Consider the following 72,089-nt stretch of genomic DNA (forward strand, 5'->3'; position numbering starts at 1 on the left):
CCAAGAATCGTCACATCTAAAACCTTTTTTGAGTTCACAGACTATTTGCATGCAACAACAGCAACACAACTCATACTACGAGGATGAAATCTCGTTGAAGCCACCGCCAATTTATTTATTACTCAACAGTCTACATAAAAAATTATTATTATTATTATTATTATTATTATTATTATTATTTTATGTACAATTTCTAAAAATTGACAAGCAAACGAACTTTCTTTTATATATATGTAATTCTTTTTCGAGCTCCAATTATTTGGAAGCGTGTTTTTAATATCCGTTGAAGAATAAATTACAAAGGAAACATTAATAAACTACACGTTAATTATAAACCTCAGCATATATTATTATTCATTTCCAGGTTTCCACTCCATGTTTGTATTTAAATCATATAATTACAGATTTACAGATAGTTAAGATTATTAAACCCAAGTACAGTTTTAATACATTATATTTAATGCTGACAACTTTTTTCTATGGAAATTAAAATTACAAACCACCCAAAACTAACGACCCACAACAATATCAAATTAACCTAAATATCATTTTATAAGATGAAACATGACTCCAGATTGTCAATATTCTTATTAATTTTGCTTCATTATAAACATTATAAAACAGATGACGGTCCTAAAAATCAGGCCGGACGGGTTAATTATAACTTAATTTGACTACAAGCTAAAAGTACTAGAAAACCAGGTAAATAACTGAGCTAGCTTCTTGCTAGTCTATGTTATTTGGGAGTTATGAATAAAATTTGCCATTAAAAGAAAAAACCATAGTCGTCAGATTTAGTTTCGAGTAGGTTTTAAATCAATGGAAGTGGCCAATGGCCATTCATAGAAAAAAAATTTAATGTTATTAATTAGTGATGTTGTTGGATATGCATTATCTAATACAACCATGTGGGTTGGGTATATGAGACCTCATTATCTTTTGACTTGTATATCATGACAAGTCAACGAAATTTAGGTAATTATATAACACCTGATTATATTTATAATATAGATTGTATATGATCGTAAATGAGTTAGGTAGTTTACCAGAAAACAAGGTTTTTACTATGGACTTCTAAGATCTTAATTATAGTAATATAGTTTACTTATAAAAAAAAAATTATAATTCTTAAATCTCCATTATTTCTTGTTTTACAATGGTTGATGGGATCCAACGTATAAATCTTCGTAACCATTATAACCATATGTTCGATTTATAATTATCCAACCCATGTAGTTACATATATGACTAGCTATTTAATTAATATAATTCATCAATATTCATGCATCGGGTATTCACAAACACATATCCATAAAATGTATGGGAATTTATATTTTACTGCTTGCGTTTACATACGTGATTAATTTAAAATTATTCTCAAATTACTCAACTAATGATTATCTGCGTATTTAAAATTTAAACTATTTCTAAATTACTCATGTAATGATTAACTGAATAATTGAAAGACTAAACCCGCATGATTTTTGGGTCATTGTCTCATTTTACAAACTATAATTTCGAATACAAGTATACAACATTAAATGAATTGTTAAAATTACCTTTTTTCAAAACTAGATAAATACTTCAATTTGCGGGTTACTGTTAACATTCTGTAATTTTTTTAATAATCGATTCTATTAAAGTGATATATTCTAGTAGTACTATAAACATTCGAATAAACTGATATATATAAATTAATGTATTTAGGTATAAAAAGGTTTTAAGATATTTAATCGTATATATATGGCATTATACAATTAATTTTTGTAATAATAGAAATTTAAGTAATTTAAAAGACATAAGGTATAATTGGGGGGAAAGGGTGCCAGACTTGCACTCCAATGCTCCACAAGGTATCCGTTATGGCATATAATATTAATCAATAAGCAAGCAAGCAAGCCCTTCTTATCTGGTTTACTTCAAAGCCAACCGATTCTCATCTTTATTTATTTACGTATTACACACAAGCTAACTTCAATATATATATAGATATAAAACTTTTTATCCATAGATACGTACATGCATATATAATGGATTAACAATATACGATTAATAAATAAACTATGTTAATACAAAGAGTTAACAAGAAGTGTTTTAGGGTCTTCTAGACTTGAGGAAAAGCAATTACCTAAACTTGTGTGTATATGACAGAGAGAAAAAAAAAAACGTGAAGAAAAAATTAAAAGAAAATAATTCAAATGAGAACAAATTGAAAGAACAAGTGAACCGATATTTGTGTCAATGGATTAGTTCGATATGATAATACATTGAAATAAGAATTCACTACATTGTGTATAACAATTGATGAATACATTTATAAAGTGGTGTAGTGGTAAAGTCTCACAACCCGCTTTCAATCATTAACACAATTATTACTTTGTTAATATAAATAAAAATACTCATGCGAAGCAAAAACTTGATTGGCCAAGTCTTCCCACTCCACACCGCATGTGTACACATCGTTTGGCACTAAAACGTTGCCCAAAACATCCGGGGGCGGTATTCCCCGGCGTTGTGAGGCGTTTTCCGCTCCCACAATGATCCACTATGGGCGGTCTTATTAGTGTTTCACTTCTTTGTGATGGTTTGTCACATCACAAATATTCATTTCATGTAACTTCGAGAAGTTAAAAACATGTTTTTTTTTATTATTATCTTGAACATCCTCGAACCAAACCGGCTCCCATTAAATAAAATGGTTCTCAAAGTTTGAGTGATTTTTATTATCGATAATGTTAAACTGCAATTCAATTTTTCATCCATAGCTAATTAGCTAGTATATTTACCTTAATGAGTTGTTTTTATAGAGGTTTTTCAAATAAAATTAATAAATGTAAAAGGTGATGATAAAAGAAAAACGTTAAAGATTTGTAGGGTTTAAAATAAATAAGAGTTTTTAAATAATAAATGAAATTCTGATGAGTCTATTTGTTGAGTTTGAACTTATAAAAAGTTAAAAAGAAAGAAAGAAAGAAAGAAAGACAGCAAGTGTGAGTTGCCTTTTTATAGTAACTTCCAAGGGTGGAAAGGCAGAAGTTAGATAGATTAGATCGGTGGAAGTACTCTTCTCCTTCTTTCTCTCTCTCTATAAAACTCAACTTATATTCCATTACTTCTCTTACTCATCTTCAATCTCTATCATATCTCTTGTTTCTCTCTCTAAAATGGAAGCTAATGATCATAATTATTACACTTCATTCATGACAGATTCAAGAAACATGATGATCATGAAGGGCAAAAGAACCAAGCGTCCAAGACCCTCTTCCCCTATATCCCTAACCATGGCCTCCACCTCTTCCACCACCACCACTACCACCGAAGATGGTGATCATACACAAAACCCTAATAATAACACTTTCCATACGACCAACAGTTCCATCGAATTCACAAAAATCCTTCAAGAAAACGATGAAGAAGACATGGCGAACTGCTTGATTCTTCTGGCTCAGAGCCAGTCTTCGTCACCTCCACTGTCCCAGGCTGGGGGAGTGGACGTGGCAAGGATTTCGGAGTTACATGCTTATGAATGTAAAACATGTAACCGTGAGTTTTCGTCGTTTCAAGCCCTTGGTGGCCATAGAGCCAGTCACAAGAAGCTTTCTAAACCTAATATGTTAAAACAAGATTTGCACATCAATCATGGTTCTATAGAGCTATCACTTCAAATTGGTTCTAACCAGATGGATTACTGTAACAACCCTAGTGGTTCGATCAAGGTGGCTAAGGTTCATGAATGCTCAATATGTGGTGCTGAATTTGGTTCTGGCCAGGCGCTAGGTGGTCATATGAGGCGACATAGGTCCATGCCCGTGGCTACAACCATTTGTGGTGGTTCGGGCGGGTGCCAAGAATCCAAGAAAACGAAGACCCCATTGTCGTTGGACTTGAATCTTCCGGCTCCGGTTGAAGATGATAACCGGGAAACGAAGTTCAGGTTTCGATCCGAAGATCAAATGATCGTGTTTGCAAATTCTTCTCTTGTTCATTGCCATATCTAAAATTCGAAACTTGTTACATATGATTCATTTTTTTACTTTTATTTCATAGGTTGTTCTTATGTAAAGGTGATTCTTTATAATTCTTTTGGTTTGCTAACAGAATTGATGATCGGCATGGTTAAATTCTTTGAATATCAATGTGTTTCAGTTAATTACAACTAATATTTATTTTTTTTCAAGTTTCTTTTCAAATTGTTAAAAGGTGGTTCTTTAAAGATCTTTCAGTTAATTTGTTAATAGAATTAAATGATAATCGACATTGTTGAATTCTTTGAATATCAATGTTCACTATTTTTTTATGGGTCATCTACACACCACTCTCATTTGACTACACCCCATCAAATGATCGTCGACAAAACATTTATACCAATGTTTTGATAAAGAAAAAAAAAGTCAAATTTTGAAAATTTTTGGTCAAAAATGCCATTTGAACAATATCCTAACAACAATTGAAATCACAGGGGGCAAACTTTGAAAAGTATTGGTTAGAATTGTCATTTAACCAATCTGAATTGTTGTTCTTGCTATAGACGACCAAAGTTTATTATTATTATTATTATTATTATTATTATTATTATTATTATTTTGTCAAAACGGTCATCCGACCGCTACCTAAACGGCCTTCTGAAACGGTATAAGATTAGAAGTCGCACGTGCGTGTATAACTGAACCTTTTTTGCAACGAATGCCTATGATGTATATTAATAAAACCTTCCAGCCGGGAGCTAGGGGCAAATAGTACACCAAGATCATCAAATAACTAGTTATAAATTTGGCCACTTTAAAGCTTGTAACTTGGCTCTATCTTTCACTCATAAAAATCCAATGGCCTGTATTTCTATTTGAAAAAAACTAGTTCTTTCCTTGTTTTTCATATTACCCAACATGACAACACAATTACGTACCTAGTGAACCATCTTCGTAGTTAAGTTATTTTTGTGGACGGATTTTTTTGAAGACATGAAAACACGAAACTGGCCTGTGGAACCTTACATCAAGAGCTCACATGTTGTCATATTTTGAAACATTGTTAATATCTTATAAAATGAGATGATCATGTGCTATGGCCGGATGTAAGATCTCAGCGTGAAAAAAATGGACTTGGAAACCAAATACCATTACATAGCAAAAGTGAAAGGGCGTTAACCCTTTGTGGTGCTACTGGTTTTACGGGTGGGTGCAAGAGTACATCTGTATAAATATTCTTTTATAGCTATTAAATAATTATTAAGCCAATAACACGTCTCTGTTTAACCCCACAACCCATATTTTACATTTAACAGCACCATAACATATCTAACTTAGTGTGAAATGTGAAAAACCATGTAGCTAAGGCGACACTTACGTGTCGCGTTTTGACCTTTTCACATTTACAACTCATATTTTCCATAAAACTTGGCCTGATTACAAAAGAAATTAATTATAATACACTCTTATTTAATTTTTGACTAATCGGTTTCATAGAAATTAAATACCATACCGTTGAATTGTATGAAGGAAGGAGGCTGAATGCCATGATTCATGGTAGCAATTACTTCACATAAAAGTTAGTAACCTTTATGTTCTTTTTCCTTGTGGGTTAGTGATTCCTGTGAACTAAATGCTAAAGTCCTACAAATATGGCTAAAGAAAATATATCTTTTTATTTAATTTGCAAAATAATTATTTGAAAAGTTCGAGTTTATCATCTCATACACTTGAAACAATAATGTGTATAGGAGGTCATATATCATGTTCGTGCTGACCGATCACGTGAAACCTAAAGATCAATTGGTGATAATCGTTGCAACATATAATGTGATCATGTCACATTTTCATCGAGCAGCAGCGTGCACGTGTTCAAATACTTTCTCGTGATAATGCATGCTTATAGCAAGAGAGTATTTGTTGTAACAACGATTTCACAACAACTGTATCTTGATCGGTTACTTGATACAAGAAGACGGAATGACCGATCATAAGTTTAGTGGCCTTCTTATCCTAGCTATAGGTAGTTTCATTAGCTATAGGTAGCTAGTTTCATTGATGACAAAGAGATTGTTTTAATGTCATTAACCAGCTTATACAATGGACCCAATTTAACAATATATCGTGAATTACAACTTAGACATTTATAATGGTGATATCTATTAAAATAGTTAACAAATACCTAATTAACACGTAAACAGAAGCGTGTTTGGTTTCCCCAATTAAATGACTTCATCAGTGGGGGGAAGACGTGGCCGGTTTGACCAAATATATTTGTGTGGGTGATCAAAAATAATCTTATGATATTATTTAAAAGCTATTTAAGATAGTATTTGATATGTTTTGTTATTGTTGTTCTGTTGATTGTCATATATCTAGCTAAAGTTTAAATCGGAGCTACGTTTATGTTGTAGTTTAAATATACTCTTAGGAGCCGTTGGATTTGCAAAATTCATAGGAATTTGTTTTGGAATTGAGATTAATTCCATAAAAATTGTGTTTAAGTAACACTGATTTTTTAAAGGCATAGATGAAATAGCAATTAAATTTAATTCCGTAAATCCCTGATCACATATTCACGTATAGGAAGAAGCGATTCTTAAATTTCAATTGGAAAGTTGAAAATGACCAAAAACTAAACTCCTTATTGTTCTCATCTTTCATTCGGGGTTTTCTCTTATATCCTTTAAAATTTTGTTGACGCGATTTAAAAAAGTCTCTAAAATCAAGTTTCTAATTACATGATAAATAAAAGCCTAATAAATACCAAAGTAGAAAAAAATAATAAACAGGTTACTAAAATGACCGATATAAAACAAAAGGGAAAGCTTTTTTCTATATAAAAAATACACCACTCACGGGAACTGAGATTATGACAAGTTTGTTGTTTTCTTTTCGCTCATCATATATTTTTCCAGATTTCCATCACATTAATTCTTCCAAATGGACTGGCAAGATTTGGTTTGATTTTTGAAGAAGACGAAGATATGATTTGAAGAACAACAATTAGCAAATTAACTTCAGGTCGTCCAGAATTTGGAATCAAGATAAACGAAAAGAACAGACTAGGAAGAAGATTCCATGAAGAAGACAAAGATACAATAATTCTATGAACAACAATTCAACAAACTTCAAATCATCTAGAATCTGGTACCTTGATGAAAGCCTCGATTGGAATCTAGATGCAAACCACTGGAACGTTTATTCAAAAAACTTCCGATTAAAATGGAACTTATTTGCTGGAATCAAAGTTGATTGATGAATGGATGGAGATTGTCTGTAAGACAGGTAATTATTGATCAGTTCTTCATGTTGGTAATGAAAAATATAAATATTATGATAAATCTATAATTAAAACATACATTTTACAGCAGAGAGAAAGTAGCCACGGCGGAAGAGAATGATCCAGACGACAAAATAGTCAGCATGGTCGAGTTCTCCTTTAGGATGTATATTAGTGATTGTAGGGCCAATATAATATATTATTTTTAGGATTGTATATGTCGTTTTAGTTTGTTTTTAGTCGGTGTAGTACTTACTCGGTACGTTTATTTTGTAGGTTTATTTTGTAAACTTTGGAAAAATTGGGACCCTATATAAGGGTCACTTTGCCCATTTCTCCATTATAACTCCAACGACTCAAGACACTTTAAGGAAATACAGTTTTCTCTCTCTATCTTCTTCTTCTTTCTTTCAAGCAAATAAACCAAACACACTAAGATCCGAGATCCGAGTGTCGTTGGTGACTTCCGCTAACCAACAACACGGATTGATCCGAGTAAAGTCTTGAGATCCATCTAGCGGACCTACAAGTGGTATCAGAGCTTTCGGCTTGACTTTTTGTGGTTTTCGGGTCAAACTTTTCGAATTTTGATGTTAATTTTTGTTGAATTTGAGGTTGATTTCGTGTTACTCATATCTTTTGGAGTCCCTTTCACCATAGAAATAAACGAGAATCACCAAATCTAAGTTTTTAGTATTTTAAATTTTTGTGTCTGAGCTCGGATTCGGCTTAAAAACTCAGATCTAGGCCGATTTATTGATTTTTAGACTAAATTCATTTTGACTTTTTGGAAGTTTGGGTGTTATATTCTAAAAAAAATAATAATTCGTATCGGGTACTGTAGCAATCGCCTCCGAGGTACTGTAGCAATCGCGCGGGGGGGGGGGGGGGGGGGGTACTGTAGCAATCGTTTCGCACATGTACTGTAGCAAATCGTTTCGCTTCGCACGGGGGAGGTACTGTAGCAATCGTTTTGCTTCGCACGGGTACTGTAGTAATCTCTTTGCATCGGGTACTGTAGCAACTCATGCGAAACACTATAGCGACTCGGCACTGTAGCAACTCGGTACTGTAGAAAAAAAAACCTTAAAATTTTTTCTCTTTCAAAAAAAAAATTAAAAAAAATGTTCTACGAACCCGAGCTTGGAGGAAATCTGGATATGGGAGAAAGCCGAAAGGAAATATTAAAAAGATAATTCGACATGTTTGCACATATTAAAGGAGAATCGGTTGTCTTTCTTATCAACATATTTGAGTCACTCGTCTCCAAAATGAGTAGTGCCGGTATCATCAATGGTTTGTTTGAGATCAACATGAAGTTGTTGAATTCACTACCTTACACATGGAACATCAATGTGGTTACCATTAAAAGAACCACAGACCTGTATACCATGACACTCTCAGAGTTGGCTTCTACCATCAAGTCTTTTGAAATAATGAAAGATAAGCTCCAAATGAACAATCAGTCCAAAGAAAATAAAGTTGGGACAAGTGCTGCAGGTGAAAGCAGTCATGCATGTCCTATCATTCCCGACACATCACATGCTGATGAGGTATACAGCAATTTATGTTCTCAAGCTTGCATTAATAAGGTCACATATTATAGATATCATCAAAACGAAGTTTTGAAAGAAAATGCAAAACTTCGACAATTAAATGCTGAATATGTAAAGGCTGACAAGATTTACGTTAAAAAGATTGATACTCATCGTAATGATGTGGCAAATCTTAAACTTAAATTTTTTCAAAAGGAGCATGATATTATATATTATAAAAACATAGTTAATGAATTGAAAGATGAAATTGAAAAATTGAAACTTGATGCTTATGAGAAAAAGAAACACGAAAAGATAGTCGAAAGATTTGAAACATCATCTGAGAAGTTGGATGATATCATTGGAGCCCAGAGAAGTACTAAGCTGAAAGCGGGGCTGGGATATGATTATACTGTTGTACCTCCACCTTTAAATGATAATTTTACCAGCTTCCCCCACTTCAGCTATAATACTGCTCCCGAGGAAGAAATGTCATATGGGGTTGGTAGAATACCAAAACTTGTGAAATTTGTCCCTCCACTTTCTCAAACTGCTGCTCCAGTCCCATCATCTGATAAATCTAACATCAAAGTATCTTTTGAAGCTAATTGTGTAGAAAAAAGTGGGTCGGTGGAAACGGACACGAGTTGTAATTATGAAACCGTTTGTGATGAAACTTTTGTTGAAAAATGTGTCAATGAAAGTAGGCCTGTGGAGGTGAACATATCAAGTTGTTCATCATCTAGTTGTGAGACTGAGGATAATTCAAGTGAAAGTAAAGTTTTTGAAAATGAAAAAGCAAGTACTTCGTGTAAATATGTTCCACCAAATAAACGATCATTTTCTCAAACAACCAATCAATTTAGAAATCCTCAGCCATACAACTTCTGTGACAACAACTACTATGGTCATTATCAACAAAATTTTGTTGATCCATATTACACAAATGTGCTTTATAATAATATTCCTTTCCAAGGATCACCTTTCCCATCACACCAACCACATTATAGTTCAGACGAGTTCTATGGCACTCCCAGGAGAAAGTGCTATTTTGTGTGTGGTCACTCTTCTCACCTTGCAAGACATTGCAAGCACTGGTTCAAGCAACATCTTGATATTCAAAAGCAGCTTAGTCAGTCCCCAAAAGGAGCTTTTAGTAGCCCTGATTCAAGGATTGATCAAGCTGATAATGAACCCAGCGAAATGAATGTGAGATCCAAAGTAAATAAAGTAAAACACAAAAAGAAACCTTTTTGGAAAACTAAGAAGGATAAAATCAAAAAGGATCTTAAGACTGTAAAGTCTGAGGTTTCACCAAAAATAGTTTCAAAATCAAGAAAAAAAAGTCCAAATTTGACAAAACCAATGAACAAGTTTTGCTTGGATTCCTAAGGACTGTTCTTCACCAAGTGAGGCTCCACCAAGAAATAAATGGTTTTCAGAAAATAAAATTAAGTTCGGTCGGTTTACGGTTGACCTTCCCGGGACAAAAGTGTGTCGGGAACCCATGTCTATTTAAACGCTTAGTGCATGCAGGATCAATCAAGGAGGACTATCAATAGTATTAGGTACTTAGATAGTGATTGCACCCGGCATATGATAGGAGACGAACCCTTTCTATTTGATGCTAAACCATTCGATGGCGGATTCGAGTCTTTTATAAGCGACATGGGAGGACAAACTTCAAGGAAGGGAAGCGTTGTTCAAATGGTTCAAAAACAACTTTTCGAGCGTTTCTCAAACTAACCTCGTCCAACTGCATCTCTCAAGTGATGGGTCCAGCATCAGCTGTTGGGTCTCGATTTGAATCTCTTCAACTTTGTTATACAATGTGATGATGCATGCTTAAGATAGTCCATCTGACAACAACTTTGTTGATCTTTTCACTAAAACCATCAATCATGCCCGATTTGAATTTCTGGTCGAATCGTTCGGCATGATCGATTTTGATTAAAACAACCCATCTATCTTTTCATATATAAAAATATAAATATTTTCAGTCCCAGGGCCTGGGCCGTGGTGAGTATGAGGATACATAAACTATCTTCGAAAAGCTCTGGGCCGTGGTGAGTATGAGGATACATTGGCAGGATGGGTCAAAACCCACTTACATCGTCAATCAGAAGTGGGCTACAACTATTTTGAATTAAATAAGGGTCGCAAGTACAAGAACCCACGAGAGATTGATCCAGCTACCGGAGAGCCACGAACCATGTGGGGATACAGGGCACCAAAGGACTATCACATCATATACCATGGTGAGCCCTGTATTCCTAACATCCTCCGAGACTTCATTGGCTGGGAATTTGATAAAATTACCGGGGAGGTCGTCATACATTGCAAAAATATGCAAGAAATTCGTATATTTGACGAGTACGAGTTGATGGGGCTGCATATTGAAGACGTCAAGAAGCTATACAACTCGCCCCTGCGAACCGTCGAGGACATTGGTCGTCAGAACAGTGACCGGATAGTTGAAGCATTCAACAAGTTTGTCAAAAGACTTGTCGAACTTCCACTATCTAAGGATGACTTGTTGGAATACGACACCGACGGGTTCCAATACTAAAGACTAGAGGGAGATTGTTGGGTCCCTTTTTGTTTATTTAGTCTTTTTTATTTGTTCGTTTATGTATTTGGGCCGTTTGGCAACTTTTGTATGTATTTAGGCATTAGATGTTATTTTGTATGTATTAGGCCCAAGGGAAATGTAAACAAGTCCATTGGGCATTTGGAAATAAACTACTTCTCATGCATGCTCCTCTATAAATAGGGAGCATGCCATGAGAGAAACAACCCTTTGCAAAAACTTCTAACACACACACATTATCTCTCTTTCCTCTCTCTCTCTCTCTATACCCGGAAATAATATCTCAAGATCCGAGACCTCTTAGGTGGTTTAGTGTGATTTCCGCTAGCACTAAGCTCGGTTGATCCAAGAAACGTTGTTAGATCCACCCGCGTTGGGACCTACAAGTGGTATCAGAGCTTTCGGCTCAACTTTTTGTGGTTTTCGGGTCAAACTTTTCGGATTTTGATCTTAGTTTTTGTTGTATTTGAGGTTGATTTCGTGTTACTCATCTCTTTTGGAGTCCCTTTCACCATAGAAATAAACGAGAATTACCAAATCTAAGTTTTTAGTATTTTAAATTAAGTTCGGTCAGTTTACGGTTGACCTTCTCGGGACAAAAGTGTGCTGGGAACCCATGTCTATTTAAATGCTTAGTGCATGTAGGGTCAATAAAAGAGGACTATCAATAGTATTAGGTACCTAGATAGTGATTGCACCCGACATATGATGGGAGACGAACCCTTTCTATTTGATGCTAAACCATTCGATGGCGTGTTCGAGTCTTTCATAAGCGACATGGGAGGACAAACTTCAAGAAGGGAAGCCTTGTTTAAATGGTTCAACAACAACTTTTCGAGCGTTTCTCAACTAACCTCGTCTAACTACTTCTCTCAAGTGATGGATCCAGCATCAGCTGTTGGATCTCGGTTTGAATCTCTTCAACTTTGTCATACATTGTGATAATGCTTGCTTAAGATAGTCCATCTGACAACAACTTTGCTGACCTTTTCACTAAAACCATCGATCATGCCCGATTTGAATTTCTGGTCGAATCGCTCGGCATGATCAATTTTGATTAAAACAACCTATCTATCTTTTTGTTTTAAAATTGTAAATATTTTTCAAATATGTCATAATTTTAGAGGGAGAAAATAAGTTAAGTTTAACTCACCAAAAAGATTTTCAATTCATCTTAAGAAAAGCAAAAACAAATCATTTGATATACCAAAAAGATTTTATATTACTTTTAAGAAAATCTAAAAGGAATTGTCCCGTTTAGAGGGAGTCGGATAATTAAAAGTTTCAAATTTTGAGAAATTGATCCGACCATTGGAAAGTGATAGTACATTGGTATGTAATGATTTTAGCGCGTCAAAAGAGTAGTTCAAAAGGCTACAAGGTCATTCATCAATGTGTAGATAGGCTTGACAAACAAGTAAGTGTTGGGTGATATAAACTTAAACTATTGCCGATGCTAGTGGCTATAGGTTTATGAAGCGGTTACATGATTCCGTTAAAGTCATATCAATGAAGGATGAAATGTAATTACACATGTCATACCCAAGCCTCTCTTTACCTGATCACAGTTGTCTTATGAAATAAGTGTCAATTTTTAATTTTTATTTGAGTCAATAAAAGCCTCATAAAAAGGCAAGAAAAAGAAAAATTGAAAAACAAAATGAAAAATCAGAAAAAGAGTCATTTAGGATTTTTAACTTCTGCTTTATTTCTTCATTTATTGATAAGCCTTAGACTTTCTCTGTTTGTAGTCATACAAGATCTGATTGTTAAGGCTCTGAAACTTCTGCTTTATTTTAACTTTTCTAGATCGAGTTAAGTGTGCAAAGCACAAAATGTTGAGTGTACAAAGTACAAAGTGTCAAGTATGTTAATAAGAGTACTGTGATCAACTAAGAAAGGTTTAAGTTAAGTTGAGGTGATATGTCAACACAAATTAGGCCCGAGATATGATGGAATCAGTAACATGTCTGATTAAGTGGGGACCACATAAGTATCGTGCCAAATTGAATCTTAAATGTATCACGTTAACATCAAAACACTTGTCAAGTTTAACAAGTGGACAATATCTATAATTGATGATGAACTTGTGTCACAATAATATCAAAATGGAAACGCGATCTAGGGCTTTGCAAATCAATGTGATTCCATGTTGTGATCTTTCTCACAACAATATTTAAAATCATTAGAAAATTTTGTAAATATTATTGATATATAATATTAATTTCATCTTTACTCCTATATTTTATTGTTTATTTTGATTTTGTTTTATTTTAGTTTCAACTTAAAATGTTATGTATATATTTTCGTTAATTTAAAATATATGAAAATGCCAAAAAGATTTTAAGTTTTTATTATGTTCGTACATATATTTGTTAAACTTTGTTTCAATCAAAATCATGTGTTTTGTTGTTAAGGTCGTTCATGCAAAGTTTATTGAAAATCTGGGATTTAAACAAATCATTTACAAGTTGAGGGACTGAAATTGAGAGTGCCTATGAACGATTTCTTTTTGACCCTCGAGAGGGTCTGTGAACGAATCTTATTCGTTTTAGCTTTTGTGCAGTTGTACATGGACAGGTGGATCAATATCAAGTCTGCTTGGAGTTGCAGATGCTGAAGCGCTTAAAAGAAAATGAAAACGTGAAAGTTGGTGATTGAATCTAAAAATGAACTGACTTTATCTGAAGACAAGGAAAGAAACCAATCGGCACAAGAAAGTTAACAAGAGAAAATTAGATGTCGAGCCTCCCGTATATGATGTTTCTAAATTTGATGTTGCCGATCATTCCCAGAAAATAAGATTGAAATTCAAGTCTACAAGACCGAAAAATAAAGATTTGTCCAAAATCCAATCTGGTTCAAGATCCTGGATCAAGACAAGTACTAAGTTTCAAGAAATAAAGACGAAGTAAAGAACTTGACGAAGGTTCCTCGACATACTCAATCTTAGAGGGAGATTGTAGGGCCAATATTATATATTGTTTTTAGGATTGTATATGTCGTTTTAGTTTGCTTTTAGTTGGTGTAGTACGTACTCGGTACATTTATTTTGTACGTTTATTTTGTAAACTTTGGAGAAATTGAGACCCTATATAAGGGTCACTTTACCCATTTCTCCATTAGAACTCCAACAACTCAAGACACTTTAAGGAAATAAAGTTCTCTCTCTATCTTCTTCTTTCTTTCTTTCAAGCAAATAAACCAAACAAATTAAGATCCGAGATCCGAGTGTCGTTGGTGATTTCCGCTAATCAACAACACGGATTGTTCCGAGTAAAGTCTTGAGATCCATCTAGAGGACCTACAGTGATGGGGATTAAGGTTCTTGAGAAACCGAAAATATGGAGAGAGAAAAAAAGTTACGAAATTCTTATGTGAGGTTTAAGATTTTTTGTTATGATGTTAACAAGTTTCTCCATATATTTATATATATACCGAAGGAGAAACCCTTGATTAGCAAGTAAAGGTAATATGATCCATCAACAATTACCTAATTAATATAATAATAAAGTATAATTTAATTATTTTGATCTATTATATAAATGATAATGATGAGTTGATGGCCATATATAAATATGCATATCCATTAGAGTTTGGACTTAGAAGGGAGTGAATTAAGAATGGTACTTTTGTCATTTTTATATCAAACATTTCAATTCGATCAACAATATAATGTTAATGGGTAAGGTGACGCCCAAGTGAATAAAAATGGTACGCAAATCAAAGAAAACGCAAAGCGTCTCCAACACTAATGTTTATGGGTAAGGCTACATCCTAGCGGATGAGAACGTGTGAAGAGAGAGACTTCCATCCAGAATTTTGGATTGGCACAAATAAGAATGCGAGGGCATAGAGGAGAGAGAAAGGAGGACGAAGAGGAAAGAGGAGGTGGGATGATATTGGATCTGGGCATTCGATCTGTCAAGCATTTCGAACAATTATTTTATAAAAAGTAAAAAAAAATGATAAAAAAAAAACTTTGCTCATAATTACTTTTTAAGTTGTGACACCCTATAAACATTTCAAAGTTCCAAATAACACACCTTTTTCTTATATATCAAACCACAAATAAACACAAGGATTTACATAAAGATACATTTAAAAGAAATGGAAACAACTTTTCTCAAACTAGTAGATGATCGATCTATGAGCAACAGCCATCGGTTGGTGCACTCTGGTTCTCCGGTTTCTGCTTCAATATGTTTCTTTTCACTATGGTTGATCCTTCTTCTAGAAGACTAGGAGCCTCCATTATCTGTGTTATAACACGATGCATGTCACATTTTATAAAATATGTTTTGGTGATTTTATTTAGCCATTTCTTCCACAGTTTGTTATTTTTTATATTTTGTCATAGTTATTGTTGTTAGGTAGTGGTGTAAGTGAACTGAGATACTTGTGAGTTACTCGAGAAACACTTGTTAAAGGTTTGATTTGAGCCAAGTGTAAATGAATACAAAGAGAGCTTGATCCTAATTTCGAGCTCTCTTAATGATCTCAAGCCCAACCTTCATATATTGAACCCGATTGAACCCAAATATAGAAACTAATCCAAAGTTTATTAGATTGTATGCAACTTGACGCATTTTTGTCACTATATAACCAAAGATTAATTCTCTTGTTACCTTTAAAGCAAGCTCTTCAAAACATTGATGTACATTTTCCCGAGTTCTCGCGCTACATTCAAGAAATAAGCATTTGAGCTCTTTTGCAAGAGCAATGCCTTCTTCCCGACTCACAAATCTTTCAGTGTCCTACAATCAAGGGGTCGAATGTTAGAAAACAGACAATACGAGTATACGACACTGGTTGGTATAAGGGTTAAAAATTGAGCTAGATTTACAAGTTGCAAGGATAATATTATTAAAATAGAGGATGGAACCTACTTTGTCAACTTTGTTTCCAACTAGCATCTTAACACAATCTTGATTAGTGGAATATAAATCAACTTCTTTAGCCCATATTTCTGACAAGTTTGTGAAGGTTTCTCTTCTTGTAACATCATACACTATCAAAAAAAAAAAGTTTACATATCATTAAACCAAGATGGAAATAATCTTGAAGAGATGATGATGACCAAATCGGATCAACATGACCGCATGCAAAAACCATCAATTGGGGTTATCTCATACCTAGAATAATCCCTTGTGCGCCACGATAGTAAGAACTTGTTAATGTCCTGAATCGTTCTTGTCCAGCTATAATATAATATTATAAAATCATGCATCAGTAACGCGTATATTTGAAAGCGGTTAACTCAGTTATATGATATTTGGCAATGAGTACCGGTGTCCCAAATTGTAAGTTTTAATCTTTTTCCACCAACTGTAAGCTGCTTGATTTTGAAGTCAACACCTGCCCAATACAAACAGATACAATATTACTACAAGCTAAAGCTACTTATAAGCAAGATATGGAGTAAGTTTGACTTTGATTTTGGAGGTCAAACAATGACTGAACTTCAACAATATATATAAACTTTGACCGTCCTAAAAAAATTGCCACCCAAAATTGTAACTTCTAACAAGAAGTACAACAAGTATAACAAAATTGGTGCAAAATTTACTGCAATCCTTATTTAAATTTATATATTTAAACTGTTATGTTTGACCACAAAAGTCAATGTTGAAACTTTTTCTACATGGATGAGCACACATACCTTAAATTAGGGTGACAATTTTTCACAAGTTACAAAAATAATAAGGTTTTGGGTTGAGATATCTACCCGTATAAAAAACTGGTCATACGTATTTGGTAGGGGTGTTCTTCGGGTTTGTTTTTCGGGTTTCGGGTTCTTCGGGTTTCAAAGTTTTAAATCTTGACCCGAAACCCAACCCAAATCTCTCACGGGTTTTTCGGGTTCGGGTAATTCGGGTTCGGGTTTTTTCGGGTTGGGTTAATCGGGTTTCGAGTATCCTAGAAAACAAACAAACAAAAGAGAAAAACACAAAAACAAAAAAAAATTAAAAACTACAATGCTAAAATTAAAACAACATATACTTTTTTGCTTATAACACAAATAATCAAATAACAAACCAACATAACTTGATAAAACAATTCAATAGAAGAGTAAAACTAACTCGCGTCTTAATCGTATTCAATCGGGCGTAATTTGGTTGTTCGATTTCGGTTGCTATTAGTAATAAACGAAAAACATAAATTAATAATAAATAAGTTAGAATGACAACAGTCAATTAGAGTTAGATTATGATAACTTTAGTGGCTAAGACTTAGCTTATTATACCTAAAAATATATTTAATTTTAAAACTAAAAGTTTATTCGGGTTTTTCGGGTTGACCCAAAACTTATAAATCAAACCAGAGAACCAACCCAAAATACTTCGGTTCGGGTTAGTCTTTTATCGGGTTCGGGTTAGTTCGGGTTTGGGTGCGGGTTTTTTCGGGTCGGGTTTCGGGTAAAAGTGGCAGCCTTAGTATTTGGGATGACCTTTTTAATTAGGAAAATTAGTTTTTATTGGTCCCAACTATTTCATTTCAGTCGGCGCTGGTCCCAACTTTAAATTTGGCTGGCAACGGTCCCAACTTTAACATTCGCTTCTTCCACCAGTCTGCGAGTGACGGAGTACTAACTCCGTTAAGTATTTGCTGATGTGTCCATCTGAGTTGTCAAAAAAATATTACATGGCAGCCAACGTGGATATGGTATTATACTTAATATATTACATTCATAATTCATCCCTAATTATCCAAAGGTACACCCAAATAAAAATCCCCAATTTATCTCAAGAACCCTAATTGAATCATCGAATCAATTACAATGTTTGATCATCATCACTGTCATTGTTCAACTTCCTCCGCCGCATCGGCGTTCAACTCCGGTGCTGCTGTCCTCCGGTCCGGATGACGTCATTCGTCAGGGCTTTCTCTTTCGACGAAACGAACGAGGTTACGATTAACAGTGAGAAGGTTGTGAATAAGCCTCCGATATGTATAGCGGATGAGTTGCATTATGTTTCGGTTGATAGATCGGATTGGAGGCTGGCGTTATGGCTGTATTATCCGAGTCCGAAGGTAGTTTGTTAACGGAGATTGAATTTGGCTGTGTATTGGTTTTGATTTAGGTTTATTATGCGTGTTTGTTGATCGGAATGTGTGGATCTGTTGATCGGAATGTGTGTATTGATTTAGGATTATGAACTCATTGCGAGCAGAGTGTGATTAGGGCTGGAGAATTAGGGATGAATTATGAATGTAATAATGTTAAGTATAATATCATATCCACGTTGGTTGCCATGTAATATTTTTTTGACAACTCAGATGGACACATCAGCAAATACTTAATGGAGTTAGTATTCCGTCAGTCGCGGACTGGTGGAAGAAACCAATGTTAAAGTCGGGACCGTTGCCAGCCAAAATGAAAATTGGGACCAGCGCCGACCAAAATGAAATAGTTGGGACCAACAAAAACCAATTTTCCTTTTAATTATACATGTCTTTTTAAGGTGGACCTATTTAACCCCTTTTGTTAAACAGGTCGACACGCCAACCTGTTAGCGACCCATTTAATCCATTCATTTTAAAACCCACCAACTTTGATTAACATGTTTACAACTTAATTATCACTTGCCAACCTGTTTGACATGCTTATATAAATAGGTTTAATGTACCGTATTCGTGTGTTACGCTATTTTAATACAAACAATAATACGGGTCATGTTCAGGTTCAAAAATTCAACCCGCCAACTTGACAGGACTTACACCCCTACGCCTTAAATCCCAAAAAAATCAAATAAATTCATGATTTCACACATATTTTAACAAGATCATAACATAAGACCATTGATCAAACATCCAAACAAAAAGTGAAATTAATTACCGATGGTGGGTGGGAGATCCTCAAGCGAATCCGAGATGAAACTGACGAGAAGACTACTTTTGCCGACACCCGAATCTCCAATCAACAAGATCTTGAAGGAGAGATCATACTGACCAGAAGATGACCCCATGCCAATGATTTCAAGATTGATGTTATTTGATTTTTGAAGATGAAGCAACAACCAACAAATGAGGTTTAAAAAGGGTGTGAGATTTGGGTTAATAGGAAAACTTAAAACGGTGCAAGCAGTGGCATCTTATTCGTTTCCTTTACTTGAAGAAAGATTAATTTGAAACTGTCTTTTGGATGAGAGAGAAAGTAGAATGAATGAATAATATGAATCCCGTTTTTGCGCCAAACGTATTCCAACATATTGCCTCACTTTGTGTTTTGCATATTTCCGTTGGCTTCCAACAACTTTAAACTTTACAAAAGCAATATTTTCATGCTTTATCCTTTAATATAATTATTATTATATTTTTGGGTTTCATTAGAAGTTTTGAAAGAAAGAAAGACAGACAGACAGACAAATGACTTCAAGATTATATTCAATTATTAAAAAATGTTACATGTTTTTCTCTTTTCTTTAAAAAAAAAAGGCGAGGATGAATTACGTAACAAGTAGTTTTTAGCTGCGCCTTATGTTTAGAAAAAGTCATGGCATTCGAATATAACATGTGTTTAGAAATCTTAAATGTTTGAGTAGGTTTAGCAAAAGAGGCTCCAATCAGTTTTAGGCTAAACTCGCGAACATGTTTACCTAACAACTCTTATCTGGTTTCACTTGTCGGTTTCACATCATGTTTGTATTTTAAACACAATTAATTTATGTATGTTTTTTTTTGTTGTTGTATGCAAAAACAATAAAACAAAACTAAATATTAGGTTAAAAGGGTCATACTCATGTGTCAATCCATGTTGTGTTTGGGTTAGTGTGCCACACGATTTTTGGGTTCGTGTAGTGATTGAATTCATATAAGGTTACCATTCAACGCTCATAATTGTAATATGATCAACTTTTACGATAATAAAAGCTATGCATAGTTGAGTTGTAACAACTCAAACTAAGTTTTGAAAATATTTTAGCTAAGACTAAAGGGTATGGATATCATTTTGCTTTTCATTTTACAATGTCACGCGAGCGTCACATCATACCTTACTTCTTTTGATTATCTTTCACTATACCATGGAAATGGTTATCAATTCATCAATATACCACTTTCCTCTCTTTTTTTTTAAATAAAATTATGGTTATAAAACAAAAAGTAATTTAATATAACTAAAATTAAAAAGTGTGAATAAAAACGAAAGGACCAAACTCAACTCTCGTCACATATAATGCATTCTCTCTTTCACTGGCATCCCGGCATCCACACCTAAGAGGCATGCTCGTGCTTAGGAGTTAGGTCAAGCACGGTCCCACACTCCCACATCCTTTTGTCAACGGAACTGATTTGTAGTTTGCATTTAACTTTTGAGTCAATTAAGTTAATCACATAATCAAGGTTAAGTTATTCTATAAAGAGGGACAAAAATGAGAAGGATAAGAATGATTTATAGCTATACAAAAAACTCCTAAAAAAATTAATAACAAAAACCATAACTCAAAATTTAATTAAAATACGAAAAAAGTAAAAACACAAAAAAGTTTCCACAGTCTTTCTCGTTCAAAAAATTTTAAAAAAAACCCCACAATGTTGAGTGAAAAAACATCATTGTCTTTTTGTTTATCATTGTGTTTTGTGTTTATTTTCGTCATTGATTATGTTTTTTTCCTTGACATTGTGTCTTTTTTCTTAATATTGTGTTATATTATTCAACATTGTGTTATATTTTGTTTGATATTGTGTTATATTTTGCGATCTATTGTGTCTTTTCTTAGTTATAGTTGTGTCTTTTGTTTATTTTCATCATTGTGTCTTTGATCTCGGCATTGTGTTTTTTCGTCAGTTTTTTTTTTTTTTTTTTGAATTGGAATGATGGGGAAACATTTAAGTTTTTAAAATTTTTTTTGTTTTTTTATTTATATTTTGAGTTATGATTTTTTTATTATTTTTTAGAATTTATTTTTAAGAGGTTTTAATCTTGTGTGGTTAAATATATTTCTCACACTTCTTATTATTGTCCCATTTGTATTATAACTTTACCCACCAATATTAATAACGCATGTTATGTTATTTATGGCTATATCTATTCCTATCTATTTTGACATAATTATCTTATGTATTTATGTGTATATATAATTATTATATATATAGTTTTTTCACACAGGATAAAAAGGGAGGATAGTTAAGTTGAGTAATTAAGACACGATGGCATTAAGTGATCCGATCTCACTTTATGTGGTAGTGAGTCGGCATCATAGTGGGCTTTAACCTTCTTGTATTTGAATTCAAGTTTGTTTGGGACCATTTAGGCATTTACCATTTAAAAGATTTTAAAAACCTTTGGATAATGGAATCTTCAGGGTGTTTGATAAATAGTTATAGACTTATTATTACAAGTATAAACAAATAAAGCCATTGATAAACTAAAATAAATGGTTCAGAATGTTTTGTATATTATTTCTCATAATAATTGATGAGTACAATGAAGATTATATATTGACTCTTAACAAATATCAAGGCTAATAATAAAGAATGCTATGGAAATAAAATAAGAAAAAGATCTGGTCAAAGCTTGATTTTCGCCTTTACTCTTCCTCAAGTTGGAGCATGAAGGTTACAAATGCCTAATTTGACAAGTAGTAGTTGTAATTGTCAAGAGCCCAATGCCTTGGTAAATAAATCAGCGACTTGCATCTTTGTGTCAATGTATAGTGGTTTAATCTCTTTTGACTCAACTCGTTCTCTAACAAAGTAGCAATCTATCTCCACGTGTTTTGTACGTTCATGGTAAACCTGGTTGTTGGCAATGTGTTTGACTGCTATCACAAAACAATTGTGTTGGGCAATTTTGTTGAACTCCCAAATCTTTTAAAAGCCACCTTAACCACAAGATATTCAGCTTCTGTAGAGGAACGTGAAACCACCGACTGTTTCTTCGACTTCTATGAAATTGGTGCTCCACCGAGAAGCAACAAGTATCCAGTTCGGGATCTTCTAGTGTCAAGACAGCCGAGCCAATCTTAGTCGGCGTAGGCTGTCAGGTTAGTTTCACCGCCTTTGGAGAGCATACCTTGTCCTGGTGTGGATTTTAGGTATCGTAGAACTCTAATTGTGGCATCCAAATGATTTTGCCGAGGATCAGAAACAAACTGGCTTAGTATATTGACTGAATAAGTGATGTCAGGCCTCGTTGCTTGAAGGTATAGGAGCCTACCTACGAGTCTTCGATATTGGCTAGCATTTACTCATGTTTCTTCATCACCTTGTCCAAGCTTTGTGTTTTGTTCCATTGGAAAGGCACTTAGTCTAGATCTCATCATCCCGCTATCTTTCAAGATGTCTAACACATACTTTCTTTGACTAAGAACCAAGCATTCTTGAGTTCGGGTGACTTCGATTCCTAAGAAGTACTTAAGCGCTCCTAGGTCTTTGATGCTAAACTTGCTGTTGAGAAACATCTTGGTTTCATTAATCCTTCTCGAGTCATTTCCGACGATGATGACATCATCTACGTAGATGAGGGCTGCCACGTATGAGTTTTCGGACCTGAATATGAAAAGGGAATGATCTGCACGTGATTGAATAAACCCAATTTAGAGTAGAGCTTTAGTGAATTTTTGGTACCAATTCCTTGATGCCTGCTTTAGCCCATATAGTGATTTTCTAAGCCTGCAAACCTTGTTCTCTTTCCCTTTTTCAAACCCTTATGGAATTTTCATGTAGACCTCTTCATGTAGATCGCCATGAAGAAAAGCATTGTTCACATCAAGTTGATGGATTATCCAATCCCGCTTTACCGCGACCGCCAAATGGGTTCGAACCGTTACCAATTTGGCTACAGGGGCGAATGTGTCATGAAAATCAACGCCCTCCATCTGTGTGAAACCCTTTGCAACAAACCTCGCCTTGTACCTTTCGATCTCACCATTTGGTTTATATTTTATTTTATAGACCCATTTTGAGTCTATGGCCCGCTTTCCCTTTGGTAAATCTTCAAGTGTCCAAGTGTTGTTTTCCTCAAGCGCTTGTATTTCTTTCTTCATTGCCTCTATCCACTTCTCATCCTGAATAGCGTGTTTAAAATTCTTGGGCTCATCATTAGAACCGATGGCCGCTAAGAAAGCTTTGTGTGTGTTAGTGAAATTTTTATAAGAAATGAAGTTGGCTATGGGATGTACCGTTGAGGACTCTTGGTTGGTAGCGGGTAGTGCTTGGTTTATGGATGGTGGGATTTGTTTCTTCGTTCCCTTACAGCTTGTATGGGCTCATTATTTTCATTTGTGGTCTCTATTAGTGTTGGTGACCTTTGTACAGGAGGTGGTTCAACACCTACTATTTGCTATTCATGGGTGTAGTTTCCCCATGCAAAGTTTCATGATGGTTCACATTGATTGTTGGGGTCTTCTTATTTAGGGTTTGCCCATGCAAAGTTTCCATTTGTCCTACTGTTGTCACAGTTGTTTCTTGGTGCTTCGGAAGATTTTGATCATGCACTTTACATGTATCTTCATAATACCATGGTGGGAATTCAAAAATTCCTCGTTCAATTACTTCACCCTGGATCTTTGATGCGCCGAATGGGAAGACAGTCTCCACGAATTTTACATCCCTGGACACCATTATTTTGTGATTTTCTATATCATAAATTTTGTACCCTTTTGTTCCCCGTGGGTAACCCAAAAATATTCCGGGTCTCCCCCTCACCTCAAATTTATCTCCACCGGTCTCGGTGCTACGATAGTAAGCAAGACAACCAAACACCTTCAAATGTTAATAGTCAGGCTTTTGGTTGCAAACTATTTCGTACGAGGTTTTGTTGTCTATGGCCTTGGAAGGGAGGCGGTTTATGATGTGTGCGGCTGTGAGGATGCACTCGCCCCAAAAACTAGAGGGTAGTTTTGCCTCAAACTTTAAGGCTCTTGCAGTTTCTAACAAGTGACGATGTTTGCGCTCAACAACACCATTTTGTTGTGGTGTATGTGGGCATGTTGTTTCAAACAAGATTCCTTGTTCGGTGTAGAACCCCTTCATTCGGTTTGAGGTGAACTCACCCCCATTATCACACCGAATTCTCTTCACGTTCTTATCGTATTGTGTCTTGATCATTTTGTGAAAACCAATTATACAATCACCCGCCTCGTACTTGTGTTTCAAAAGAAAAACCCAAACCGATCGACTATAATCGCCAACAATAGTTAGAAAATAGCTTGCACGAGTGAGTGATGGTGTTCTATATCTTCCCCAAATATCACAATGTAATAGTTCAAAACAATCATGCGTTTTAATAGAACTAGTAGGAAAAGGCAACCTCGTGAATTTAACTTTAACACAAGAATCACAAAACACACCTTTTGTTTTAAAAGGAACATTCTGAATGAAATCCAAACGTGAAAGTTTGTTATGTGAAGTATGTCCAAGTCGCTTGTGCCATACATCACATGTAACCGCCAGCGATTTTCTCTTGCTCCCGACCATTTCCATCCAATAGAGCCCCTGTTTACACTTGCCCGCTCCAATCAATTTTCTCGAACGCAAACGCTGCATGACACAAATTTTGGGAAAAAAGTTATGGCACTTTGTAGATCGTTTGCCAAACGGCTGACGGACAGGAGGCTACAAGTAAAATTTGGTACATATAAGACGTCTTGTATTGTTGTTCCATTAGGTAAGGTACAAGTCCCCTTTCCTTCAACGGGGAATGGTTGCCGTCATCTCATGTGAAGCCCGAATGTTATTATTAAACCAATCGGATCTATGGGTTATATGTCCGGTACAACCCGAGTCAATAACCCATTTGTTACCTTGATCGGGTTTCCCTGCCATGTTTGCGGTTGGATCCCGATGATCCTTTGGCTGAAAACAAGTTTAAAAATTGTTGATATTGTTCAATATATAAACCTGGTAAAGGACTTTGTTCGCTGTTAACGAAGGTAGCCTCGGTTCTTCCCTTCTCGGTCTTTCTTTTGCCCGGCCACCACTCCGGGTACCCTATTTGTTTGAAACAGCCATCACGGCTATGGCCGTCTTTACCGCAGAAGTCACAATGTTTTACTTGATCATTCAAAGGCCGCTTGTTCTTTAATAATGCTTTAGAGTCGGATGTTTTTGCTCCCTTGCCATCGCCACCGACCATGGTGAAAGGTTTACTGGTTTTCGATTAGGGTTTCGTTTGAGCGGATCGCCAGCTCTGATATCATAAAATAAATGGTTCAGAATGTTTTGTATGTTATTTCTCACAATAATTGATGAGTACAATGAAGATTATATATTGACTCTTAACAAATATCAAGGCTAATAATAGGGAACGCTATGGAAATAAAATAAGAAACGATCTGGTCAAAGCTTGATTTTCGCCTTTATAAAGTACTTCAATTCACATTGCTAAAAGTTCGAACCAAGGTGGACTTTAGTAAGCTCGAGCATGAGGTTAAACTTGCAAAATAAGCTTCAACTTCGACTATTACTGGCCATTGGCCAATTTAAACTATTTTTTTCATTTTTGTTATGAACTAATATTATATTTCACTAATGGGCAAAACAAATAAATTAATAAAACTAGGAACAAATAAAATGCTAGCTAAAAAGAAAAGGCTATTCATTAAAACAACAATGTTTCTTTTATTAATTAAGTAGGAATTTTAGCCAAAGAAATCGGTAGTAAATTCTTTGTCATCCAATTTGATAATTCAAGTTAAATGGCTATACAATATCTTGAATAGGTGTATTATTCTTGGCTAATTCTTCAGTAATAGCTTGAATCATCAACATCATATTATGGTGAGACGAGCCCCCTTCCTCCATTGCTCTCTTCGCCATTAACGCAAATGCCTTAGATCTCTTTCTTCTTGCCTCCCCTTCCTCATGACTTTGCATCAAGTCTACTACAGCTTTCTTCACATCTTCCCTCTTCACTATCTCTTTTGGCTCGTCTAGTTTTATGAATGAAACGGGAATCTCTGTCCCAATTCTGACACCAATTTTCAACACGTTTAAAACAAACCGTTCATTTAGAAATTGTTCCGCGAAATGTGGCCATGTAACCATTGGGACCCCAGCAGTAATCCCTTCTAGAGTCGAGTTCCGTCCAAACCACCGATGGCTTGGTGTGACAATATTAATATTTGCGGGGCCCAACCACGGACCATTAGTCCTCTACCTTTTATCCTTTCTTCATATCCTTCTTTGGAAAGCCATTCCTCAAACTCTTCACTTGTTTGCCGGATGAACCAAATGAAGGGCACGTTTGATGACTCGAGTCCCAACCCGAGCTCAATGCATTGTTCGGTGGAAGCATAAGACAAACTACCTAAGCAAACATAGATCACAGACCCTGACTCTTTTGAATCCAGCCACTTAAAACAATCATGCCCATTGATCGCGGCCTTGTTCCCTCGTTCGGCTCTATCTTGGAAACTTTGGTTGCATAGTGTAACCGGTCCAACACACCACACCTTTTTACCTTTCGCCTTTTCAAATTCCTCAACATACTTGGGCTCCAACTCCTCAAAGCTATTGACTACAATCCCTACTGCATCTTTCTCCGCTTCTAGCATTCGTTCAAATACCGCAGTGGATTCTTTCGAATCCCCTCTTCCCCAAGTTGAAGCTTGCGCTTTGGTAACTTCAATCCGGTCAGGCAGACCAGGCATTACAAAGTACTCTGAGTCGGAATCAATTTCGTCTAGTACTTTTGTACTTGTCACTATGTGTACGCACACGAACGCGAAACATCCAGGTCCATAGAAAACAACTCTAGGAATGCTCAACCTCTTTGCCACATCACTAGTCCAAGGAAAACCACCATCAGAAATGATGCAACTTGGAGGTGGGCATAAGGCCCAAAGCATATTTTCTGCAGGTTGTTCTAACATACTTATGGCTAAGATCATATTAATTACATGACCAGTTGATGGAAGCGAGTCAAAGTTCTCGCATCCTTCCGGCAAACCAGCTTCAGCGCATGGGAATTGGAGTTCAAGAATTTGGATCTTTAGCTCGTCTTCAATCGCACGATCAATAACCGATTTAAAGCGGTTAGCGTTAAGAGGAGTTGTGATTATTGTAACCATAGAACCACGTTGGGCTAGTATACGAGCCATGTCTACCATGGGTATCATGTGACCTTGAGCCATCAATGGAAACAAGACAAAGTGAAGGTTTGTGGGATGAGAAGCCATTGATGTGCTCAAGGGGCTATTCACTTGGTTACTTAGCATGAAAATAGTGTATATAAACACTAATCATGTGTCTTTTCCCTTTGTAATTGTCATATATGATTACAGTGCATGCATGGGACTCATTTTGTGTTGTGTGGCAAGAAACAAAATTTGAATTGTTATAGAAGGCATCGCCACCATATCTTATCTTCGGGGATATCTACGCGTGTTATAAGTATATTCGTTTATTATCTATCTATATATCTATATTATCTAATAAAAATATATTATCTATTGCTTCCTAGTTATTCCCAAATATTTGAACTTTACAAATATATTTTATTTTATAAAGAGAAAATTACTGTTTATATTCTGGTGGTTTTAGGACGAAGACACGATGAGTCCTCAAAAAACTTTTTGAACTGGTTGAGTCCCCGTGGTTTCAGAAACAAACAATTTGAGTCCCTATGGTTTCAGAAACGAACAATTTGAGTCCATGTGGTTTCAGTAAAATGAAAGTTTTACCCTGAAAGTTAAGTAATGGCAGGGACTCAAATGGTTTGTTTCTGAAACCACGGGGACTCAACCAGTTCAAAATTTTTTTCGGGGACTCATTGTGTCTCCGCCTTAAAACCACAAGGACTCAAACAGTAATTTTCTCTTATATATAATAACGTTATTCAAGATACATTTACTGAAATTTAAGTTTAAAATATAAACTTTATTACAACTGTATTCTCATCAAATTTTATTCAAGATATATACATTTACAGATACCCACAATATTCTTTAAGCTTTCATTGTTGTCATTCTTTATGGTTAGGTTTTTCAATGCCTAATTAAATTAATGACAAACAAGCATGATTTATGATTTAAGTTATTTTATAATGGATTAAAAAAATAAAGTATATAGTTAGAAACTAAAACATTCGTTATTTATAACTTTTCTAGAAAAGTGCATTGATAAAAATTTTAAGGGTATATTTTGCTTTTCGGTATCTTTAATTTGTGTTAAAAACTAAAAACACTTCAAAAAATAAAAGTGTATATTGTTTATTTTAAAATTGTTATAAAAACTATTGTAAAATGACTGTCTATTAACAATTTTTTGAGTTTTTATTGCTTATTGTATACAGTGACGAAGCTTGGACAAAGACACCGGGAGGCCGGACTCAAAATATATACAAAAATTCACAAACGATGGGAGGGAGACTCAAATGTTCGACCGAAAACGCTTATTTTTACACTACGCATAAAAAATTTCGGGCGAAAACGGGTAAATTTACACTACTACGAGAAAAAACCGGCGGGAGGGCGGGGGCTGGGGCCACCCCCGGCCCTAAGTAACCTTCACCAATGATTGCATATTGATTATTTACTAAATATTGTATTTTTTTGAATTAACCCGATCGAATAGGATTAGAGCCTCAAACTAGTAATTATATTATATATAGTTACTAATATTGCCGGTAAAAGAAAAGTTATGATTCTTTTATTTATCTTTTCTTTTTAACTATTCTTTTTGCTAGTTATTAATTTATTTTAAGTTGGTTAGCTTTATCATTATTATTTTCATTGTAATTTCTCAATGTAAAAATATATGGTTTTCAGTGATCCGGTCCATTAAGTTGGCCCAGTCCAAGTGTTATTTTATCTATAAATATGATTGTTAGGTTATTTTATTAGTTAGTTGATTGTTTTTTTAATAAAGAATTTATAAGCTTTAAGCTTGTCTACAGAGTATTTCGGTTTGGGTTATTTTGATAATGATCAATTTTTCTTGAGCCATTTGAATTTAGCCGTGTAATCGGCATCACATAAATATTATCACCAATATCGTTTTATTTTTTGTTTCAATAATTTCGGGATCGGTGTGCTCAAGGTGTAAGCATCCTGTTTGTGTGTGTATAAATATATGCTTCTATTTTTAAATATGTATCAATATATAAAGAACCATGATCACTTTACGTTCGACGGCATCTAGAACAACTTTGGATGCTAAATATGCCTCCAATGTAACTTGCTACAATTTATTTTCTTCGTAATTCTTGTACCAACAAGAAAGTATATTGTTGTACGTTTTTTTTTTTCAACTCTTGGTGCCTAACTAAATAACAAAAAGGGTAAGGGTTTCGATGGCTATTTACAAAGTCACCCTAAGGAGTACGTTTCTACTTGGTCCAATATTGAAATACCATATCAAAAATTTTCGGGCTTGTGCACCTAGGCTTTGCTTCCGCTTGTAACTTTATCTTAACGTGTTTCTTACATCTAAAATTGTTCATGCTAGCTAGCTCTAATATTAAAATTTGTATACATTCACATAATAAGTCACGCTAGCTACCTCTTAACATAATAACGATCCAGTATATTGACATTTGAAGGTGAATATGAAAGTGTATTTCAGATTGAAAAGTCGTACATAACAATATAACATGATATGTATTGGCTAAAATGGACCTAATTGATAAAGTGGCTATAATACCCTAGACTAATTACTAATATTATGTTGGCATTCCCCAGGCTCAGGCTAAATGTGGGTATCAACATATAGCTCGAATCAATACAATTTAATAAAGATAACTGGGCTTCCACGTTTATTTAAGAAAACGGAGACGATCCAACGAGATATTAGGTTGGCTTATTTGAGTTACTTGTGAACTTGGGCTTTAGGAATTGGATGAAAGTCTGAAACAGTGCATTTGGTAATTCATGTTAAAATTCATTAAAGGAACAATGTTTTGTGTGTGTGTATATATAATATTAACTATAAGTAGGAATTTTAGCCAAATAAATTGGTAGTAAATTCTATGTCATCCAATTTGGTAATTCATGTTAAAATGGTTACACAATGTCTTAAATATGTGTATTGTTCTTGGCTAATTCTTCAGTGATAGCTTGAATCATCAACGTTATATTACGGTGAGACGAACCCCCTTCTTCCATTGCTTTTTTTGCCATTAGTGCAAACGCTCTGGATCTCTTTCTTCTTGCCTCCCCTTCTTCATCACTTTTCATCAGGTCTAGTATAGCTTCCTTGACATCTTCCCTTTTCACTAGTTCTTTTGACTCGTCTAGCTTCGTGAACGAAATAGGAACCTCTGTCCCAATTTTGACACCAATTTTCAACACGTTTATGATAAACCGTTCATTTAGAAATTGGTCCGCGAAATGTGGCCATGTAACCATTGGGATCCCAGCAGAAATCCCTTCTAAAGTCGAGTTCCATCCACAATGTGTCACGAAACCACCAATAGCTTGGTGTGACAATATCAATATTTGTGGTGCCCAACCACGGACCATTAGCCCTCTACCTTTAATCCTTTCTTCATATCCTTCTTTGGATAGCCATTCCTCAAACTCTTCACTTGTTTGCCTAATGAACCAAACAAAGGGTATGTTCGATGACTCGAGTCCCAACCCGAGCTCAATGGATTGTTCGGTTGAAGCATATGTTAGACTTCCTAAGCAAACATAGATAACGGACCCGGACTCTTTTGAATCCAGCCATTTCAAGCAATCATGCCCATTGATCGCGGCCTTATTCCCTCTTTCGGATCTATCTTGGAAACTTTGGTTGCATAGTGAAACCGGACCGACACACCACACCTTTTTGCCTTTCGCCTTTGCAAATTCCTCAACATACTTGGGCTCCAATTCCTCAAAGCTATTAACCACAATCCCTATCGCTTCTTTCTCGACTTCTTGCATTCGTTCAAAAACCGCAGTGGATTCTTTCGAGTCCCCTCTTCCCCAAGTTGAAGCCTGCGGTTTGGTAACTTCAATCCGGTCAGGCAAACCTGGCATTACAAAGTACTCAGAATCGGAATCAATTTCGTCTAGTAATTTTGTATCCGTCACTATGTGTATGCACAAGAACGTGAAACATCCCGGTCCATAGAAAACAACCCTTGGAATATTAAGCCTCTTTGCCACATCATTAGTCCAAGGGAAACCACCATCAGAAATGATGCAACTTGGAGCTGGACATAGCGCCCGGAGCATATTTTCCGCGGGTTGTTCTAACAAATTCATGGCTAACATCATATTAACCGCGTGTCCGGCTGATGGCAACGAGTCAAAATTCTCACATCCTTCCGGCAAACCAGCTTCAGCACATGGGAATTGGAGTTCAAGAATTTGGACCTTTAGCTCGTCTTCAATCGCACGATCAATAACCGATTTGAAACGCTTTGCATTAAGAGGAGTTGTGATTATAGTAGCCAGTGAACCACGTTGGGCTAGTATACGAGCCATGTCTACCATTGGTATCATATGGCCTTGAGCCATCAAAGGAAACAAGACAAAGTGAAGGTTAGCCATTGATGTGAAGGGGCTAGCTAGTCACTTGGTTGGTTAGCAAGAAAACGTTGTATATAAATACTTATCATGTGTCTTATTTCTTTGTAATTTTCTTAAATGATTACGGTATACGTATGGGACTAATTTTGTGTGGCAAAAAACAAAAATTGAATCGTTATCGAAGGCATCGCTACCACATCTTACTTATCTTCGAGAACATCTATACGTATGCATATATGTTTGTGTGAATAATAATAATAATAATAACGTTGCCGGTAAAAGAAAAGCTATGATTATTTTATGTTTGTGTGGACCTTATTGTGGTGTCCCCTCTCGTCGGGCTTAGGGGCACCGGGTTTGTTGCTAGGCAGACACGTATTGAAGGCAGAAACAGAAAATATGGGTAAGCATAAGAAGGCTTGTGCTGAGAACCAACACGCCTTCATTCCTTTTACTTTCGATACATTTAGGTCTTTTGCTTTCGATAACTTTGTTTTTAATATGATAGGTTTTGTTATTCAAAAAGAGGTAGCGGCGCAGCTTGTTGCCCGCTTACCTGCCCCTCTATTGTAATCGGATCCTTTTATTTTTTTAAAAAAAATTGCTTTGAAAATAAATAATAAAAAATTATTTATCTATTTTTTTAAAACTATTTTTTTTTGTTAGTTATTAATTATTTATCGTTATTATTTTAATTGTAATTTCTCTACTTAAAGATATATATATGGTTTTGGGTTACCTAACACACATAACTATTATCACCAACATTGTTTTATTTTTCTTTTCAATCATTTCGGTATGCTCAAGTTGTAATCATTTGTTTGTGTGTGTATACCTATATGTTTGTATTCTTTAATATGTACCAATAACTAAAGAACAGAGATCACTTTACATTCGGCAGGAGCATCTATTAGTTTGGAATTTGAATGCTACATATATATACATCCAATGTATGTAACTTGCTACAATATATTTTCTTTGTAATTCTTGTACCAACAAGAAAATACTTTCTTCTATTTTTATCAAGTCTTGGTGCCTTAGTATGTAGTTAATAATTTATGGTATGCACATGTCCACGACTTACAAACCTAAATACCATATCAAATTTCCGCTTTGCTTCCCCTCGTAACTTTATCTTAGCATGCTTCTTATAATTGATCGAATGTTGTTCAAGCTAACAAGATCGATCTAATGTTAAAATGTTGTATACATTAACGTAGTAAGTTGTGCTAACCATCTCTTAACATATTAACCATACAGTATATTAGCATATGAAAGTGTGTTGTCAAATTGAAAAGTGATATACGTATGTATAGGCTATAAAATAAATAGATAAAAAACCCTGATTAATTTGAACCCTTCGTGAATCACCTCGTTTCGAGCCTTCCACAATCTCCACATTGTAATCAACACAATGTTGTGTTACGTACAAATGTTGAGCATATGTATACTCATACCAGTCGCATCTACATGCATTATATTACTAGTGGTTCTTTTTGGAAGGACATTTTGTCTTTGTCTTCAGGTAAATGTGATCGCTCTCATTATTGGACTATTATTTCGGGGTGTTACCCTGCAATGTCTATTTTAATCAATTTAATATTCCATATGTAAGTGTGCCATTTTTTTAGAAAAAGTTCCAGCAGCTTCCTAGTGATCATAAAATCAACACAATGTTGCTACTTGTTTGTTATGTAGCAGGCAAGCTATGTGTGGTAGATGCTACCAAACATAAAATTATCTTTGTTCTTTAGTTCCCATTACACATAAAAGAAAATTTTTTATTAACGACCCCTCTAATTTTACTCATTTAACTGCATACACTGTTGTCCACCATGGTAGTTGAACCCTTAAAAACACATGAAGAGTGATACATTTTTTACACACCGTACAGAGCAGCCAGACCCCAGATACTGGCAAGTCTTGGCCGCCGTCGGCTCCCTAGAGGCCCAATTTGTTTTCTTTTTATTTCTTTTTCTAATAAATTTAACCTTACCAAATGAACTGAGCTAAAAATGACTAATAAGAAACCAATTACGACCAAAAAAATCTGAACAAATACATTAAACATCAAACATTAAACAAATTAATAAACTATTACTAGGTGGAGGCCTAGTAATGAAGTAAATCAGTAATAAGCCGGGCTGAAATGGCTAATAAGAAACCAATAACGGCCCAAAAAATCTTAAAAAGTCAATTAAGCATTAAACAACTTAATAAAATATTTGTAGACCTGCGCCTATCAATGAAGTATGGGCCAGCAGATTACCTCTTGGGCCATTTTGCGGGAAAAAATAAATGAGTTATTTCTTAATAGCCGTTTTGAACACTCAAAATCTCATACAGTTATAACGCTTTGATATCTAACTACAACCAGTGAGTATTTTCGAAAAATACAAAGAGAATAGACACATGCTAAGTACTTATATACAAATGTTTTCATGCATATTAACTCAACACCACACCCAACATCTAAAGCATACTCCAATGGCTTCTCATGCCACACACCTTCACATTGTCTTGCTTCCTTTGATGGCTCAGGGTCACATGATACCCACTATATATAATCACAAGTCCAGTTAATGCAAACCGCTTCAAATCAGCTATTGATCGCGTGATTGAAGCCGAGCTCAAGATCCAAATTCTTGGACTCCAACTCCCAAGCGCTGAAGCTGGTTTGCCAAAAGGATGCAAGAATTAAAAGAGTCCACGAAGATCGTTGAACGAATGCAAGAAACTGAAAAGGATGCAATAGGGATTGTGGTTAATAGCTTTGAGGAGTTGGAGCCCAAAGCATGTTGAGGAATTTGCAAAGGCAAAAGGTAAAAAGGTGTGGTGTGTCGGCCTGGTTTCGCCATGCAACAAAAGGGTCCAAGATAGAGCCGAGAGAGGACACAAGGCCGCAATCAACGGGGATGATTGCTTGAAGTGGCTGGATTCAAAAGAGCCAGGATTCGTGATCTATTTTTGCTTCGGAAGACAGCCATATGCTTCCACCGAACAAGTCATTGAGCTCGGGTTGGGGCTCGAGTCATCAACATATCTTTTCCTATTTTTATGCTTTTCTTTTCCTACCAATTGTAATTGTTTCAATAAGGAAAATAATCAGAAAATTTATCCCAAATTGGTTTCTCTTCTTCTCTCTTTTTCTTGGAGCCTGACCCACTCTACGGGTCTATCGGGAGATTGACCATCTCAAATCGGTCTATATCAGATCGCTTCTGGAGCTGCATCACATCATCTCGCAAGTTCCTTCTGTAATATAGAAGTTCCTTGGAATGTCATGATTGCGGGGCATGATTGCCTCAACTCAGTAAGCTGGGAATCCAAACAAATAATTAGAAAATTAGACTTTATGTACATAAAACAGGTAACGAGTCTGTCAGGTCGAGTTGGGCTAACTGCAAAAACCTTTTTTTGGATTTGATAAGTAATTAATTTGTTAAATATGAACAACAATTAATTTGTTAAATATGAACTACAAAAGCTATGCATCACAAAATATTCAAACCTATGGTTTATTTTACATGTTAAATCCTTTTGACTCTAAAAGTCCTTGCTTTTCGCATGATTTTAAATCCCTAAACAAATAGGCCCTTGTTTGTATGATTTTGTAAAGTTTAAATGGACTTTTCACTAGGTCTTCAAAAATTTAGTGACTTAATCGTGCAAAAATAAAGTCTAGTCCAACACTCCAACCCGACATGAACCCGAAAATTGTGCCAGTCTGCCAAACATATGAACCCGAACAGCATGAACTTCGCTGGTTGACACGAACACCACCCATCTAACCCGATTTTATTTTATTTTTTAGTTTGATCTCATATTACTACTTTAAAATTTCAACTTTACAACTTATATAAAAATGTGTATGAAACAATTACATTTTAGTAATAAAACCTCAATTAACTTCTCTTTTAAGTTCTAAATTGTCTTAAAATACCCAACCAATTTAAAATATGACATAAAACACATTTTAAAAATACATTTAAAAAGCGGTGTTAAACAACTCAACCTGCAAACCCACTTATTTTAATAATTACAATTTTACAAAAACACAACCCGTTTAGCTAAACGGGTTCACTAGTTCGACCCAAGACTGACCCGAACCCGCTTATACTAAACCCAAACCCACGAATTTCGTGTTAGGTTCTTTCCGTGTCAGAAGTTCACACCCTAGCTGGGTATTGACGAGATCCCGTGAGTTTTCTGTTAATGGGTTCTCATGGTTACTAGTAAGTAAAAAAAATAAAACTTTACCTGATCCGGTGCTATCAATTCAAACCCGAACTTTTGGGTCCACATAGATCTCGCATCATCTGCAGCTGGTAGCACAATCTTCTTTATTTTCAAAGAAGAAAGTACTTTCTCAATGCAGGTAAAAAGCAGCTGAAAGTATCCCTACCAAAGTGCCAATATCCAATAATTTCCAAAAATAATTACTAAATAATAGTAAAAGCAATAATAATAAAATTAATAAAAATAATTTGCAGCATGCTTCTATGTAATTATGATACACACACCTTCCCCTGGTTAGATTTACGAGTAGCAACGATCGGGAGTTCAGCTATATCCTCGTCAAAAACACGAAGAGTTCCAGCTGTCACTACTTTCGAGCTGCACAATCAAATAAAAAGTGTCATTAATAAATAAATATATTTTGATGCAAAAACATACGCAAAATGATAATAATATCCTTACTCGATTGTCAGCATTGCACAAAGCATTCCTGCAAAGTCTTGGCTCCAAATTTTCCTTCTGTTAAGAAAACAAAATATTTTAGATAAAAAAAAGAATAATATATTATTAATAAGCTATTCAACAAATATAACCCATTTATGATTTACGCTCACCCGTACACCATCGAAGGAATAAAATCGCGTCCACTTGTTGAATCAATAATAGGGTCAAACCCTTCCTATAACCATAAAAAATAAAGTCAAAGAAAGTCAACACTAAAAATGATCAAACTACTCTACCATCAAAAGTCAAAACAATACTCACATGAAAAATTTTGACGGTTTGTGTCAGCAATTTTCTACTTTCACGGGCGGCACTTTTGCCCCTTAGAAGAACAAACTTCATTTCAATATTAGAATCAGCTTCTGAATTATGATTCTTATTACTCCTTTGCTTCTCCCTCCAAAACATCAGCATATCATCCGAGAGTGTTTCGGGTTCACGATTTAACAGATTTTTCAAAAGAGAATTAATTCTCTTACAATTGTTGCGGCAGAACCAGTCCCCTTTTGGCAATTTCTGTAAGTTGTAGATTACAACATTAATATCAAAATAAATGCAATAAAAAGTAGATATTGTGTGTGTGTGTGTGTACACACACGCTAATGAGTACCTTTAAATTAGCCAGATTGTGTTCTCTCAGACAGCCAATATGATATTCCTTTTCACATTGATCGCAAAGTATAACTGTCTGGTCAGTGAATCCAATTTTGCTGAATTCATGGCACCTGCATTCATCAAAACTTATTAGTCAACATTCATCTACATTATAAACAAAGTTGACATTTTAGGTTGTCTAACAGTCAAATAGACCAAAATTTAGAAATTAAGCGATGATGCATAATGAAAAAACAACTTTAGAGGCCGCCCACGTATCAATTTATTTCTATTATGCCAATTCAGTTTAGAAAAAAAAATCCAAAAAGTTGTAAAATGGCATAAATGCCCATGGATCTATGAATGCTCGTATGACAAAGCTTTAAATATAGAGGCTTTTAGTCATTTTACAACTATCCAAATTGGCATATGCATTGTCGCAAAATTTGCCAATAAACAGATCAAAGCGGCTGTAAGTCTCCCAGAGTGTAAATCACCATATTTTATAAATTCAAACAACTATTGTAAAAATACAGTTTTTATAATTATATCTAGTGTAACACGTTATCTATTCATAGAATGTGACAAAACCATTGGGGCCGAACTTTAACAAAAATTGTTTTGACCCGTTAACCGGTTAAGTTTATATAATAAAAAGTATTACCTGCATAAAACACAGGCACCAAGAACAATGTTTTCCATGGGCTTCATACCACTGCCCCGGGCCTTAATCTGTTTCACTGGGCCATCGCCCCTAGCCCGTCCAGTAGCCAAAGAATTAGCACTTTTACCTTTGGCCTTCAACGACCGTTGACGGTATTTGCAGTGCCATTTGCCGCGCGGGATGCTCGGTTCACACGCGCATCCTGTGTTGACCAACATAATTAAGTGCATATTAATAATCTCGTTGACATCACAAAAACATTCAAATATACAAAACTGACCTCGATGGAATGACCTCGGGCATGTGTCACAAAGCAACAGATCTCCACCGTCCTTACAAACTCCACACACGTCACTATTATATTTCACTGGACGTGCTCGGTTTTCCTTTTTCTTCAGAGAAACCGCATATTCGTGGAGTGACATTCCGTTTGAGATGTAAATGTGTTCGTATCTGTCAGCATTTCAAATATGGTAATTAGTATAAAATTTTATATATATATAAGTTCAGACAATTTCGTATGTATCCTTTTACATATTTATCCATTTTGTTATAAGTAAAATAAAATTAATTATTCGTTGAAACAACTTTTTTTTAAACTGTTTTATTTCATTTACTACGAAAGGGTAAATATGTATATGTTATTAAGCAATATTAGTAAACATACACACGCACTAGAAGAATATGTGTGAGTGTGTGTAGCAAAAACTCACGGTTTTCTGCGTGAGGCCCAACCAGCATGAGCTTCAAACTGCGACGGGCTGATCAAAGTATCGCAACAAGAACAAGATATTCCGCTTCCTGACTTATAACCAACTAGCATTTTCTGTTAACCAAAATATGTATATATATCGGATTTTTTCTAAAAAATGAGATGTATTCGCATATATCTTATTGGATTTGTTACCTGTCCATGAACAATGTAAGTTAGCTTAGCTCTTTCAGGTAATCCTCCTTCCTGAAAAACCGACCAATGATTCCTGAAAAACATCATACGACACACAAGAAATTAGTTAGTTTCCTTAACCATAGGAAACACGTTTTAATAAAGTCAGAGACTAACTTGATGGATCGCGATGCAGATGCAGATGTCGGTGACCTAAACCACCATAATAATATTAGTATTTTTATATTAAAAAAAAGCTGTCTTGATTATTATTTTGTATTCTACCTTTCTAGTTCTTTTGAATTTCTTTTTTTCCCTGAAACTTTAAATTTTCCAGGGCTTGTGACAGGCTTCAGAGCAGACATTGACGACCTGAAATCACATGACAAACTGTTTATTAAACGAGGGGCGTTAAATGTTATTTACGGAAATTATACAGAAGAAATAGATTCTGACTTTCTTGGTCTGCCTCTTTTATTCTTGTTATCAACGGAAATTAGTGGGGTGTTACTTTCAAATGCCGTTGGGTCCGGACTTGATGCCCTATGAATAAAGAATGATAAAACACAATAGCAAGTAAAAATCATTGCATGTGTCCAAGACATCCCTATAGATTACCACATATCAGTTTTTAAATACTCTTTAACTCAGTTTGGTGTCTTATTTATAGTGAATCATATCATATTCACAATATAAAACTTTCATAAAGTCAAGAGGTATGAATTCGTGACGTATGAAGTCGTGATGTATCATGTTATTTATGGAAATTATAAAGAGTAAATAGATTTTCTGATTTCTACTTATTATTATTTACTAAATTCTACCGTGTGTTGTGTTTTTAGTTTACCTATAGTGAAATGTTGAATTAAACAGACTAATATCATAGTACTGTAGTTGATTGTGTATATATATATATATATAAATATTATCTGTATATCTATTTACTTTTGAGTTGGGGGTCTTGCCGGAAGCAACCTCTCTATCTTTAGGGATAGAGGTAAGGTGTGCCTACATCCCACCCTCCCCATACCCTACTTATGATAGCCTAGGCTATTTGTGGTGGGAAATACTGGGTATGTTTGATTGATTGATTGATTGACTGATTTTCTAGGTGTTACTTTCAGACTCCTTCAGGTCAGACTTGATGCCCGATGAATAAAGAATGATATTAAACAATTATTGAATTTACTTCAAAACTAAAAGGCCTTCATTACATGTGTCCAAGACATCCATGTATTAGTTTTTAAAGATTCGATCTTTAACTCAGCTCAGTGTCTTATTTATAGTGAATCAGATCAAATTTCACAATACGAAAATTTTCATAAAGTCGTGACGTATGAAGTCTTGGCGTATGAAGTCGTGAAGTTTGAAGTTGTGACGTATCATGTTATTTATGGGAACTATACAAAGGAAATAGATTCTTACTTTCTTGGCCTGCCTCGTCTTTTCTTGTTAGCAAAGGAATTTGGCGAGGTTTTACTTACAGATGCCCTATGAATAAATGGTGATATTAGATAATAATACTTACTTAAAAACTAAATAGCAAGTAATATCCATTACATGTATCAAAGACATTAATATAATTTACCATATATTAATTTTCAAACACTCTTAACTCAGTTTTGTATCTTCTTTAATTATACAGCAATCGAATTTTCATAAAGTCGTGACGTATAATGTCGTGAGTCGTGGCTAAAGTCATGATGTAACATGTAATACCCTAATTTTCATACGAAAATTTCGACCCCGCCCTTGCCATATATACTCTTTCTTTTACCATATGTTAGAACTTTTTTGTTTTGTTTTCAGTATAATATATGATATTTCTAAAATACGGTTTAATGTTTTAAAGATTGAAACCTATTTTTTTTGGCTTTCAATATAATATATGATATTTTTCTAAAAAATTGTCAAATGTTTTAAAGATGGAAACGGTTAGGGTTTTCAAGACACCAACTAAAGCAAGTCGTGACGTATAATGTCGTGACGTATGAAGTCATGACGACGTACCATGTAATACCCTAATTTTCATACGAAAATTTGGACCCCACCCTTGCCATATATACTCTGTTTTTACCATGTTAGAACTGTTTTTTTTTCTTTTTTTCTTCAGTAAAATATATGATATTTCTAAAATATTGTTTAATGTTTTAAAGATTTTTTTTTTTTTTTTGGTTTTCAATATAAATATGATATTTCTAAAACATTGTCGAATGTTTTAAAGATGGAAACGGTTAGGGTTATCAAGAAACCAACCAAAGCCCACACCCAAATGTATTCTTGAACATCTTTAGATGCATTTACACCAACATTAAATGAACAGTGATGTTAACTAGAGTTGTTAAAGTGCATCAATAAACAGTCCATACCTAGCTTGACCAAGAGTAACGACACTTGGTTTAGCTTCCACCTTTTTCTTATGTACACATGAATCACAAACCAACAACCTTTCGGTAGACGACGCTTCGATTAACCCTGAAATTCATGAAAAATTACACTATAGTTCAGAAAACATAAAAAAATATATATGTATCATATTATGTTGGTTAGAGTATTATATTGTTCACCGTTGCATTTTGTACACAAGGAAGGTCCCTTCACAGGCAATGAACTATTTACAGTTTGAAGAGCGACTTCAACAGAATATCTGTAGATGCATTGACACCAGCATTATAAATTTGTAACGATTATAATTAAAGATTGACTACTAAAGTTTTAAAAACGCATCAATAAGATTCCATACCTAACTTGGGCGCGAGTTGCAACCCTCGATTTAACTTCCACTTGCTTCTTATTCACACACGAATCACAAACTAACAAATTTTTAGTAGATGATGCTTCGATTGAACCTGAAACTCATGAAATTCAGAAAAATAGATTAGCCAAAAAATACATAACAAAATATTCCAGTTAGAATATTGTTGTTCACCATTGCATTTTGTACACACGGACGGTCCCTTCACAGGTAATGAACTAATTACAGTTTGAAGAGCGGCTTCAACAGAATCCGAAGCTTTACATATCTCAATCACTTCAAGGAGACTTTTACCATTTTCAAGATGGATATGTTTTATAGCGTGTCGGTATTGCTTGCATGCATGTAACTCAAACTGAGACGGCGGAATAACCTACCATTCAACAAAAGTCAAACCCCTGATTCCAAGCTTCAAAACCCTGTTTACGTATAATGTATAACATAACTTACTTTGGTGCCCACACACAAACTGCAAGAACACAGTATCCCGGCACCCTTAATAATTCCTTGCATATTCTTTCCCTATAAAAAAAACAAATCTCAGTCGTTTCATACTCAAAACCTTAATTAAACCGTTCGTAAATAAGTATTTGATTCAAACATAGACTTCATCCCGTCACAATTAATATTTGCTACATTAAAATAACTAAAACAAGTAAAAAGTAGCATATCAAATAAGTAACACAATTCCTTTAAACCTTAATCTGATCAAAAATAGATTCAAAAGCACAAAACATGTCCCTAAATACCTTAAAAATAATTAAAGCAACTAAAAGTAACATATTAAACAAGTAACATATTTCCTTTAAACCTCAATCTGATCAAAACAGATTCAAAAGCACAAAATATGTCCCTAAATACCGTAAAGTAACTAAAACAACTAAAAGTAACATATCAAATAAGTAAACATATTTTCATTAAACCTTAATCTGATCAAAAACAGATTCAGAACCACAAAACATGTCCCTAACAACCTTAATAATAATTGAAACATATAAAAATAATACATTTTCTCTAAACCTTAATCCGATCAAAAACAGATTCAATACCACGAAACACGTCTGTAACTACCTTATAAAACAATGGAAACAGCTAAAAACAAAGCATGATCAATCATTTACTAATTAATCAAGGATACCACCTCAATGTCGAAATTATACGAAACACGAACACCCTCGAGCACCCCGGTCTCTAAAACACTCCTCAAATTAATCAGGCTTCTACCCGACCCAACTTTCTTAGACTTAGACGTCTTCTTAAACTCCAGTTTCTTCCGGGTCGGAGCCCCGAATTCATCCGGATCCTTATCCACCACCACCAATGCTGATCGATTAACCCTCTTCTTCTTCGTCTTGTTGTCCGGCTGAATTGAATCGGCAACCGGAGTGGCATTTTTAACCCGTTTGCTCCGGCGATTGACACGCACTTCAATTGTGTTCTTCCGGTCACCGGGCGGCGAATTTTGCGACGAGCGGGTCCGGCGAGCTTGTGGTTTCATGGTTGACGGTCAAATTGGGGGAAATTGAAAACCCTAAGGGAAAGTGTAGTGTTCGGTGGGGGTGGGTGCTATTTATAGAAGAATGAGTGGATGCATATCTGCATGAATTTGCAGACTGCAAATAGAATGTGAGTGTGAACACAGAGATACAGAGTCTGAGGCATATGCATAATGTGACTGACTTCAACCCAAATTAAACACTTTCCGTTTTCTATTTATTTTTATTTTTTAAGTCTTAAGCCGTTGACTTGCCCAGAAATGGTTTTCTTCTAAAAAGACCTACCCAAATCTACCTTTTAATGTCTAAATTATAAGTTATTATAATATTAGGCGAAAATTCTTTTAAAAACATGTATTTGGGTTACTTTGTTTAGTAATTACTTTTTATTTATTTTTATTATATTAATTAACACAAATATTAGTTGTGTTTTATCTATAATAAGATATATACATATCTCGTAATTTTTAAGCGAGCATATAACATAAAGACAACAAGAAATATGGTAAAATTATAGATTTTTAGATATGCCATAGATCAAAATAAATTAGGTGTTCAACTATAACTAGGTTTTAACCAACAAAATTAAAGTGTTTATAAACTTACTTTGTTTAAATAATTCACTCATATGATAGATCTAGTAGAAAGTTAAATTGTTTAGATTGAAATAAATTAAGGGTTTAACTATAACTAGCTTTTAAGAAACAAAATAAAATAGTTTATAAACTTACATTGTTTTGAATAATTCCTATCTAGTAGAAAATTAGATTGTTTAGATCGAAAAAAATTAGGTGTTTAACTATAACTAGCTTTTAAGCAACAAAATTAAATTGTTTATAAAGTTAATTACTTTGTTGAGAATAATTCCTAAGATACATCTAGTAGAAAAAATGTCCATTTGGTGTGGTGAACTCATAAAATTTTTCTTATTACAAAATTTACCATACGAATAGCTCTTTTTTTTTCTTAAAAAAAATAATACCAGTTTATTCAATAAGTATGGTACGGGTTAAATGTCCATCAATTAAGAGCATCTAATCTTTGGTCTAGCGGCATGGCCGGCCATGGCGTATGGCAGGGTGGTCGACGGCCATAGGCTCGACTACCCGTTAGGTCCGAATTTTTTTTAAAACATTTATATGTATTTTTATGAAAAACTATGTGTATACTTAATGTTTAAACTTAATTACATAACAATTAACTTGGTCTAGTGGTAAAGGGTTATAGTCTCATTTGAAACATATTTAAGCATATTTTTATACATTAGTTTTTTACACAACCCAAATCATAACCAAGGAAGCAAATTTAAAAATTAAATTGTTTAAACCCAACAAAAAACTCTTTTTACTTAAGGCCCAAAATATTTTTTGCTTTCAGCCCAAAAATTTTTTCAATTCTTCGGAGCCGGCCCTGTCTAGAGGTATCAAGCAGCGGGTTAAAACTTTTTCTTTTCAAAAGTATGGGTTCAAGTTTTTTGATTGTGTAAAAATAAATAAATAAATCTGTCACACCCTGCCATGGGGGCCTGGTTGTTTTATGGATAAATTGGTACCAACGTAAGCAGCGGAATATCATTAATAAAGACAAGCTACAATGTTTGTACCATGCATTTAAAACAACGTGTAACTACACAATTATCTCTTATCTGACACTGCTACAATCCGTGTTGGGTTCTACTAATCTCCTTGGCATCTAATCTTCATTGTTCTTGTTCGGCATACACCTCTATCCTTAGGCATACTCAGTACAATGCTAATCCAATTTGCTATCCACAAGGTACCTGAATACATGTTAAAAAGCGTCAACTAAAAAGTTGTTGAGTTCATGAGTTTAGCTCACATACACATAATATAAAAACGCGCAAGTTTGCGTGTATGCAAGTATAAAGCATGGTGCACATCAATCAAGTCCACAATCAATCCTGCATTCGATCATAAGCCTCCCCTCGACTTACAACCGAACGACACCCGTCCCCGATTATTACCCTGCCAAGCAATAATCCAAACGTTAGGTCATATGCCGCAACGGTCCGCAGACCTCAGTGTGGTTTACCCGACATAGGGTCACTGTGCGTGGGGGTCTCCCAAATAGTACTACCCATACGAGCCATAGGCTCACTCCCTAAGTTAATGATTGCGTAATTTAAGGTGGGACAAAAACATGGCAGAAACAGTTCTTGATAAACATCACACCATAAGTAAATCACGGCATGTATTCAACCCAAAAAGTTTAAGTAAAAAGGGGCAGCATGAAACTCACATCGGTCCGTATGCAATATGTATATGAAAGATAATCAATGAGCTTGCACTATGCTAGAAATTACCAAGTATGCCTAGTATATACATTATTTCACAATAAGTTACTGGACATCAATGTAAAATTTGTTATTGGTATTGTATACTAGTTAATTCTAAGTGTTGGTCACAACGTTTGGTTCTTGGTGAATAAAGTTTCCTTTTATGGAAATATTCCACTTAAATAATATTATAATATGGGTGTTTTGTGTTTTCGGCATATATTTCAACTTCCGAGAGTTTTAGTTACCTTGGTTCATTTGTCGGCTTTCGATAAAGTTTCCATTTCTGGAAAGTTCAGGCTTTCGGTTAGGTTTCGGGTTACCGTATAACCGTTGGAGTTATATACATTTCATTCATATCCAAGTTTAATGTTTCTTGTTTAAAACAACCATGTCTTGTGTTTACAAAAGACAATACCGGTTATCGCCGGTGGTGCCGATTTTTAACGGAATGTCTTGAACGAATAGTTTAAATAAATGAATACTTTGGTAATCGGAACTTCTCTTTTTCCAGAATTATATATATTATAAACATGAGTTATTTGCATGTCTGATATTTTAGAAAGTTTTGGGTTGTACGGTTTTAGTCCATGTACCTTCGTTTAACGTTTATTTTGGCAAAACCGAGTTAAAGACTTAGATAGATTTTGTAAAATAAGTAAAACTCAAATTATGATATTATTGACTCATAATTGCTATTAAAAAGCAGAAACTTCATGATTTTGTATTTTTCGAGCCGCTTGTTCGGTTATGTCGGTTTTACCGTAACACGCGTTTAAACGCTATTTCTTTACAAAAAGGGTGTTGTAAATATTGAAAATGGTTTATAAAGTTATAATAAAGTATTTTTGATATAACTAATGGAAAAATATCCATTTTATATTTTTGAAGCATTTTAGTCTTTAAAAGTCGGTTTGTTGTCGGTTTTAAACGAAACAATGAGTTTAAGCTTGCAAACGGGCCCTTTTTCTAAAACCACTTATTCTTAATTATTTTAAAACTTATATTTAGACATTTTAACTCATAAGTTGTTGTTTCATATTCATACTTTTATATTTTCAGTTTTGAGAAATAACTCGTTTCCAAAAATGGCCTTCCGTTATGTTTTTATCAAAAACTCACTTTTGGTCATCTAACATGTTAGGACCTGTTATAATAAATAAAAATGGTTTGTTTTGACATTTCATGGGTTTTAAAAAGATGCTCATGGCTGCATTTTCGCTAATGACCCGGTTTTGGCCCGTTTGGCTTCTAGTTCGATTTTAAAAATGATGATACGTGTAATACAGTTCCAAGCAGGTTATAACTCATCATAATATTATGTTAAGGGCTGTAAAAAGTTGTTATAATATCAGTTAGGCTGTAGGGCTTATTTCTTAGTTAAGCGAGTTACAAAAGTGTCGGTTAGGAAGACTTTTTACACACGGTTTAAAGGTATCTTTTCGGGCTGCTTTATACCAAGTTTAAGGACTTAAAATAACATGTTTAACTTCTGGAAAATTTATTAAATGTCCAGAAGTTAATATGGTCACCTATCGGGTTTGTTTTCAAACTAGTTTCACTTAAACGAGTTACCGAATAGCCATATGTCGTCCACTGTTTTTGGGGGCTGCACATAGTGTAAAGTTTATAGTTTCAAACATGCTATATTAGCAGCATTTACTGGAAATATTAACAAAGTTTATTGGTTTGGTTCACGGCCCGTAGGGTGATCGATTTAATAGTTAAAGGTTTTAACTTCACGGTTATGTTATACCCGATTTTAACATGTTCTTCAGGTTAAATATTAATATGTTTTCTTATGGGTTTCGGGTTGAGCTTGACACGGGTTTAACACGGTTTGAAAGCTTATGATCAAAACGAAAACAATACAAGTACGCGCTGCCATACCTCTAACTCTTTAGGGTTTCACGAGTAAGATTGAACTCTGGTTCCTGAACTGAATTTCGCGCACAAAACAGAGAGCATCGGGGTCCGAATTCTTGGTATTCATGGGCTGACCCGTAAGAAACAAAATAGAATGTTAGTGGGGAGGGGGGGGGGGGGCTGTTTTGGCGTCAGGTTTTATAAAAACAAAGAATAGATTGTAGTTTGAATGGAACATGAATAGAACAAGTATTTACCCTGATTTTCCCTTTGGTTTGCTGGTACGGTTCTTCATGAAACAAGGCAGAGAACTCCTGGAAATTGAAGGTGCACAAGGGTAGGTCCTTCGGTTTCCTTTAACCAAGCCAGAAAGATGAATTTAGGGCCGTGATTTTTGTACCAGCAGAAGGATTATTAAGCAATGAAATAGCGATTGAATAGGATTATAACAAATTTCCAGGTTTCTTTTTCTTGAATTGCAGATTCGATTTCTTCAAGAGATGAAGCAGAGAATAATTTTGGCAGATGTATTTGTGATTGTGTTTTGCAAGATGAGATGAAAGATTATGTTGTTACAGGGGATTTCTTGGATGACTGACTGGAGAAAGAGAATGGTCAGATAGTTCATTGGCATTTGAAGGGAACATCGAATCTGATTGGAGGGCAGAATAAATAGGGTTGCGTACAAGTTAAAAGAGTTTTATTGAGAAACAAAGGTTTTTAAATTCTGCAGAGATATTCATGGAATAAAAATATATATATATATATATATAAAACCCTTAATAAAAGGGGTTGTGATCGATGGATCCTACAAGGGGAAAGGGTGTTTAAATGTTATTTATGTATATCAAATTAGATGTTAAGTGTACATATATTATATTCTAGGCTTTTCATAACCTTCCTAGTCTATAAATAATTAATATTTAACTATGTGGTTATGGTTATATCCGAAAATTAGAGGGAGCATGGTCACCAAAACTGGTTTTACGTACGCGTGCATATATTATATGTACTTTAGTTTAGATAAAGTGTATAAGATTATATAGAATACATAGTTTTTTTTTGTTTCGTTGGGTCCGGGGACTGGATGGTAGAATAAGAATCCGTTTGATGTTCGGGGTTTTATATTTTGGATACCTAGTAAGATTAAATAATTATGGAATGACTCGTGTGAGTTTTGGGAGTTATAGGGTTGGTTTCATTTGGGTTAAATGACTCGGTTTCGTTTGATTAATTTGGGTTGAGCCCATGTTATAAACATGATATTATCATTGGGATTATCTCTATCTGTATTGTTTTCAACATGATCCTTTGGTCAAGAAAATTAGTTATTATGTCCATGGTTTAGGCCAAGCACATTAATGTCCCGTTCGCTTCGACTATTCAACCAACATTATACTCGGCCTCTAACGATAAGTTTTCTAAAAAAAAATTCTAGCCCTATTTTTAGGGTTGTTACAGTCTTCCCAACTTATAGAAATTTCGTCCTCGAAGTTCAATTTAGCTTAAATAGGTGAGAGTAACATGTATTTTTATATTTTACAACTTCGTTATCTTATTATACCCGGCTCCATGACGGTACCTAATCTAAGAGGATGGCAAATTGTTAGTGGTTGACTAGGATGTTTATGATTATTAATTCATCATAAGATCAAATAAATTGTAGACGTCAACTAGAGGTTTAGGAATCACCAAATGAAATATGATTAGCCATCTAGGCTTATACGAAACTAAAGGACTTCAATGAGAGGAAATGTTGTAGTAATCAGTTTATTCGAGAACATAACGATTTAGCAATGAAGGTTATAGTTTGCCTTTGGAGGACTTTATTGTCTCGAAGGAGGTTTTGAAAAGTATTGGAAGTGAAGTCGAAAAAACGTCCTACCTGTTACATCCTCAATATCATATTAGAATGACCTCGTCGATTTATGGAGACTTCCAACTTCTACAAGTATGTGGACTCCCATATCATGTTTTATTATAAGATTTTCTCTCATGGGAATTTGATAGATATAATCAGTGATTTTAGTTCTTAAAAGAACTATTCAATAGACAAGATTTTTAGTTTTATAGATATATGAAAATATATATATATATATATATATATATATATTCTAGCACGTTAACTGATGATCTATTATCTCATGTTGTGAAAACTATTCATTTCCTTAATAAAAATGTCCGTTTGAAGATTTTAGACCGATTAGGAGTAGTCTAAACAATGGAACAAGTTCTTACCAAAGGTGAGGTAGTTCAAGGAATTGACAAAACCCGGTATTCTTCCGAATAATAAAATGGTTATACAACATAATGCAGTTCTCTGCTATGATGGAACTGTTAGGAACAACTTAATTATCCTAGGTGGATGGGGAATGTTTCAAAATAAAACATGTTTGTTGTCCACGAATATTGGTTGCAACCGTCATGTGGAAGCTCTTCATTCGATGTTATTTTTGCTTCCTCACCAAGCAGTAAAAATAAAACAAAACAAAGAGCTTATAGTGCGGTGAAGGAAATTTCGAGAAGCGAAGTGAGTTTCAAGAAAGTTCATAATGGTTTTCAGGGCAGATTCTATTTAGATGGTCACGATCCTAGGATGAGTGTTATCTAAATAATGCAGCTTGAAGGTTGTATTCAATCGAAACCAATACTTTCAACCTGGGCAGACTCAATGTTGGCTGGGGGGGGGGGGCACTCAAATTCATATTTTCTTCTATAAACTTCTAATATATTATGTTCAAAGACCCCAAGTTCCCCATTTATGTTGTTTCTAGTGCCACAAACTCAACTTTCTGAGCCCAACAAATGCAAGTTAAATTTTTGCTTTCGCAAAATATCAATTAAGCCCAGATTGTTTAATTGTCTAACTACTTCATCAATTGGTTATTAATATAATGACAAATTCTTGAGTTTAATTGGACCGTTAGGAATATTAGACGAAAATATTAGAGTATTCAAAATATCATTTTTTTTTTATAATTCTATACTATTTAACCTTATAATTTTTTTTTTACTAGTAAGTAAGAGCTTTGAGCTATGACAACTATGCAAAGACTTTCGTTAATTGTACAATATATTTTGTTTATTATGTTTTGATGAAATTTGTTGCTTACATTTCTATATGTAGTTTAATTAATGCAATTTCTTTTAACCCGGCCCATTTTGGTTTGACCCATTCTAGGTTGACCATTTTTGACACCCACTGGCTAAAATTCCTGGATCCACCACTGCTTTCAATGAGGAAGAGAGATATGATGAAGAGATGACATATTCTAATAAGAAACGAAACAATATTGTAGTTGTAAGGTTCCCGAGGTTGGTTCCACGTCCCATTCAAAGTCCACCACGGGGCTGTTTGGTATAATTATCATGCAAAAATAATAATAATAATAATAATAATAATAATAATAATAATAATAAATGAAAAACATTGTGCTTAGAAAATATAAAATGGTGCTATAGACATGAAGTCATTAAGTTGGACTTAGACCGTTGTGTGACATGGGTGTCATCAATCACCTCCACTTAGACTAGGGTGGTGTTAGGGAAAACACATAAAGTTGTCTCGTATGTAACGTGAATAAGATATCACAAGGACGTTGATTGGAGTCGCGTTTTTCTCAACTACCGGTTTAAATTGACGTAATTATGAAAATATAATTATTAACATAGTAGATTTTTAAAAGGAAATTATGTACGGATTTCACAAATATTGAAAAGTAATTTTGTGTGCTTTATTTTAATAGAAAGTCTATAATGTTGAATCCCAATTTAAGGAGAAATGCATTGATGAAAATGAAAGGGTCATCAAACATTCGTCTTTGAATTTACAAAATTTCAGATAAGACGTTATAGTCACTTTCATTCGAAAGCTTCATTCAAATGATAGTATTTAGAAAAAACCAGGAGTTTTTGTTAATTTAAACGTTGGCACTAATTTTGTAGATTAATAAAAATTTAATTTAACAAAATATAGAAAGAACTTTTATAATCCTTTTATAAAGTTTTGGTCAACTTTAATAAATCTTTATATCTCGTTTGTAGAATTTAAGAAAATCTTTTTTTTTAAATACCATAGAAATATCATGATAAAGGAACATTTCTTAAACACAGTTATAAAGGAAAATACAGAAACAACACCTAGGATTAGGTATATGTTCCCATTGTGAGAGTCACCAAAATCTTTTTCATGGGGTAGTTCAAAAAAATATAGTTCTTGAAGAACATTTATTATTATAATTTAATGTTCTACTTTCTTTTGATGGGTGGTAAATTGAGAAATATATCAATAAATGTAACGCTCCTTTCGTATTTAGGCTGAGTGGTTAGAACTACTATCGTATAAGAGGTCTTATTTCCGAAATTGTTTCATAACCAAATTTCTTTCAATTATACATATATGACATCGACAATAAATTTTTCAATAGAAAGAACCATTCTCGGGTACATTTTGCACGAGCATTTTTTTATTAATTAAGTTTATTTAAAAAATTAATTTTGTGATATAAATAAAATCAATTTATGTACACATAGTATAGACACAAGCATAGATGTAATACATTTTTTTCATACACGTTGTGTAATTATTTATTTTATTTGTAATTTTATAATTTAAATTATCACGTATATGACACGGACTCTTAAACTAGTACTTATAATATATGGTAAATTTTTGAGACTGTGTGGCGGGTTAAAACAAATTAAAGAGCTTTTTAAGTAAAATAGTTTCCAAAATACATATGGTTTATGCGCAGTTGTTGTGATCGAAATTAAAATTTGTGTTATAAACTAATAATTAAATATCATTAATAAAACTGCATTTGTACATAAATAAATAAAGGTTTTTCCAAACAATATAAAAGGGTTAAACTTATAATAATCATAACTATTGTTATTATTAATATTAAAGTATCTAATCTAACTATACTACTAAAGCAAGATGATTTTACCACATGACATCATTATAGAGTGTCCACATTGGATTCCACATACGCAGTTCCCTTAAATACATTTTCCACCTAATTAATATTTAATTAACATTCATTAAAATGCATAACAATTCATTAAATGCATAAAATCCTCTATCCATTATTTTTCATTTAATTACCATTCTAAAATTATATTAAGTTATTCATAAACGTTTAATTACCATTAAAATGTATAACAATTCATTATCCATTATCCATTAAAATATATTAAGTTATTCATTAAAATGTATAACAATTCATTAAATGCATAAAATCTTCTATCCATTATTTTTCATTTAATTATCATTCTAAAATTATATTAAGTTATTCATAAACGTTTAGAAAGACTAATCTTTAACCTTTTACAATTCAATATAAAATTCTTCATTAATTTTATTTTATAATCATTTAAATCAATTACAAAAGATCGACTATATAAATTAATAAATCGCTAAAATCTCGAAAAATTATTAAATGGTGAAAATTATGGACAAATTTTTAAAATTTTTTTATATGTATGTATTTCAATTTTAATACTTTAAGTTATAATTTGATTTAAATGAATATATTAAATAAAAGTCATAAATAAAAACTATTATATAAAATAACTGAATTTACATATTACATATAATAATTTTTATTTTTATTATAATTTTCACGCGGGTGGAACACAGGATCTAACCTAGTTAGTTAATGTGATGATATAAGAGCATTCATAGCAGCTTCTCTAAAGAGTTGTAAGTATTTTTTAAAGAGTTGTAAGTGGTTGTGAGTGAATGATAGAAAAAAATTAAAAGAAATGAATACATTTGGAAAAACACTATTCACCCTCTGTTTATTTTTTAATATATTTAAAAGTGGTTGTGAGTGGAGGAAGGGAAAAGTAATGATAAAGATGTAAAAAATATTATTTAGTTATATAAAGATAGAAATGAAGAAGCTGGTGGGAATTAGGGGTGCAAACGAGCCGAGCTGAGCCCGAGCTCGACTAGGCTCGAGATCGGCTCGTTTAACTTGTACAGGGCTCGAGCTCGAGCTCGGCTCGTGAGTAGATTTTCAAGCTCAAGCTCGGCTGGGGCTCGGCTCGTTTACTATATATCAATTATTTTTTTTATATAATTATAATAAGTTTTATATATTTTTTCTATTATAAATTTATGTATAAAATAATATATATTATTTAGTTATTTTTAATTATTTTTTCATAACATTATATATATTAACTAATAATTAATAAATATATATTTTAAAAAATTATATAAATGGAAAGCTCGTTAGGCTCGTGAGCCGGCTCGAGCTCGATAAGTGAAGCTCGGGCTCGGGCTCGTTTATTAAACGAGCTTACTTTTAGGCTTAAGCTCGGGCTCAAGCTCGATTAAGCTCGGTTCGATCGATCTTTTTAACGAGCCGATCTCGAGTAGCTCGCGAGCAGCTCGACTCGTTTGCACCCCTAGTGGGAATGCTCTTAATACAATATAATATAGCATAACGTGATACAATATAATATCATATCACATAACATAATTTTATTACATCATATTATAATAGCTGCATTATATTATATCAAACAATTATACTACATTATAATAATCAAATTTGAAAACAATAAAAGTTTTATTGTCACACTTCAACCTAAGACGGAAATGTCGGGGTGCGAACTGTTGATTCGCAGCTCACAAGGTACTATCATACAATATAAAATATGAAAATATCTAATTAATTTATTTATTTCAAACTTTCAAATAAGTGCACAAGTTCCAAACATTACAATAATAATCCAAATTAAACAGATAATCCCCAAACGAAATAAAACACAACTATTCTTTATTTTTTAATATCTAGTGGTCTCTCTATGTTTTCTTCACCTTAGCTTTAAACCAACTGATAACCTGCATAGAGTACAAAATAAACATAGATTTGTCAACACGAGGTTGAGTGAGATAATCACCAGTTTTGACACTAATAATAATATATAATAAATGAGCAAACAAAATAATATGATAATAGATCAACAAAACCATGAGCAAATTGTTGTGTAATTGACCGTTGCCTAGCGAATCAGGCATTGCTACTAGTGCATATACAAATGTGATGCGAATCGGGCTTTGGCTACTAAGACAGCGTATGATCATACTTTAATGTGATTATGATGGACATCTCCGAATGCAATAAAGTAAACAGTTAAACAATTAGCAATTAGCATTTAATTGATAGCACACAATATTGCGTTTGCTAGTTGTGTATATATAATATAAAAATACGAGATAATATGCATATGCTCCCAAAATTATTGAATAACAGTAAAATATGGAAGTGATTACTCACCTTATTACTTAGGCGAGCTTGCAAGAAATAAGAATAAAAATAATATAAAACGAGTGAATCGTCCTTTAATGCGCTGACTGAGATAATCCAAACAGACCTGAAACTTAGATACAATAAACTACAATTAAAATCGAGAACATAGCCGCTGGAATCGATCCAAACAGATGTCTAGAACTCCGGTTATGAGATTTTTAACAAATAAATGAGATGGTACTGACCAGAATCCGAACAGTGATTCGGAAGTCAGGTTTTGGTCAGTAGCATTAAAATCTCGAGACAAAAATAAAAGTCTTCTGGACCGAAAGTCGGTTACGATAAGAAGTGTTAGAAATCGATTGGTCAACTTTATTGAGTAATTTACCCTTAAACGGGCCGGAGTCCAATTGACCCGTTAAATCCTCTTAATCTCATAAATTGATTGAGGGTTATTATTCTTTGAATAAATATGAACGACTTTACAATAGACAACTTACCCGGAAAGTGTCTATTACGAGGAGAAAAACCGAGTCAAAGGTCGGAATCGTTAAAGTCAACTGGCAGCTTGCTCTTTAAGACGGAAATACTAGTAGGGTGGTGGCTACTGGAAAACGATGGAGAATAATATTTCAATAAAAATTTAGGGTTTGGAGGTGTGGTTTGGTTATATAGTTAGTAGCTCAACTTGTAGAACAAGAAATCGACTCGATTAGGAAAACAAATAATATATTGATAACAAAATCGGGTCTTTTGATCTCCAAAATCTTGATGGAAACACAAGAAATGAACCTAGACACTTCACAATAGCATATTAGTTAACTTGTAGCTCAATTTTCGTGATTTAGGGTCGTTTAGGAGGAGATTCAGCATTAAACGAGAATCGAAAACAAATATGGCTACAGATGCCCCTTCGCGCAATGCTAGGGAACACAAAGTTGTTCCTTCACGCTACACTAAAGACTCCTTTTACCAAACTTTGATATTTTGGCAGTTTTAGTCCCTGATGTTCCAAAATTGCAATTTTAAGCCATTTTAAGCGATTCTAAGAGTTTCTAAGGGCTATTTGGCATAACTTAAAGTTATAAAATTATGAATTAAATTAAACACAATTAATTACTAATAAATGCATGATTTTATTGATACGAAAGATCCAAATTGCATTCCCGAATCGTGTATACAAATACGAATATAAATATGAAAAATCCGAAATGTTACATTTATTATGAGTATTTGTTAGTATTAATATATATTTTAGTTATTATTGTGATCTAGAATAATTAATAGTTTTGATATAAATTTATATATGTTAATTTTTTTTTATTATTTTTAAGATTGTAAGGGTTGTTTGGCAATATGTGTTAAATTATTAAAACCCTTATCTGATTAAGAGGTAGCCCCGATAGGTTTACTGAATTTTAATAATCCTCATTGACTGGTATTGGCCGATAATAATCTCTATTCATTTTATCACCATTATCGGTCCCAAATTTAAAAAAGTTGGCCCCCAATGGTCCCCCTTTAAAAATGGCTTAACGCCGTTATACCTTTTCTCGAATTTCTAACTAATGTTTTAAGACTTTTGATCGGAAGGAGGATACGAGTCGATTGATGTAAAACTTAGCTCGAAACGGTCCTCCAAAACGACGAAACAATGCTTCAATTCGGGTGTTTGAACTTACAATTAACAAAAATCAAGTCGTCTGGATCACTGTTTCGAGCTAAGTTTTACATCAATCGACTCGTATCCTCCTTCCGATCAAAAGCCCTAAAACAATATTTTGAAATTTGGAAAAAAGTATAACGACGTTAAATCTTTTTTAACGGCGGACCATTGGGGCCAACTTTTTTAAATTTAGGACCGCCAGTGGTGATAAAATAAATAGGAATTATTATTGGCCAATACCCGTCAATAAGGATGTAACATCCCCAATTTAAGTCTCAATTAAATTAAATAATATAAAGTTCGTTTTAATCGTGTGTCACGTTGCGTCATTTATAATTAATTAAATAACAATTATAGAAAAGGATAAGGAAACAAGATTAATGGACTTGAAGGTAAATTAGGCCTAAAAGGCTTAGTGCTTTACCTATTTAAACCCCTAAAACCCTAGATTTTTCTATCCTTATCATTTCATCATCATTATCCAAGCATTGTACACACACCCATCCACACAACACAAATCTCCTGTACACAAACATTTCAACTCCCTTCTCCTCCATTCAAGTTATTCAAGATTCATCCAATCTAAAAGGTAAACTTTATATTTATTTATCTCGATTCCCTTATCGTTAAGATTATTAATATGTGACCGAGCCACACCGACATACACGAATCGATATAAAACGAACTATGATAAACGAGTTTCAATCAAAATAATAACGTCAAGGTGTTTAAGAAAATAAATAATACAAATAATAAACTATCAAAAACGGGTCTTCAACGTGACCCGGATTCCAACAGGTCCGGCCAAAAATGGGATCCGAATCAGATCCGCGGTGCCGAGACTCAAACCATCGGACCCTATTTATACGAAGCCAAATAACAAGGGCAATACAATACAAAACGAATTTCCGGTGAGGATGTAAACCCATTTTCGGTGAACGAAAAGCTGCACGAAACCCGAGGCGAGTTAAACGAATCAGATCCAAGCTGCCAAATGGATTGTTAAATCTTTGGGACCTTCACGCCCTAGTATAGCCATTGAGACAATTAGGATATGGGAGAAGTATGACTAAAATTTATTATTCTTGTTTTAGTTTATTGCACTGTCATTATAGTTTACTGAATTAGACAACAATTTTAATGTCAATTTATTTTTTATTTCACATGTGTAACAGTTATGAAAAAGATACACCATATTTATATTGCTAACTTGAAACAGTAAAAATTGTTTTCTATAATAAAATTTTGTAAAATATTATACGAATAACAAAACTAACAAACTAAAGTGCTATTATACACTATCTCACGAGTTGCCTTATGAACCAACATAAACGACTACAGTGTTGCAAATTGCCGTCGCCGCCGCATCGCGCGAGCACTCTGCTAGTAATAATAATAAGAATGAGATTATATAATAAAAGAATTGTGGAGATGTGAAGACATAGACGAAACCCGAACCCGAGACCTGACTCGTTCAGCGAACTCGAACCCGTTTAAAGACGTTAACTTATGAACACGTGAAGAATATGAACTAATAATGAAACGAGAATAAAATATATAAGAACGAAGATAGCAAAGGAGGATTAAGAATATTAAATGAATACGAGCAATATAAGAAGAATGCATGTCGGCTCAGTTAACTAAAGAGTTAACCCCGTTAACTTATAAAGGATTAATATGTGTACGTTATTAACAGTTAGCCGCGCACAACTCATGAAGGGAATCATTATTAACGGTGAACGTAACAGGATCTAGGTGAGTTCTAGCCTCATTTTTCCTTTAAACGTTTTTGGGGCTGTATGCATACTCCTATGTGAAAGAATAGATATATGTGTAATGACATATATCTTATAAGAACGTGTTTATATATATTAATTTATTAATATATATATATATATATATATATATATATATATATTGAATGATAGTTAGAATAGAAAGAGTTAAGGAATATATCCTACTAATATTTGTGTAGAGTGCATGGACGGAAAAGCACATGCGCGTGCACGAACACAATAAAGGACTAAAAGCCTATACTCTGTTCGGGCACGTGTTGTGATAGCAATGTGGTCTAATTATAGATACAACGAATTGATTGATTAGAATACTACGTATAATATGGTCCAGTTATGGATACTAGAGTGAGGTGGTCTAGTTATGGATACAACGAATAGGTGGTCCAGTTATGGATACAATGAATAGGTGGTCCAGTTATAGATACAATGAATGGCTGGTCCAGTTATGAATACAATAAATAAGTGGTCCAGTTATGGATACAATGAATGGCTGGTCCAGTTATGGATACAATGAATAGGTGCAGAGTCGGCTATGGCATAGGGCAATGTGAGCGATCGGCCGGGGCACTTAATTTTCAGGGGTACAAGATTAATTGAAATGTATAAGGTTTAAAAATCATTATTGCGATTTTATAAAAATTCCGACGGGTTCGGGATCGAAACGCACATAATATTGCGTAATGAACGATGATTAATGTTTCTCCGTTATAGTCTAAATGTTTTACGAGATTTAATTGATTTATAACGTATGTTTTAAGGTGTTTTTTATGTTCGTCGGAATTTTCTCGCCAGATTCCGGCTGTCGCCGGGAATTCAAGGTAGGGGGTGACGGGGTGGGTTTAGGCTGGTAACAAAAATATTTTACACTTAAGGCCCTTGCAAAACAAGTTGTTTTAAGAAAGAAAATTAAAGTAAAATTACAATTTGAACCTTGCACTTTGAAATATTATAAAAATGTAATAATAAGTTATAAACTTGGATATTTTGTTATATTATACTCGTATTGTTTGAAGATCGTTTAATTAAGAAATTAAATCCCGAAGTTTCGTGAATTGGACAAACGAATAGAAAATGAACTATCGATAAACGTAAATCATCAAGATTGAAATATTAATGATGCACGATAAACATGAATACATTGAAACGACAAATCAGGTCTGTTTAACGAATGCAAATGCAAATTCAAATTCGAATAAAAACATAAATTAGCGAATGTTACATGAAACAAATATTGAGAATATTATATATACATATATATACATATATGCACATATATATATATTTTTATATATAAAATATTTTTATGAAAAAAAATATGTATATTTAATGTTTTACCATAATTATACAATAACTAGCTTGGTCTAGTGGCAAAGGGGTATGACACATAACCAAAAGGTTGTAGGTTCTAGTCTCACTTGAGACATTTTTAAGCTTATTTTTATACAAAAAAATTTTAAACAACCTAAATTATAATCAAGTAAGCCCATTTAAAAATTTAATTGTTTAAACCAAACAAAAAACCATTTACATAAGGCTTAATTTTTTTTATTATATTTCATTACGCGTTACGGTCAACGGGCCTTATTTTGGCTCGACCGAAGCATATAAATTCTTGGAGACAGCCCTGAATAGGTGGTCCGATTATGGATACTAAGTACAGTAGCTATTAATTATGTGTGTAGATAGTACGATTACATGGTATGATAACTTTAAATGCATAGATATACTTGTGTGAATGTATGGTCCAACTATGGATACTATTTGTACGGGTAAAAGTAAGTGGATAGAATAGAAAGAAGGTAGGGGACAAGTCCTATCAAATACCTGCGTAGATTAATAATATGTATATTGATGTGAATGAATGATTGCGTGTTCGTGCGTAGAGCCTCCGGGCCTCATGCACGCGCAACAAGTTAGGATGGCAAATCCCTTTTGTAGGTCCCAACGCGGGTGGATCTAACAATAATCTTGGATCAACTGAGCTTAGTGCTAGCGGAAATCACACTAAGCCACCTAAGTGGTCTCGGATCTTGAGAGGTTATTTTCGGGTGGTTTGAGAGAAAGAGAAAAAGCCGAGAGATAATGAAAGTTTGGCAAAAAGGTTTCTTTATATTAAAAAATGAACAACCCATCTCTCATGGCATGCTTCCAGTCAAAACTAACAACTAAAACCCAAAACATATAATTACAATACAAAAGACTAAAACAAAATGGGACCAACAATCTCCCTCTATTCTTTAGTATTGGAACCCGTCGGTGTCGTAATCCAGCCAGCCGTCCTCCGGTAGTGGAAGTTCAACAACTCTTTTAACAAGCTTGTTGAAGGCTTCAACCATCCGGTCTGTGTTTTGACGACCGATGTCCTCGACGGTTCCCAGGGGTGAATTGTAGAGCTTCTTGATGTCTGCTATGTGCAGCCCCATTAGCTCGTGCTCGTCAAATACACGAATCTCAGGCAGATCTTTGCAGCGTATGACGGCCTTCCCTGTTGTGTTGTCGAATTCCTAACCAATGAAGTCTCGGAGGATGTTAGGAATAAAGGGCTCACCATGGTAGATGATATGACAGTTCTTTGGTGCCTTGTATCTCCACATTGTTGGTGGCTCTCCGGTGGCTGGGTCTATCTCCCTTTGGTTCTTGTACTTCCGACCCTTATTCGGCTCAAAATCTTTGTAGTCGACTTTCGATTGACGATGAAGATAATCCGGAATCCAACTTTCCAACGTACTCCCAACCGCACCATGGCCTAGAGCTTTTTGAAGATAATTAATGTCCAGTTCTGGTAACGACTTCAGCTCATGGTGGTTGAGATAGATCAGATCACCACTATATCTTATGATGGCCCAACACGCGTTGTCCTTATTATATTTCGCATAGACAATCAGCGAATCGTCGTGGTAAGGGTAGATAAGGTCGCGGGCGCATTCACGACTTAACACAATACGATTCTTTCTCTTCTTCTTTGGTGGTTCCTGTGTCAAGTCGGCAGTTTGATTGGAGACGGGATCAGCAGCAGGAGTCTCTGAAGCTTGAACTTGAGCTGGAGGCGTATCTGGATTTGGCGAGTAGTTAAGGTAGTCCTCTTCTACTGCCTCCTCCGTGCTGGCTGTATATTGTTCCAAGTCCGCTCCTGCTTTAATAAAATCATCTATAACACCTGCAAAATCATCAGGAAATACATCTTTATACATGTCAGTTATCTGAGTGTCATGCTCCCTGACTTTGCCAGCCGAGTCGTGAGCAGCAGGGTCTTGAACTTCATATTGAGTGTGTGGAGATGATTGAGTGTTATCTCCATCTCCACCTCCTGCTGCCCCGGCTGCTCCATTTCCACCGTCTCCGCCTTCATTGCCATCACCATCATCATCATTATCTTCATCAAAACTATCATGCACATCTTCGTCATCGTCTTCACCATCATTATCATCTTCGTCATCACCATCATCACTTTCAACATCAACATCTTCCTTTTCACTTTCCTTTCCTCCACCAATACCACTAGACTGGCCACCCTATTGTACTAACCGACCAACAGTCACCTCACCTTCAGATGCCTCAACCCTAACTCCTCGCAAGGCCACACTTGGACCTGCGGTAGGCTGCGAATCACCAGCCTGAGAAGTCTCACCAGACCTTCTCCAACTCCTGAAAACTGTATCAAGTCGATCCTCAAGACCGTGAAAGTCATCCTCATGAATACCCATAAGGTCTGAGGCCACTTGATACTTGCTCACCAGGTCTTCGTTTGTCTTCAGTTGGAGCTCATTAAGACGATCATGTTCCATCACCTTTTCTTGAATCGCCTCAATTTAGGCTCTGAGTGTATCGAGGGAAGCGGATGAAGTGAGTTGATTATCTAAATTTGTGACTCTAGAGTTTGTAGCTTCATTCTCAACATCCCATCTTCGAGTGGCATCCTCAATCTTCTTGTTGATACTAGTCCTGAGAGCACTTGCAGATGGCAGGTTTCTTTCAAGAGTGGCCAATCTGTCTCCAAGTCTTGAATTATCTGCTCTCAGGTTTGCGTTTTCCGAGGCTTCTTGGTTCATCAGTACTTGAAGATTCTGGATTCGGGTGTTGTCACACCCCGACTAGCACAATGCGGAAGCGTAAAACGGGAATGTAACAGACACCTCTGGTATCAACACATTGTTTATAAGGAAACATTACAAACTAATTTACAATATATTACATTTCTTTGTTCTATCATTGTTTTACAGTCTAGGTGATACAAACAAAACTAGTTCGTTAACTATAAGTTCTTACTACTAACACCATTGCCTTTATTCACATAGCATCAGCCACACACCTTGGGCAAGTAACAGATCACCAAATCATTCCGATTTAGGTACACCTGAAAAACAGTTTAAAGCGGGTCAACTACTAGAGTTGGTGAGTTTCACGAGTTTCAAGAAAACAGTAATGAGTATTCACAAGTTAACACTTGTAATCATGAAATAAGTATGTATTTATGTAAATGATGTAATTATGCTAAGCTACAGTGAAGCCATGACTGTATGTGCTGCGTGCATCCATTTCCCACGCTCAATCAACCACTGTGGTCCCTTTCCGCCCACAACATGCTCCGGTAGCTATGTCTAACACTACATAGACTGTTTGTATAAATATGGTCATGTGAAAACGGCGCTATGTGACACGGCAACCAGGCCGATTCCGTTTGGGTTTGTCAAATCAATAGTACTATTCACAAGCCACCGGCTCGAAGTTAATCACTGTGATCGTGGGGACTTTCGTGTGTTAGCACTTAGATAATTCACATCAATACATGTTTCAGGTATGTATATGTAATCAAACATGCTTTTCACCCCAAAAGTTCGTAAAACTGTTTAAAGAGTGGGGTCATGAAACTCACTGTTTAGTAGATAATCAGTAGTACGTCGGTTCGAGGTTTGTATAACTTGAAATATCGGTTTCCTATAATCAATATTATAATAATATTAATATTTTAATATTATTATAATCTCAATACTAAACTGGTCTGTATAACTAATCTGGGTATAGCTGGAACGCCCAGAAAGTGGCAATAGGCTTAGGTTGTGATGTTGTTCAATGTCTAATACTTAGAACTGAACTTGACTCAGATTCCCGTTTTCCCAGCTGGGCCAAGTTGTTCGTTTACGCGTTCAGAAAACAGTTATGGGAAAATAAGCTTGGGTAAATGTATTGGTTAACAAAATGATTAAGTTATAAAGAAGGATCACATACTGGGGTCTCAGATTAGCCACGGGGCCCGTTTCCGTTTATTCAGTTTGATTTAAGAAGAAACACGCACAATCCACCCGGATTGTCCAGGTTTCTCATAGAAAAGTTCGTTTTTACTTAATTAGTCCAAAAATATGATTTTTGATCACTCTTGGTGTTTTGATATTCCGGCAGATTCGTTATTCGCGAACTTGCCGGTTTTTATGAAAACTAAATTTCTTTAATCTTTAAATTAGCATAATTAATTAAACGTTAATCATTAAATTATGAAAATTTAGCCACTTATCAATTAATGTATGTATATTTTTATAAAAATATTTCTGGAATTTTTTTACTGATTTATTAATTTATAAAAATTCATTTTATCAGCTATATTTCGCCTGCAAATCGTCCGTTTATCCCAAAAAATTTCCAAACATTCCACAAAAATTCCTGAATTCTCAAATCATGTCCCAAAACAACCTGTATCAATTACTGAATGTAAAAAGCTCGTGCGATATTCTTTTCGACCCAAATTCGGCTATAAAAACTCACGCGAACACATATACACAAAACACCTTTAAACTTCTCCAAATGATCCAAAAATTAATATGTTATCAAAATACATCAAATATGAGTTCTCAGAAAAATTTCATAATTTTTGAAGTATTTTAGCTATTTTTTCCAAATAAACGTCCTAATTCGGTAATAAATTCGCTAAATATTCTCGGATGGTCGAAAAATTACCAAATTTGATCAGGGACTCATTGAAATGGTCCCTGATGCCCCTGAAAAATTTCAAGGCCTAATAATATGCACATCACAACCTTAACCTGAACAGCCCGTAAGCGAGTGTTTCGGCATTACCTTAGCGGTTTTGGTTCGTTTCCGCCTTTCTAATCAACTTTTCAAGTTTTTGTGCTCCTATGTAGGCTAGGTACAGGTCCTATATCACAAACCAAGCTGGTTTCATTAATAGAACAACCCTTTAACTTAGGGTTTCGGCTAGTGCACAAAAACGAACTTTTGAACCGTAAAAATGCCGTTTCAACCCTTTAATCCGTGTTTATGGCCAAAAAAACTATCAAAACAGGTTCCTTACCATGTGTATGATAAATACATGTTTATGGACCATTTTTAGGATTTTTACATGGTTAGGAATGATTTTTGGCAATTAAGACATGTTTTTATGGTATTAATCAAGGTTAAACAAGTTTAAAAGCTACTTATTTAAGTTGTTACCATAGGGTTTTGGAAGATTTCTGTAAAAATGACTTGAAGCTGCTTGGACTCCAGTTTTTTATCAAGTGAAATGAATAAAAAGCTTAGGTAACAAGTTTTATAAAAAAAAATGGGAGGTGGGGTGGATGGCCGATCGGGATTGCTTATGGGCTCCCTTTGGGCTGTTTTGGCCCAATATTCTGATTTCTCAAGCCCAAATACGAAAAGCCCAGTCCAAATTTAGTTCAGATTCAGTTTTTGGCGCGAAAAACTTATCGGGTGCGTTAAACAGCGCGAAAACGTATGTTTTTCAGCTAGTTTTGTGCAAAATTATAAAAACATACTATATGTTTGTAAAAATAAAAAATATTTTCACGAATCGCTTAAAGCATTTCAAATAAGTGTTTGGTAAGTCTTTTTTGGCTTAACGGATGATACAATGCTTGGTTTGTAACTATCTTTCGCGTTTAAATCTATAGCGGGTAGTTAAACGAGCATGTTTTCGTTTAACTTGTTTGCTATCAAACTAAGGCCATATTACTAATATTTTAGCTTGTATAAATCGTATATCACTTATAGATGCCCCCCTGGGATTTCTGGGTCATAACCCGACTCGTTCGGTTAATCGTTCGTTTGTTACGCAAAAGACGTTTATTTGCTTAATCGGTAAATACGTACTGAGGTGTACCTTGTTTTGGCTCAAATGTCACATTGTGGAAGGTGTTGGTCAATAATATTTGATTTTCAGCAAGTACGTCGCTTGCTTCCTTCTGCTCTTCCAACACCCTTATCCTCTCTCTTAGAGCCGCCTTCCCTTTTTCACCCTCAACCGCCTTCTGTTTCATGTCTTTGATGAATTTGAGGAGCACAATTTCTCGTTCCGCCCTTTTAGCGTTGGATTCCTCCAGTGCGACGATCCTGTAGAGGATAGGATCGTCGTATACTGGAGGTGTCGATGATTTCCCTCAGGCAATGGGTTTGGGTGAGATGATAGTGGATGGTGATGTGAAGGACAATATGGGTGGTGAGGTTTTTTTCAACGGTAGGGTGATGGGTTGGGTAAGGATTGGTGAAGTTGCAGTGGTGGGTGGTGTTGGTTGTGTCACAGGTGGTGTTACGGATTGGGTTGGGGAGGTTATAATGGTTTGGCTCCATAAGCTTGTTGTTTGGATTGGTGAGCTGAAAACGAATGATGTGAATATGGAGGAAATGTTGGTTCAGTGATTGGTTGAGTGGGTGGTGTTGTGATTTGGGATGGTTCGGGTTTGGTTTGGGTTGGTTGTTTGACTGGAGTTGTGGGTTAGTCTTGAGGTGGTGAGGGTGGTATTTGTGGTAGGAAGGTAGATATTGGTTGGTTTATTGGAGTGGGTTTAGGTGAGGGTTTGAGTCATGGAGTAAGGTTTTGGTTTTCCTGGATTTGGCTTTCTTTCTGGTCTTTGGCTTTTTATAGGAAGGGATTTGGATTTTGGTTACGTCTAAGTCCTAGAGGGCTTTGGCTAAGGCTTCTTTGGTGATCTTGGGTTGGTCAGATGGTTTGTCTTGTGAGGGAATCTTGACAGGAAACTTGGATGACTTCTGGGAGTCTCCAATCTTTCTGATACGCTTGAGCTGTGGCTGCTCCTCCTCTTCCTCCTCCAAATCAACATCCTTGCTCTTCTCAGTAGCCTTCCTTTTTAAATCATGCTTGGCTTTAGTGCGGTCCTCGGCCGGTTCATCACTAGAATCAGCCTCAATCTCAGCATCCAACTCCTCAATCTCTTCACTTTCAACATCTTCATCACCCGCAGTTTCAGTCTCCTCAAACAAACCGAACTTAGGACTCGACCTTGGTCCTTCATACTGATGTACCTTTCCTTTGATTCTGAGCAACACACCAAATATTGACATCTTGATTTCATTCACATGATAGGGCTCGGGAAGAGATTTCTTGTCTTTAGCATTCCTTGACCCCCGCCTTGGAACATCTGGGATCAAATCATCCAGGATCATCTGTACGAATCTCGGGTACGTAAGCCATGTGGCTCCACTCCTGATGCTCCCCAACATGCACAGGAATATTCTTCGAGAGTAATTGAACTTCTCTCGAGTCGTTAATGCAAACATGATCCTGACCCAGTCAACACTCATGCTATCAAATCCTCCATGAATATCCGCAAAGCAATGAGTGACTATGTGGAATAGAAATTTCCAGTATGGTTGGAGATGTTTCTTCTTAAGGCTCTTCCACTCTGTATCATATCCCGTACTCGCCACAAAGTCTTCCAACTTCTTCCTGTCTCCCTTCTCATATTTGTAATCTGGCTTGTCAGCAATCTTTAACACCCGTCTAATATCTGCTTCAGTGATGGTCAACTCTTTTCTTGCAACCTTTGTTGTGAACGATAGGGAATCATCAGCAACCTTGGAAAATGCCCAGAAATCCAAGACCCACTTGTAGTAAATGGCTGGATCAGCAGATATAGCATGTGCAAGGGGTGATTGCTTAAGTCTCTTGACCATAGATGTTGTCACACCCCGACTAGCACAATGCGGAAGCGTAAAACGGGAATGTAACAGACACCTCTAGTATCAACACATTGTTTATAAAGAAACAATACAAACTAATTTACAATTTATTATATTTCATTGTTCTATCATTGTATTACAGTCTAGGTGATTCAAACAAAACTAGTTCGTTAACTATACGATCTTACTACTAGTATCCTTGCTTCTATTCACATAGCATCAACCACACACCTTGGGCAAGTAACAGATCACCAAATCATTCCGATTTAGGTACACCTGAAAAACAGTTTAAAACGGGTCAACTACTAGAGTTGGCGAGTTTCACGAGTTTCAAGAAAACAGTAATGAGTATTCACAAGTCAACACTTGTAATCATGAAATAAATATGTATGTATGTATGTAAATGATGTAATTATGCTAAGTTACAGTGAAGCCTTGACTGTATGTGCTGTGTGCATTCATTTCCCATGCTCAATCAACCACTGTGGCCCCTTTCCGCCCACAACATGCCCCAAGTAGCTATGTCTAACACTACACAGCGTGTTGTATAATTATGGTCATGTGCAAACGGGGTAAAGTCTCAGCAATACATTCCGGCTCCGTTTGGGTTTGTCAAACCAATAGTACCATTCACAAGCCACCGGCTCGAAGTTAATCACTGTGATCGTGGGGACTTTCGTGTGTTAGCACTTAGATAATTCACATCAATACATGTTTCAGGTATGTATATGTAATCAAACATGCTTTTCACCCCAAAAGTTTGTAAAACTGTTTAAAGAGTGGGGTCATGAAACTCACGGTTTAGTAGATAATCAGTACTGTATCAGCTCGTGGTTTGTTCGGTCTACTATCAATAGTTCCTATAATCAATATTATAATAATAATATTTTAATATTATTATAATCTCAATACAAAACTGGGCTGTATAATTAATCTGGGTGTAGCTGGAACGCCCAGAAAGTGGCAATAGGCTTAGGTTGTGATGTTGTTCAATGTCTAATACTTAGAACTGAACTTGGCTAAGATTTTCGTATTCCCAGCTGGGCCAAGTTGTTCGTTTACGCGTTCAGAAAACAGTTATGGGAAAACAAGCTTGGGTAAATGTATTGGTTAATAAAATGATTAAGTTATAAAGAATGATCACATACTGGGGTCCCGGATTAGCCATGGGACCCGTTTCCATTTATTCAGTTTGACTTAAGAAGAAACGCGCACAATCCACTTGGATTGTCCAGGTTTCTCATAGAAAAGTTTGTTTTTACTTAATTAATCCAAAAATATGATTTTTGATCACTCTTGGTGTTTTGATATTCCCGCAGGTTCGTTAGTCGCGAAGTTGCCGGTTTTTATAAAAACTGAATTTGTTTAATTTTTAAATTAGTATAATTAATTAACCGTTAATCATTAAATTATGAAAATTTAGTCACTTATCAATTAAAATATGTAGATTTTAATAAAAATATTTCTGGAATTATTTACTGATTTATTAATTTATAAAAATTCATTTTATCAGCTATATTTCGCCTGAAAATCGTCCGTTTACCCCAAACAATTTCCAAAAATTCCACAAAAATTCCTGAATGCTCAAATCATGTCCCAAAACAACTTGTATCAATTCCAGAATATAAAAGGCTCATGAGATATTTTTTTCGACCCAAATTCGGCTATAAAAATTCACACGAACGCATATACACAAAACACATTTAGACTTCTCCAAATGATCCCAAAATTCATATATGATCAAAATGAATCAAATATGAGTTGCCAGAAAAATTTCATAATTTTTGAAGTATTTTAGCTATTTTTCCCAAATAAACGTCCCAATTCGGTAATAAATTCGCCAAATATTATCGGATGGTCGAAAAATTACCAAATTTAAACAGGGACTCATTAACATGGTCCCTGATGTTCTTAAAAAATTTCAAGGCCTAACAATATGCACATCACAACCATAACCTAAACAGCCCGTAAGCGAGTGTTTCGGCATTACCTTAGCGGTTTTGGTTCATTTTAGCCCTTCTAATCAAGTTTTCAGGTTCTTGTGCTTCTATGCAATCTAGATACAAGTCCTATATCACAAACCAAGCAGGTTTCATCAATAGAACAGCCCTTTAACTTAGGGTTTCGGCTAGTGCACAAAAACGAACTTTTGAACCGTAAAAACGCCGTTTCAACCCTTTAATCCGTGTTTATGGCCAAAAAAGATCATGATTCCGATTTGAAACTAGGTTTAACATCAAAGTATGTTTTTGAATTATTTTTGAGAGTTTTACATGGTTAACTATGATTTTTAACAATCAAGACATGTTTATATGTTGTTAAACGAGTTTAAACGAATCAAAAATCGATTAATTATAAGGTTTTTACCTAGTTTTCTTGCTGGTTTTGGCTGTAGAAGAAGAGTTTCAGAAGTTGTGCTTGAAAATATGTGTAAAAATATCTCAAATCTAGTTTATATGTGAAAGGAAAAAAGGGGGGTGGGGTGGCGGCTGCGGCCGGAAGTCCATGAGCCCACTTTGGGCCCATTTTGTCCCAATTTTCTGATTTCTCAAGCCCAAATACGAAAAGCCCAGTCAAAATTTAGTTCGGGTTCGGTTTTTGGCGCAAAAACTTATCGGGTGCGTTAAACAGCGCGAAAACGAGTGTTTTTCGGCTAGTTTTGTGTAAAATTATAAAAACATACTATATGTTTGTAAAAATCAAGAATATTTTCATGGATCGCTTAAAACATTTCAAATAAGTGTTTGGTAAGTATTTTTTGGCTTAACGGATGATACAATATTTGGTTTGTAACTATCTTTCGCGTTTAAATCTATAGCGGGTAGTTAAACGAGCATGTTTTCGTTTAACTTGTTTGCTATTAAACTAAGGCCATATTTCTAATGTTTTAGCTTGTATTAAACGTATATCACTTATAGATGGCCCCTTGAGATATCTGGGTCATAACCCGACCCGTTCGGTTAATCGTTCGTTTGTTACGCAAAAGGCGTTTATTTGCTTAATCGGTAAATACGTACTAAGGTGTACCTTGTTTTGGCTCAAATGTCACATATGTGAACGCTTTGTCCTTTCTAGACTTTGGAAGCTCAAGAGCACAAAATTGATTATGTCCCTGAAATTAATCCCACAAGATCATGAGAATCATCATTAGATAAAAGCAAAGCAAAACAAGATAAGTTATATACATATGCCTTAAATATTTATCTTTTAATTAATTTGTAATAGTTAATTAATTATTTACATTTTAGATTTAATAAGTTAATAGGTTAATTTAAGTTTTTTATTTACAGGTTCCTGATTCCAATATGTACAAGGTTCAAGTCCAAAACAGTCTGTGAATCCAAACAGTTCATTAGTTCAATATGGTCCAGAGGGTATCAGTTTGAAAAACCAAAAAAAATGCCAAGTTAGAGTTTTTCGCATGGACTTATTTCGCTTCGCATGAACCCAAGCGAAGCCGCATGATCCCAAGCGAAGCGAAACAGAGACTTCATTTCGCTTCGCATGAACCCAAGCAAAGCGAAACAGAAATCCCATTCGCTTCGCATGAGACCAAGTGAAGCGAAGCAGTGACTTTATTTCGCTTCGCATGAACCCAAACGAAGCAAAAAAGCTTTTTCATGCGAAAAAGTTTCACTTTGTCCTTTTTGATCTTTTGTTCATTTCGCGTGTGTCCCCAAGACCCGAATTGGGTTTCTGGAAAGTTTGAACCTGAAACTCTTTGGTTTACTTGGTCAATTGAACCTCAGAACCCATGAACAAACCTTATAACTACAAACTGTACAAAAACAAATCTAAAACTAACAAATAATGATGAAAAACACAAATCTAAGGTCCTAATAACATATTATAACCATGAGAACAACACAGATTAAGAGATCTGTCTTAGATCCAGCCGACGGTTCGTAAGAACCGTCGTCTCGATCCACGAGAACCCAGAAACAAAGATGAAGGGATGAACTGAGATGTTTATGATGTTATACCGAAGGAGCATGATCTGGATTCAGAGGCATAATTGATAATGAAGGGTCGGATCGTTGAAAAATTTGAACAGTTGAGGGTTTGAAAGTTTGAAGATGAGAGAGAGGAGAGAGAGAGAGAGAGAGAGAGTGAAAAGTAAAAGTGTTAGGTGAATAGTGAAAGATATTTTGGGTTTCCCATTTATATAGGGTCAACCTATCTCGCGATAAGGTCAAAACATCGCGAGTATTCACCGAAAATACACTCTCAGTCCTCGGTCTTATAAAGATTTTGCATTTTCAAACCCGAAAAACATTTACTCACTATTTGCGTTTACACCGGCAGTTACTGTTGTTTGGGTTCGGTGGGGGATTATTGTTGGTGACATTATTTGCATCAGGTGGGGGATTATTTGCATTAGTAGGTGCATTTGTATTAGGTGAGGGATTGTTATTTGTAACTGTTTCAGTGTTGGTTGGGGGAGCATTATTGTTTTGTTGTTGGTTTGTTTGCATATTTGCGTTTACACCGGCAGTTACTTGTGTTATGATAAGTGGGATCACTGCCTGCATTTTCCGAGCAATCATCTCGGCTATTTCTGCCTCAGTCATAGGGTTTGCTTTCTTTGGGGCCATTATATAATGATAAACAAATATAAGCCAATTAGTACTAATTCCGGTCTACGGCACTGTGTAATAATAATCACAATAAATGTTGTACAGGTAAACCAGATAACATACTGACATTTCACAAATTGTTCTGTACATTGATAATAAAAGGTACATAGACTTAGCCTGTTAAAGGCCAGTGTTTCCATGTATATATCAAAATCTGTCACTAAGTGACGGTTACACTTAACCCTATAAGGGTCAGTGGTTGTAATAATGTACAAAATTGTGCCCCATGCTAACATAACATACTAATATATACATACATGGAGTATCAAAAGATCATGTACACATATCTGTAACATTCCGCATCTATCCATACAGACGATAGGCTAGCCACAAACATAAAAATAACAGCACCGTAATCATCCAGTAACAGTTCCACAGCCGAACTGTCACCCTATCCAAACACCAGTGGTGGTAGGCATCTGACTGCTGCAAGTTCAGTACTATCTGATGTAACGTCGATAAGTACTGGGTCACGTCCCTCCTCTCTTGGTTAATGTTAGCTATGGCTATCAAGTGGTCTATCACACGGTCAGCCAGGACAGCCATCCATGAGTTGTTTCCTGCGTTTGGGAGGTCAGGGCGAGGGGTAGGTATACTCAATGAACGGGAAGATGAAGTATCTACCCTAGGGCGTGAAGGTCCTCCCCGGTCGTGGGTAGATCTGAATGGAATCGAGGTAGGGTCAATCGGGGTTACCCAAATACTAGCACTCTGCCGGA

General features: G+C 34.9%; 5 protein-coding genes and 2 pseudogenes across 5 annotated transcripts; 1 reads left to right on the plus strand and 6 right to left on the minus strand.

Annotated features, from left to right (window-relative positions):
* The first annotated feature begins 3,012 nt into the window (after positions 1-3,012).
* On the plus strand, positions 3,013-4,108 carry LOC143577349 (zinc finger protein ZAT5-like). Its single transcript, XM_077061201.1, has one exon. The coding sequence runs from the start codon at positions 3,165-3,167 to the stop codon at positions 3,996-3,998; it is 834 nt and encodes a 277-aa protein (XP_076917316.1). The 5' UTR covers positions 3,013-3,164; the 3' UTR covers positions 3,999-4,108.
* Positions 4,109-15,401: 11,293 nt separating this feature from the next.
* On the minus strand, positions 15,402-19,448 carry LOC143577355 (ras-related protein RABC2a-like). The gene is made up of 6 exons (XM_077061208.1): positions 19,214-19,448; positions 16,663-16,731; positions 16,509-16,574; positions 16,263-16,384; positions 16,002-16,130; positions 15,402-15,631 (listed from the first exon to the last, which is right to left on the minus strand). The coding sequence occupies exons 1-6, from the start codon at positions 19,341-19,343 to the stop codon at positions 15,521-15,523; spliced, it is 627 nt and encodes a 208-aa protein (XP_076917323.1). The 5' UTR covers positions 19,344-19,448; the 3' UTR covers positions 15,402-15,520.
* A 6,465-nt stretch (positions 19,449-25,913) lies between these two features.
* On the minus strand, positions 25,914-27,503 carry LOC143577365 (UDP-glycosyltransferase 73E1 pseudogene; annotated as a pseudogene).
* Positions 27,504-30,251: 2,748 nt separating this feature from the next.
* On the minus strand, positions 30,252-31,830 carry LOC143577374 (UDP-glycosyltransferase 73E1 pseudogene; annotated as a pseudogene).
* A 3,185-nt stretch (positions 31,831-35,015) lies between these two features.
* LOC143579137 (increased DNA methylation 1-like) lies at positions 35,016-37,304 on the minus strand. Its single transcript, XM_077062529.1, has 8 exons — positions 37,294-37,304; positions 37,132-37,246; positions 36,783-37,037; positions 36,632-36,696; positions 36,480-36,536; positions 36,302-36,395; positions 36,039-36,179; positions 35,016-35,096 (listed from the first exon to the last, which is right to left on the minus strand). The coding sequence occupies exons 1-8, from the start codon at positions 37,302-37,304 to the stop codon at positions 35,016-35,018; spliced, it is 819 nt and encodes a 272-aa protein (XP_076918644.1).
* Positions 37,305-37,764: 460 nt separating this feature from the next.
* Positions 37,765-40,150, minus strand: LOC143577383 (uncharacterized). The gene is made up of 8 exons (XM_077061227.1): positions 40,091-40,150; positions 39,122-39,208; positions 38,951-39,037; positions 38,843-38,878; positions 38,687-38,759; positions 38,493-38,605; positions 38,060-38,232; positions 37,765-37,981 (listed from the first exon to the last, which is right to left on the minus strand). Exons 3-8 carry the CDS (start codon positions 39,028-39,030, stop codon positions 37,776-37,778), a joined length of 681 nt encoding a protein of 226 aa, XP_076917342.1. The 5' UTR covers positions 39,031-39,037; positions 39,122-39,208; positions 40,091-40,150; the 3' UTR covers positions 37,765-37,775.
* Positions 40,151-41,006: 856 nt separating this feature from the next.
* On the minus strand, positions 41,007-42,918 carry LOC143579147 (uncharacterized). Its single transcript, XM_077062535.1, has 6 exons — positions 42,562-42,918; positions 41,871-41,942; positions 41,595-41,793; positions 41,409-41,514; positions 41,233-41,312; positions 41,007-41,140 (listed from the first exon to the last, which is right to left on the minus strand). Exons 1-6 carry the CDS (start codon positions 42,916-42,918, stop codon positions 41,007-41,009), a joined length of 948 nt encoding a protein of 315 aa, XP_076918650.1.
* Between the last annotated feature and the right edge of the window lie 29,171 nt (positions 42,919-72,089).

The sequence above is a fragment of the Bidens hawaiensis genome, unplaced genomic scaffold, assembly GCF_021521415.1.
Source record: "Bidens hawaiensis isolate Kalapana, Puna unplaced genomic scaffold, B.hawaiensis_p1.1 tig00001461_1, whole genome shotgun sequence".
Taxonomy (NCBI): domain Eukaryota; kingdom Viridiplantae; phylum Streptophyta; class Magnoliopsida; order Asterales; family Asteraceae; genus Bidens; species Bidens hawaiensis.

Bases quoted from the DNA above. Each gene is read 5' to 3' on its own strand.
- LOC143577349 (XM_077061201.1), top strand. From the start codon at position 3,165: ATGGAAGCTAATGATCATAATTATTACACTTCATTCATGACAGATTCA.
- LOC143577355 (XM_077061208.1), bottom strand. From the start codon at position 19,343: ATGGGGTCATCTTCTGGTCAGTATGATCTCTCCTTCAAGATCTTGTTG. The intron at 16,732-19,213 runs GTAATTAATTTC...TGTATTGGGCAG, and splicing joins GGATCTCCCACCCACCATCG to GTGTTGACTTCAAAATCAAG. The intron at 15,632-16,001 runs GTAACAAGAGAA...GTTATAACACAG, and splicing joins TTGAAGAGCTTGCTTTAAAG to ATAATGGAGGCTCCTAGTCT.
- LOC143579137 (XM_077062529.1), bottom strand. The intron at 37,038-37,131 runs GTACTCATTAGC...TACAACTTACAG, and splicing joins ACAATCTGGCTAATTTAAAG to AAATTGCCAAAAGGGGACTG. The intron at 36,537-36,631 runs GTGAGCGTAAAT...TTTTCTTAACAG, and splicing joins ATTCCTTCGATGGTGTACGG to AAGGAAAATTTGGAGCCAAG.
- LOC143577383 (XM_077061227.1), bottom strand. From the start codon at position 39,030: ATGTCTGCTCTGAAGCCTGTCACAAGCCCTGGAAAATTTAAAGTTTCA. The intron at 38,879-38,950 runs GTAGAATACAAA...ATGGTGGTTTAG, and splicing joins AATTCAAAAGAACTAGAAAG to GTCACCGACATCTGCATCTG. The intron at 37,982-38,059 runs GTCAGTTTTGTA...TGGTCAACACAG, and splicing joins CCCGAGGTCATTCCATCGAG to GATGCGCGTGTGAACCGAGC.
- LOC143579147 (XM_077062535.1), bottom strand. From the start codon at position 42,918: ATGAAACCACAAGCTCGCCGGACCCGCTCGTCGCAAAATTCGCCGCCC. The intron at 41,515-41,594 runs GTGAACAACAAT...CATGAGTTTCAG, and splicing joins CGTGTGTACAAAATGCAATG to GTTCAATCGAAGCATCATCT. The intron at 41,313-41,408 runs GTATGGAATCTT...ATGCATCTACAG, and splicing joins GCAACTCGCGCCCAAGTTAG to ATATTCTGTTGAAGTCGCTC.